The sequence below is a fragment of the Biomphalaria glabrata genome, chromosome 6 (assembly GCF_947242115.1).
Source record: "Biomphalaria glabrata chromosome 6, xgBioGlab47.1, whole genome shotgun sequence".
In the NCBI taxonomy this organism is placed as follows: domain Eukaryota; kingdom Metazoa; phylum Mollusca; class Gastropoda; family Planorbidae; genus Biomphalaria; species Biomphalaria glabrata.
The window spans coordinates 40,204,246-40,276,334 of NC_074716.1; the positions used below are offsets into that span (position 1 = coordinate 40,204,246).

The 72,089-nt window shown below is 37.5% G+C and overlaps 2 protein-coding genes across 5 annotated transcripts; one reads left to right on the forward strand and one right to left on the reverse strand.

Annotated features, from left to right (window-relative positions):
• Nucleotides 1–1,314: 1,314 nt before the first annotated feature.
• LOC106056445 (uncharacterized) lies at nt 1,315–60,018 on the forward strand. 3 transcript variants are annotated; one of them, XM_056031500.1, is made up of 4 exons: nt 1,315–1,468; nt 52,859–53,133; nt 54,396–54,560; nt 55,180–60,018. In XM_056031500.1, the coding sequence occupies exons 2-4, from the start codon at nt 52,921–52,923 to the stop codon at nt 56,683–56,685; spliced, it is 1,884 nt and encodes a 627-aa protein (XP_055887475.1). In that variant the 5' UTR covers nt 1,315–1,468; nt 52,859–52,920; the 3' UTR covers nt 56,686–60,018. The 3 variants fall into 3 exon arrangements, with proteins under 3 accessions (XP_055887475.1, XP_055887474.1, XP_055887473.1); XM_056031499.1 differs by lacking the exon at nt 1,315–1,468 and adding an exon at nt 3,699–3,851; XM_056031498.1 differs by lacking the exon at nt 1,315–1,468 and adding an exon at nt 6,613–7,008.
• On the reverse strand, nt 28,293–35,546 carry LOC106056446 (uncharacterized). 2 transcript variants are annotated; one of them, XM_056031497.1, is made up of 4 exons: nt 35,216–35,546; nt 33,641–33,887; nt 32,127–32,291; nt 28,293–31,036 (listed from the first exon to the last, which is right to left on the reverse strand). In XM_056031497.1, the coding sequence occupies exons 2-4, from the start codon at nt 33,872–33,874 to the stop codon at nt 29,531–29,533; spliced, it is 1,905 nt and encodes a 634-aa protein (XP_055887472.1). In that variant the 5' UTR covers nt 33,875–33,887; nt 35,216–35,546; the 3' UTR covers nt 28,293–29,530. The 2 variants fall into 2 exon arrangements, with proteins under 2 accessions (XP_055887472.1, XP_013068645.2); XM_013213191.2 differs by lacking the exon at nt 35,216–35,546 and having other exon boundaries at nt 33,641–34,196.
• Nucleotides 60,019–72,089: the final 12,071 nt, after the last annotated feature.

A 72,089-nucleotide genomic window follows, 5' to 3' on the forward strand; every position in this document is an offset into this window, starting at 1 on the left:
CTCTTCCATAACCATAACCCTACACCGCTCACTGAGTACTGGGTCAGTCATGTCATCTCTCCCATAACCCTACACCACTCACGTAGCACTGCGACAGTCATGTCATCTCTCCCATAACCCTACACCACTCACGTAGCACTGAGACAGTCATGTCATCTCTCCCATAACCCTTACCCTACATAGCTCACGTAGTACTTAGACAGTCATGTCATCTCCCCCATAACCCTACCCCTACACCACTCAGATGTACTGGGTCAGTCATGTCATCTCTCCCATAACCCTAACCCTACACCACTAACGTAGTACTGAGACAGTCATGTCATCTCTCCCATAACCCTACACCACTAACGTAGTACTGAGACAGTCATGTCATCTCTCCCATAAACCTACACCACTCACGTAGCACTGAGACAGTCATGTCATCTCTCCCATAAGCCTACACCACTCACGTAAAACTGAGACAGTCATGTCATCTCTCCCATAACCCTACACCACTCACGTAGCACTGAGACAGTCATGTCATCTCTCCCATAACCCTACACCACTCACGTAGCACTGAGACAGTCATGTCATCTCTCCCATAACCCTACACCACTCACGTAGCACTGAGACAGTCATGTCATCTCTCCCATAACCCTACACCACTCACGTAGCACTGCGACAGTCATGTCATCTCTCCTATAACCCTACACCACTCACGTAGCACTGAGACAGTCATGTCATCTCTCCCATAACCCTACACCACTCACGTAAAACTGAGACAGTCATGTCATCTCTCCCATAACCCTACACCACTCACGTAGCACTGAGACAGTCATGTCATCTCTCCTATAAACCTAACCCTACACCACTCACGTAGCACTGAGACAGTCATGTCATCTCTCCTATAAACCTAACTCTACACCACTCACGTAGCACTGGGACAGTCATGTCATTGTTTTCCCATTAGTCTCACAACCATTATGCACCGAGTCCCTCAGGATTCCTCGCTTTTGACCTCCGCCTAGTTCATCCCCATTATCTCCTACCAATAGGATACTGGTGTTTAGCCTGAAAGGTTAATTGGGGGAAAACATCTGACTGTTTCCAGAACAGGATGTGTTACTCAGTAGTACTCAGTGGTTCTTAACCTGGGGAAGTCATAGCCCCGGGACGAGGACTGCACCAAGAGAACTAATTTTGGTTGGTTAATTTTAAAGACCTTTTTTTAAAAAAAGCATACGTTGTTAGCTGTAGGCGATACTATGTAAATTGGAATTCTATTCACTAAAGTTCTATCAAGACTATATGTTGAGAACTGCTGTGGTAGAAGGATATAGCGACGGAATTTGACAAAATGGGTTGAGCTAAACATTGGTATGTATATAAATCTAAATGCAAGAGTTGACCCTCCAAGACAAAAGTCTGCGCTATAGATGGTAGATGTATTGAGTGACATCACAACATATATTTCTATAGAGGCGATCACGTAAGTCAAACTATTCATTGGCCTTTTTTTTTCCCACTTCTGCACTTGAATCATATGAACCATTTGTTCAATGAAATCTTGTTTGAAACTTAAAAAGAAAAAAAAAAACTCTTATGATGGAAATGATGCTACCAGAGAATTCTGGAAAATCATTTTGTTTATTTCATTTCACAACTAATTTATATCCATCTAAATAATCCTCATGTTTGTTTTTATTATTTTTTTATTTGTGTTTTTTTGTCAGTGCTTAGTAAATTTGATTCATATGGTCTATAAATACCTGAAAAGCATTGATTATAAATAAAACTACTTGGCAATCAGTAATGCTAAAAAAAAGTACTTTTATTTATTAGGTTCGGTATTAAATAAAAACAAAATTCTAAAAGAATATGTGGTCGAGGGTATGAACTGCTGGCTACCTATAAAGGGGACTCGAATTTGAATCCCTGCTTGAGCTGCGTTGTGTTTACTGAGCGCCAAAAAGGCAGATACCCCCTCCACAAAAAAAAAAAAGATTGAACCACGACGCATTGAGCATCAGCATACTATAAAAGAAACTCTAGCGTCTATACTAAAGTAATTTTTTTAAAAAGGCAACAAAAGATAGTTTATATGGAAACACAAAATCATAATCGGCCTCAGAAGTGGCCCTCTCACGCAGGTAAAAAGTCAAGTCTCAATATTTCCAGCAAGAATATCTGAGATGAGCTCCAATTGGTGACAAGGCAGGGAGACCTAGTTCTCCCGTAGTGCCCTGGTAAGGAACTCTGCTGTTTGGCGTAGTGCCTCAGTTTCCATACTAACTTAGTGAACCACTGGATACGTCTTCCCGCAGTTCGCGGAGCTGCGTACACTCTTGCAAGACGTGCGCCACCGTCTCTTCTGATTCCCCGCAGTGTCGGCAACGGGCATCAAAATTTGGCCGGAACCGGGCGAAGTACGCACCCATGGGGCAGTGTCCCGTACGCCAGTGCGCTATTGTTGTTTGTTCCGACCTTTTTAGCAAGAATATCAGAAGTTATGAACTGCAGACTATCACCAACTACTAGCCTGTCTCCGTCCATACAAAAAAGAAGACACTCGTGTCGAAAGTGTTGGTGATATTATTGTAATGTTAGGTCAAATGACGACATGATATCACATGGTATGGAGATGTATTAATGTTTCTATTAATTTTACATAGTTAATATTCATATCTATTCAATGAACTGATTCTACTGACGATGCGGTTCAGTGTAAGCCAGGCCTTACTGATATTATTGAATGATCAACTAATAGTTGTATTATAACGTCCAATCACTCATTCAAGGCCTCAAGGGAGAAGCTATTTCCGTTGGTGAAGTGTCTAAAGGTGTTTAACTCTTTCCCTCCTAATTAACGATACCATTGAATTGACCCATTACATATAATTAGTTTTTGATTTTATAAACTTTAATTTTGTGTTTTATAAAAATAGCATGCATTCTCCTATAATTCTATATCAAAAGTAATATTTTCTGATTACAAATAAAAATGTTATAAAAGTTTAATCCTAACAGGGTAGAATGTACAAAAGTGAAAAATGAACAATTCTGCCAGAACATGGAAAATAATTACGGAGATAAAAAGTTAATCTATTACCAATTGTATAGGAGTATTCCCTATCATGAGAGTATATCCTATCATCTTACACATGTTAGTGTGTAGAAGTTCTAGAGGTAAACATTTCATAACCAGTACAGCAACACAAAACAACACTCGGCATTTATCTTTATACTTTTGACAAATAAACTTTGCTAATCAACTACAAGTGGGAGATTTTTGCTACTGCTCTACACATACTCCCAACCAAGCAAGTAGGTAACTAGATAATTAACAGTCTTCTGGGAATACCAATCCATTTTCACAACTTCCAATTTCGCTGCTGAAATTGAATAGTCTGCTCCTTCTATTAACGGGTAAAATGCGAATACGCAGAAGAAAATTTGATTTATTTTTCTCTCATAAGTTTTGCAATTAGGAAATATTTGTTATTATGCGGTAAGCTATTAGATGTGTTTCACTGCATTAAAAAAAAAAAGAAAGATTATTCTTGTTGACGGATTATTCTTTTAGTAATCTATCTTACCTCCCTTTGCCAGTGTCGCCTATATGCCCTATGTGACTCGTCCCTATCAGAAGGTCATTACGTCGAAACGTAAATATCCTCAATGTAACTTTTACGGGGAAAACCACGCCAACAAGTTCGCCGCATTTCTTGTCTAGTTATTTATTTGTAACTTTTCCATGCAGCCGTGGGCTGTTTTGTTTCATAAAGTAAGGCTCTATTTAATTTAGGTTACTTCAGATTGTCCACTCCACATTCTCTGTTGTACATAGATCTACAGTTGTATTCATTAAACAGGTAATTTCATTATTTTTTTCATTATTGTTTATACAATTCTGTTCCATTTATAGTGGGGAAAAAAAAAGGATTCATATAAACGCTTTAAAGTAAGCTGCTGTACGCTGCAGTAAGTTGCAGTAAGCTATGAGTTGAAACAGTGTTAAAAATATAAATATTACACATTGTTATCCTAGCAAGGAATTTAAGATGCTACAGAAGGATCCTGGGTATCATATTTAGAGACCGCATCACAAACGAAGAGACTAGAGACAGGGTTACTGCAGTGATTGGACCCCACCATGACCTGCTAAGTATTGTAAAAAAAGGAAACTACAACTTTATGACCATATTACAAGGTCTTCGGGGCTTGAAAGGACCTTTCTTCAGGGAACAATATCAGAAAAAAGCTGAAGAGGCAGACAGAGAAAGGGATTTGAATAAGAGATTGACCCTTTACAAAACAATTAGATCAATTAGATATTCATTATAAGACATCAGTTAGGCCAGGTTAACATCTAACTTCACATTCACTTTCGCCTATCCCTTGGTTTGCTGGACCGCTGGGGCACCACTCAAGATCTGTCAACCTTCTTTCTCCATTTTTCTCTGTCATTTGTCTTTGATAGAATTTAGTTTTGATGTTCTTTCTGAAAATATTGAAACCTGTCTTTTTACCTGCCTGGGTGGACCACTTCGGGCTCCGATTCTGAGTTTGTGTTTCCACATGAACTGTCTTTGTAACCTTGTTTAGTTTCAAAGTCCGGAAATAATGTTTGGCGATCAGCTGAGGGAACGCACAGTGCTCCCCTAGACCCCCTAGCTGGCAAAGAAGGAAAGGTCAAAATCTAATGAAGATTAATGACACAAACACACACACACTTACATATATATATTATATAGACTATATATATATATATATATATATATATATATATATATATAAAGAGAGAGAGAGAGAGAGAGAGCAATTAACCCCCCACCAAAACCCTCTTAGAAAAAAATCCCGGCTACGCCCATGATTAACAATTGCTAAAAATTAAATCATTGTTTGTTTAATTTGTTTTGTAATTTATTCTTGAATTGACGGACAGAGTGAGTTGATATAAGCTTTGTAAACGGACAACTCAATGTGACAACACTCTCACTCTGACTTGCATATTAAAGTTTCTAAGTTTACATGTTTCCTGGTTTAAGAAAATGTTGAAAAGAAATAAAAAAGGAGGATTAAAAAGTTAGTGGTGGGGGACACAAATCTTTCACCTAAACCTTGTCATGTAGGGGCCTACAAATGTTAAATCACCCATCTGCCATTTTGTTTTTCTATTGAGGTAAGGAAGTACAAAACTCGTCTTCTTTAAAAGTCAAATATCGTTTAGTTTACATGTAAAAGGGGAGAGGATTATTTTGACATTGACCTGGATTGAAAATCAAAGCTTTCTTTGTTATATACCTCAGACCAGGGGTTCTCAGCTTGTGGTTCGCGACCCCCTCGGGGATCGAATGACGATTTGATTGGGGTCGCCTAAGAACATCAAAAACATGCTTTTTTAATCTGACCTTTTGCCCTTGCCAGAAGTCCAGTCACAGTCAAAGATGAAGGTGTTCCGAAGAAAGAAAACGTTTATTGAGCTCCATAAAAAGCGATAAAGCAAACTGTAACTGAAATCTGGATTTAGTCTAGCAGTTCTAACCCGAGTTGTCCTTTTTTATTTTCAATCATATATTTTTTTACGATACCTGTATTTTCCAGACTATAGATAACAATTATTCACATTAGGATTACATTATATACCATTAGCAAAAGCACAGTTTTTTATGTTTATGAAGGAAAATAATATTAATTTTGGGGGTAGCAGCATTGTTGTGAATAGTAAAAAGTGGTCGCCGAGCTAAAAAGGTTGAGAACCGCTGCTTACGCTGAAGATTTATGGTTAGCTATTGAATGTTGACCCCGGGGTTGATTGTTTATTTTTTTTTTTTTTCTTGAGCGTAATAAAATTCTGTTAGGGTCGAATTATAGGTGCAATATGGTTAAAGGGGAGTTAAAAAATAATCAAACGAATAAGTGTTATCTATCTTTGGAAACTCAATAACTTACTGAGTTACTGCTGTATTACTAATGTAGATAGTGAAGCATTGGAGGAGGGGTGAGGTATTCTTTATAGTAGAATCAATTTCTGATTATTATTCTGCTTATTATTCTCATTATTATTCTGATTATTACTGCTTATTTGTATATGGCACAGTAATGGTTGAAGCTGTAATACTAGGCAACCTTCAGCCATTAAGAGAACGTTGAATATGACAACAAATATGTGATTACAATTGAAGATGAAAACAATTTTTTAACTCTTTCTCTTTGTAATTGTTTTTAAAAGTTTCGACATAATTCTTTACTTTACACATGTCTATTGCACTATCCTGTTGTGATTAAGCCTCAATAATTTTGTCGTTTGTTATTAGGAAGTGTATTAGTTGGTAGAATTAAAGGGGAATACATGCTCTTTTTATGTAAAACAAAATTAAGTTTACAAAATTAAACATTAATTAAATTTAATGAGGTCAAATATAAGATGGTTTCGTCAATTGGGAGAGAAAGAGTAAAGAAAAATTTATTTGGCATGAAATGTGATTCTATTCAACGCGTATTCCTTTCGTTTTCCTCTATAATTATCTCCGCCTTTCTCGTTAAAATATTTACTGGTTATTCCCCTTGACTGGCCCAGACTCTCTCAACGGCTTGGATCATCGGCTGTCCTCGACTCTCTCTCTCTCTCTCTCTCTCTTTCTCTCATTCCTGGTCACCTCATAGCTCACTTCCACTGCTTCCACCCTCGTTTCTTCGCGCTTTCATTGTTGCTGGCCTGGAAGGGAGAGAAAAAAAAAAGGTAGTCAAGAACAACAAACAATCTGGCCCGGCACGACACGAGATGAGCCAGCCGCTGAGTCGCCTGCATGTGCTCACGTCTACAATGAACTGGGAAGCAGTGCCCCAGTACCGGTGGGAGTCTATGCCATGTTTCAGTGTTATTGTTTCACTTTGAATGGATTTGTTCATTATCTGATTCTTATGACATTGGAATGGATCTCTTCACTATCTGATGATTGTAACTGGATCTAGTTGAAAGCGGAAGACGTAGTTTTAGTTTTAAGGTGTTCAAATCAGACTTCTCAGGTAAGCCAAATTAAAATACAGTGTCTATGACACCGAGACGTGACAGTCATGACTAATTGTTCGGATATAAAAATATTTATTTATAGAAAACCCGATGACATGTTCAGGTGCTAGATCTAGAGTCCGAAACAAATTATTCTTTGCTTTTGAGTTTACAGGGGACGTAGTGTTGAGTGATAAAGTGCTTGGTCCAAAAGTAAGGCTGGTTGGTCGTAGCGTTGGCCACATGACGTCCTCAGTGACCGTCGGCCATAGAAACAGATACTCTCTACACCGTTTGACATATAGATCGAGATCGAGAAGTCTGAAAGGGTTACTTTACTGTTCATGCTTTATGTCTCAGCCATAAAAAATAGTATACAATGTCGTCCAGTACAAGTATTGTCTTACAGTAAATGCCAAAATGAAAATGTCGTGACATTTTGTCATTTACCCATTATGTCTGCAAAGACAACTCATTATGCCATGTAAATAGATGCTAGACTAACGAAAAATCCCCTGTATCTTTCACACATCACATTACACACCACCACATGTCATTCTTCCACCATGTTCTTTGATTCCAAACGGCTGACATTTGAGCGTAGTGTATCATTTGTACACAGAATTAGATCTCAGCTCTAGTTCATTAAAAGACTTTGAGCGTAGTGTATCATTTGTACACAAATTAGATCTCAGCTCTAGTTCATTAAAAGACTTTGAGCGTAGTGTATCATTTGTACACAGCATTAGATCTCAGCTCTAGCTCATTAAAAGACTTTGAGCGTAGCGTATCATTTGTACACAGAATTAGATCTCAGCTCTAGTTCATTAAAAGACTTTGAGCGTAGTGTATCATTTGTACACAGAATTAGATCTCAGCTCTAGTTCATTAAAAGACTTTGAGCGTAGTGTATTATTTGTACACAGAATTAGATCTCAGCTCTAGTTCATTAAAAGACTTTGAGCGTAGTGTATCATTTGTACACAGAATGAGATCTCAGCTCTAGTTCATTAAAAGACTTTGAGCGTAGTGTATCATTTGTACACAGAATTAGATATTAGCTATTGTATATCTAAAGACTTGATACACTCACATCTAATGTACTTAGAAGACCATTGATACACTTATTTATACAATGCATGTATATACATGTCAACTGTTTTCCTGATCTCTTGTCAATAAGAATCAGTCCTGGCGTTATAAAATTTTATGTACATTTTTTATAACGTCTTGTTTGACATGTTTCTGATGTTCCTGTACAATTGAAGGTTATAACAACGTAGCCATAATCCAAACCTCAGACATGAATGCTGCAGGATAGAGGCGTCAAGGGCTCGAACCCGGAACTATCGAGATTACAGTCCAGAGCACTTACCACATGGCCATACAGCAATCTCTATCAAGCAAATGTCATTTAATTAATTGTACCCTTCTTGAAACTTGTTTTTTTTTAATTGGAGTCTTATACCTCCTGGGGGGCGAGGTGGTTTTGTGGTTAAGCGCTTAGTTTGGAACCTGGGTGTCCTGGGTTAGAATTTCGGTGAAGACTGTGATTTTGATATCGCGATTTTCGATGCGCACCCCTGAGTGCACCCGACTCTAATGGGTACCTGACTTTAATTATGGAAAGTAAAGGCGGTTTGTCGTTGTGCTGGCCACATGACACCCTGCTCGTTAACCGTTGGCCAAGAAATAGATGACCTTTAGATCATAAGGTCTGAAAGAGGACTTTTTTTTACCATCTTTTTATGAGTAACTTTCCAATGGACGTATCTTTGTAAATCTAGACAAGAAAAGTAGCATAGAAGAGAATCTCTGTAGATAGGAGGATTTGTTCTTTACACAATGGCGAATGATGAGAGGATGAACAAACACAGTAGTTTACATCCAACACAGGCTTTATTTATTACTCAACTTTCCCACTTGGGCAGAATCTGTGATCATATCTAAACATTATGTTTTAGTCTAGTTCAGGATTGTGCACGAGATGGAAGTTGCGCACCATCTGTTCTTTAGAAGGGGTTTGTACCGCTGTGTTGTAACTACTGTGTTGGCGGCTGTTTTCATCTTGTCAATTTTTTGTTCTGTCACGTTCTCCGTAATTAAAAAGATGTCCTATTGCCTCGGGTCAAATGTCAATCAACACGTTTGCTATATTTAACATTAATACAGCGTGAATCTCTTTATCCATTTATAGCAATAGAATCAATAATAATATTTTTTATTGCCCAAGTATTTCATTTCAAGCAAATATTAACATGTATTTCAATACGCCGCTTTCATTAACAATGGATACATCTTAAAATCTATCTTTTTCCTTTTTTTTTCTTACTTTAAATCTCTCTCCCTCTCCCTGTCTCCCTTCCTCTTTTCCTCTCTCATTCCCTCGCTCTCCCTATATCTCCCTCCTTCTCTCCATCTCTATCGTCCCTTCTCTCTCTCTCTCTCTCTTTTAATCTTTTTCTTTGTTTTCTCTTACTTTAATTCTCTCCCTCCCTCTCTCCCTCCCTCTTCCCTTGTCTCCCCTTCTCTCTCCTTCTCTCACTCTCTCTCTCCCCTTCTCTCTCTCTCTCTTTTAATCTTTTTTCTTTGTTTTCTCTTACTTTAATTCTCTCCCCCCCTCTCTCCCTCCCTCTTCCCTTGTCTCCCCCTCTCTCTCCTTCTCTCACTCTCTCTCTCCCCTTCTCTCTCTCTCTCTTTTAATCTTTTTTCTTTGTTTTCTCATACTTTACTTCTCTCCCTCCCTCTCCCCCTCTCTCTCCTTCTCTCTCCCTCCCTCTCCCCTTCTCTCTGTCACTCTCTCTCCCCTTCTCTCTGTCACTCTCTCTCTCTCTCTCTCCCGGTCGTCATTGAAAGATCCGTTTCTAGTTCACTCCATGCATTCGTATTGAAATCTCTCTAACCCAACTTGTCCATCCGTCTAGAGCTAGCCTGTAAAACAGATTCTCATTTCTTTCCTAATAACTTTTTTTTTGTCTTCGTGACCAGCTCGTATGTTGCCAAACTTTACTTCCAGTTAACCTTACCGACCAGTTTCTGGTGTGCCCTGCCTCTAATGTGAGAAACACTCTTAAAGAGTGGCTAAGACTAGGTTTAAAGTAATGTCACTTGGCATTCGTAGTCTTATGGTTAAGGGACCCCGTAGACTTCTGTTTCGAGGAAACATTAACATAAAAAAGTTTCACTTTCAGATCATGCGGTCTATAGGGCAGATGATGTAAAGGTTATCTATATCGGTTGCCCACAGTTAACGAGGGTATCATGTGGCCAGCACAACCACCAACCTCCTTTACATTTCTCCAACTATTGTCAGGTAGGCCTACCCATAGTGCAGGGTGGACACAATTAGTCAAATATTTTTATAATTAATTATTATATTTTAACTATTTTTTTAATTATGTCTCTCCCCCCATAGTATGTGGGTCGATTCTGTTGGGTGAGGAGAGGTTAAATTGCATCTACCGCCCCCCCCCCCGCGCCGCCACTAACCCTTTGGATGGGGGCGAGCGGTATAATTTTTGTGCAGGAATCATAGTTTGTAAACAAAATTAGTCAACTATTTTAACCCCTATGTTGCAATGTATATCATGTCGGGTTTTCGTTACCTTGTTGGGCAGCGGGAGGGGCGGTAGATGTTTAAACTCGCCTTAATCTAAATCAGCTTTTCTCAACCTATGAGGTGCATATTCTGACGGGGGTAAAAGGTATCGGCTGTATTTGCAATGTTATTATGGCCTATAAATTCATATTTGAATATTTATCAAGTAAAAGCATTATTCAAAATGTTTTATAAATTGAAATTGACATTATAATATGTATCCGCCAATGCAATTCTATCCGTTATGCGCGCGTTAAAATGGTCGAATTTCCCAAGAGCATTCTAGAACTTCTGTCCACGTTGTTTGCTGACCAAAGACAGGTCCATTACACAGGTTTTTGCTTAACATGAAGATATTTTGAAGATGCAAAATAAAAACATACGCTACAGGTGCATCGATAATCAGTCAAACGTCAGTATCAGACCTTTCCAGCACCTTACTATATTTCATTTAATTTGACCTGCCCTTTTTAATAGGTCGGATAGTGAACTGTGGGCATGAGGAGAATGGGTTTGAGCATCCAAGAATGTGAGAAAAAGCGTTGCGACGCACGCCGCTGGGGGAGCTTATAGCGCTCCCCCAGTTGTTTAAGAGGAGGGGCAGCAGAGTATATTTTTTCACCTAGGCTGAGAAACACTACTCTAATTTATATATATATATATATATATATATATATATATATATATATATATATATATATATATATATATATATATATATATATACACATATTGTGTTTGTTTATACATAGGGTTAGGGTTTACTTGGGGATAGGGTTACAGTTTGTAAACAAAAAATATAGCCTCCACGCACACACACACCCCCAATCAGCCAAAATTTCTGGATACGCTTGTGATTCTCGGGTGCATCAGTGCTTAGGGCCTCAAGCTGTCTCCACAGGGGTCTGTGAACAGCGATACATAAAGCGTACTACCTACTCTCAAGTTCTTTCTTGAAGGTACGTCGCCATGTTATACGAGGTCGTCCTGTTAACATTTCCTTGTTTTTTTTTTTTATTCTAAGCAGGGCCGGTTTCACCAATTGCGGAGCTTAATTTAATGGGTGCTTGCGAGGCCCCTCTTCTAATTATTGTTTTACAATAACAACCATTACTATCAATTAGATTTATTAGATCATTTTATCAACAGTTATTATACAACATTCACTGGAAGCAACTCAAATACATTAGGCGCCTGTGGGTCAATGACAGTTACCGCGTCGTATGATTTATGATACACTAAATATGTTAACCCAATAAGTTCTACATTTTTTAAAGCCTGTGACAAGATCCATGACTGCTAGTGATAGGCTAAATGTTAATTGCGGGCCCCTGCCAGGCGGGGGAAACAATTGAAACTATCGGTCAAAATGACCTAAGGCATGCCCTGATTCTATATCATGTTTCTTGTCTTAGTACGTTACTTGTATTCTACTGCAGTCAGCTGCTGGGAACAAATATCCTCTTGACTTATTATAAATTGTTAATGTTATGTCGTACAAGGTAAGGCAAGTAAGATTTAGGCCAGTGCTATGCGTGCTCCCACTGACTCGGAGGGAGCATATATTACCCTCACAATGTGAAGAGCACCGCCACCCGCTAAATTCTTCGAGTCAACAAATGTTCTCTCTGCTGTGCGTACCATCACAACATATGTTACAGCCACTCACAACATAACCGAGTACTCACACACGCATAACCTTCACACACACACACACATAAGCTTCCCATACACACATAACCTTCGCACACACATCAATTTCACACACACACATGCATAGCCTTCACACACATACATAATCTTCACACACATACATAATCTCACCCTCAACACACACACGCACACAATTGATTCTACTATTTCAACTTCAAGAAGATCAACAAGGAATGACTTTTTCTTAGGTGTCTAGCTCAGTACAACAGACTCCCCCCTCAATATTCTCGTGTGGAAACAAACTATCTCGCTACTGGGTTACGCGCGATGGCATTATAGGTGTGAAACTTTGAAGCTAACTAGTCAGGGAGAGAAGGTGGGGTTGGGGGGGGGCTGAAGGAGTCAGTCAAAGATAAAGAAAATACGAGAAATGTAGTATTCTACCAAGACGTTTGTTACCTGTAACTATTCTTGAAAGTAGTTAGTCTGAGTGGCACTAAAAAAAAAAGGTTCTAGTCGTGTGAGTAGTTAAACAACGGGTGAATCTGATGTGTCTTGATGAAAGAACAACATCTGGTACTTCAGGTCGTCTGGTTAGTCAGTGTCTGAAACATTGAGACCTGGTGCTGGTGAAAAGACAGATTGTTTATTTTAGGTTTCGTATTAGAAATCGTCATTTACAGTATGCGTGACTAAATGTAGATGTTTGCACTTGAGAGCATGGTTTAATAAGCAAACAGAATTGCGTCGTTGACATTAAAGTGATTTTGTGTTCCAAGGATGAGTAATGTTTCGAGATTACACCCCAACGATTGCACTTCTAATTGATTGTACTTCTGATTGATAGCACCTCTGATTGATTGTACTTTTTATTACAACAAGCAAAATACAAAAGATATACTAAATACTTTAAAAAAAACAAAGCTTATTAAGTGTATCCATTAGTTTGGATCAGTCATGTAATGTGTATACAAATCTAGACTAACAGTAATAGATCTGAACGATTAGAAATATTTTTACCAATTTCTTTTAGCGTTCTCACTACGCTATGATTCTATCACTTGTCTCACTACACTATGATCCTATCACTTGTCTCAGTACACTATGATCCTATCACTTGTCTCACTACGCTATGATCCTATCACTTGTCTCACTACGCTATGATCCTATCACTTGTCTCACTACGCTATGATCCTATCACTTGTCTCACTACGCTATGATCCTATCACTTGTCTCACTACACTATGATCCTATCACTTGTCTGACTACACTATGATCCTATCACTTGTCTCACTACGCTATGATCCTATCACTTGTCTCACTACGCTATGATTCTATCACTTGTCTCACTACGCTATGATCCTATCACTTGTCTCACTACGCTATGATCCTATCACTTGTCTCACTACGCTATGATCCTATCACTTGTCTCACTACGCTATGATCCTATCACTTGTCTCACTACGCTATGATCCTATCACTTGTCTCACTACGCTATGATCCTATCACTTGTCTCACTACGCTATGATCCTATCACTTGTCTCACTACGCTATGATCCTATCACTTGTCTCACTACGCTATGATCCTATCACTTGTCTCACTACGCTATGATCCTATCACTTGTCTCACTACGCTATGATCCTATCACTTGTCTCACTACGCTATGATCCTATCACTTGTCTCACTACGCTATGATCCTATCACTTGTCTCACTACGCTATGATCCTATCACTTGTCTCACTACGCTATGATCCTATCACTTGTCTCACTACGCTATGATCCTATCACTTGTCTCACTACACTATGATCCTATCACTTGTCTCACTACGCTATGATCCTATCACTTGTCTCACTACGCTATGATCCTATCACTTGTCTCACTACGCTATGATCCTATCACTTGTCTCACTACGCTATGATCCTATCACTTGTCTCACTACACTATGATCCTATCACTTGTCTCACTACGCTATGATCCTATCACTTGTCTCACTACGCTATGATCCTATCACTTGTCTCACTACGCTATGATCCTATCACTTGTCTGACTACACTATGATCCTATCACTTGTCTGACTACACTATGATCCTATCACTTGTCTGACTACACTATGATCCTATCACTTGTCTGACTACACTATGATCCTATCACTTGTCTGACTACACTATGATCCTATCACTTGTCTCACTACGCTATGATCCTATCACTTGTCTGACTACACTATGATCCTATCACTTGTCTGACTACACTATGATCCTATCACTTGTCTCACTTCGCTATGATCCTATCACTTGTCTGACTACACTATGATCCTATCACTTGTCTGACTACACTATGATCCTATCACTTGTCTGACTACACTATGATCCTATCACTTGTCTGACTACACTATGATCCTATCACTTGTCTGACTACACTATGATCCTATCACTTGTCTGACTACACTATGATCCTATCACTTGTCTGACTACACTATGATCCTATCACTTGTCTGACTACACTATGATCCTATCACTTGTCTCACTACGCTATGATCCTATCACTTGTCTGACTACGCTATGATCCTATCACTTGTCTCACTACGCTATGATCCTATCACTTGTCTGACTACACTATGATCCTATCACTTGTCTGACTACACTATGATCCTATCATATGTCTCACTACACTATGATCCTATCACTTGTCTCACTACGCTATGATCCTATCACTTGTCTCACTACGCTATGATCCTATCACTTGTCTCACTACGCTATGATCCTATCACTTGTCTCACTACGCTATGATCCTATCACTTGTCTCACTACGCTATGATCCTATCACTTGTCTCACTACACTATGATCCTATCATTTGTCTCACTACACTATGATCCTATCACTTGTCTCACTACACTATGATCCTATCACTTGTCTGACTACACTATGATCCTATCACTTGTCTGACTACACTATGATCCTATCACTTGTCTCACTACGCTATGATCCTATCACTTGTCTGACTACACTATGATCCTATCACTTGTCTGACTACGCTATGATCCTATCACTTGTCTCACTACGCTATGATCCTATCACTTGTCTGACTACACTATGATCCTATCACTTGTCTGACTACACTATGATCCTATCACTTGTCTGACTACACTATGATCCTATCACTTGTCTGACTACACTATGATCCTATCACTTGTCTGACTACACTATGATCCTATCACTTGTCTGACTACACTATGATCCTATCACTTGTCTGACTACACTATGATCCTATCACTTGTCTGACTACACTATGATCCTATCACTAGTCTGACTACACTATGATCCTATCACTTGTCTGACTACACTATGATCCTATCACTTGTCTGACTACACTATGATCCTATCACTTGTCTCACTACACTATGATCCTATCACTTGTCTCACTACGCTATGATCCTATCACTTGTCTCACTACGCTATGATCCTATCACTTGTCTCACTACGCTATGATCCTATCACTTGTCTGACTACACTATGATCCTATCACTTGTCTCACTACACTATGATCCTATCACTTGTCTCACTACGCTATGATCCTATCACTTGTCTCACTACGCTATGATCCTATCACTTGTCTCACTACGCTATGATCCTATCACTTGTCTCACTACGCTATGATCCTATCACTTGTCTCACTACGCTATGATCCTATCACTTGTCTCACTACGCTATGATCCTATCCTTTGTCTCAGTACGCTATGATCCTATCCTTTGTCTCAGTACACTATGATCCTATCACTTGTCTCACTACACTATGATCCTATCACTTGTCTCACTACGCTATGATCCTATCACTTGTCTTACTATGCTATGATCCTATCCTTTGTCTCAGTACACTATGATCCTATCATTTGTCTTACTATGCTATGATCCTATCCTTTGTCTCAGTACGCTATGATCCTATCACTTGTCTCACTACACTATGATCCTATCACTTGTCTTACTATGCTTTGATCCTATCCTTTGTCTCAGTACACTATGATCCTATCACTTGTCTTACTATGCTATGATCCTATCCTTTGTCTCAGTACACTATGATCCTATCACTTGTCTCAGTACGCTATGATCCTATCACTTGTCTCAGTACGCTATGATCCTATCACTTGTCTCACTACACTATGATCCTATCACTTGTCTCAGTACGCTATGATCCTATTACTTGTCTCAGTACGCTATGATCCTATCACTTGTCTCAGTACGCCATGATCCAATCACTTGTCTCAGTACGCTATGATCCTATTACTTGTCTCAGTACACTATGATCCTATCACTTGTCTCACTACACTATGATCCTATCACTTGTCTCAGTACGCTATGATCCTATTACTTGTCTCACTACACTATGATCCTATCACTTGTCTCACTACACTATGATCCTATCACTTGTCTCACTACACTATGATCTTATCACTTGTCTCACTACACTATGATCCTATCACTTGTCTCACTACACTATGATCCTATCACTTGTCTCACTACACTATGATCCTATCACTTGTCTCACTACACTATGATCCTATCACTTGTCTCACTACACTATGATCCTATCACTTGTCTCACTACACTATGATCCTATCACTTGTCTCACTACACTATGATCCTATCACCTGTCTGGACCAGTGGGAAGGTGATGAGGAAGAAATATTGGGGTATCTGGGGGATCGTTTGTTAAATGTATTTATAAAAAAAAACCAGAACGACCTGAATTCACTCTGCCAGCGAAAAGCGTATGAACATTAAAGATTGTATAGTTATCATTTCTATTTTATGTCGACGACATATAAAGGGGACTAATTCGGCTTATACCACAACTCCAGTCAAGTGCTATTTCTTTCCCTTGTTCGAGATACCAAACAAAATAATTAATTAATAATAGTTATTTAAATAATTATGTTTTTTTTTTGTTTTTTTTTTACTTATCAGGTTGTCAGGTGCAAAAATAAAAAAAAAATAATTATGCAAAATTTCAGCTTTATCTGAGATTGGGTGTTTGAGAAATAACGTGTACAAACTTTTTCCAGACAGACAGACGAGTGAGTCGATATAGACTTTGTAAAACAATTCATCTTGACACAATTTTTAATGCATAGGATATAATCTAATCTATAATCGCCATAGACCTTCAACACTCTTTTTTTTATATTGCAGGGTAGATAAATGACAAGATAATATGACAAAAATTCGAATCCCTTGTTTACACACACACAAATGTACAACATTAAAAGATTTTTTTCCTTGAAGATCAAAATATATTTGCAAACAAGAACTCATTAAATATTCTCTCGTTTCTTTCTCGATTTTTTTCCTTCTATCTGTCTCGCTTTCTCTTATTCACACACGTTTACAATTCACACATATATAAACCTTGCCATAAGTTCAGAGTTCGTAAACACTTTGGTATAAATTGGATGGTGTCCATATCATAAGCCTAATTATTTACAGAAGAGTCGTGGCACACATATGCAAAGTCACGATTAGAAAGAGAAGCATATGGCGAAATAAAAAGTGAATAGCACAGCACAACGGTGAGAGACGTGTCAATAACAGAATAGCTAGAGACACATGTGTCAATAACAGAATAGCTAGATACACACATGTCAATAACTGAATAGCTAGAGACACACACATGTCAATAACAGAATAGCTAGAGACACACACATGTCAATAACAGAATAGCTAGAGACACACATGTCAATAACAGAATAGCTAGAGACACACACATGTCAATAACAGAATAGCTAGAGACACACACAAGTCAATAACAGAATAGCTAGAGACACACATGTCAATAACAGAATAGCTAGAGACACACATGTCAATAGTCAATAACAGAAAAGCTAGAGACACACATGCTAATGAATGGCGAAAGACACATATTATAACGACGGAAAAGCTAAATACACATTGGTGAACGACAAGTTGGTGAGACTCACATGTTAACGAGAAAATGGTGAGACTCACATGTTAACGACAAAATGGTGAGACTCACATGTTAACGAGAAAATGGTGAGACTCACATGTTAACGACAGAATAGTGAGACTCACATGATAACGACAAAATGGTGATACTCACATGATAACGACAAAATGGTGAGACTCACATGTTAACGACAGAATAGTGAGACTCACATGTTAACGACAGAATAGTGAACTCACATGATAACGACAAAATGGTGAGACTCACATGTTAACGACAGAATAGTGAGACTCACATGTTAACGACAAAATGGTGAGACTCACATGTTAGGGACAAAATGGTGAGACTCACATGTTAGGGACAAAATGGTGAGACTCACATGTTAAAGACAAAATGGTGAGACTCACATGTTAGGGACAAAATGGTGAGACTCACATGTTAACGACAAAATGGTGAGACTCACATGTTAACAACAAAATGGTGAGACTCACATGTTAACGACAAAATGGTGAGACTCACATGTTAGGGACAAAATGGTGAGACTTACATGTTAACGACAAAATGGTGAAACTCACATGTTAACGACAAAATGGTGAGACTCACATGTTAACGACAAAATGGTGAGACTCACATGTTAACGACAAAATGGTGAGACTCACATGTTAACGACAAAATGGTGAGACTCACATGTTAACGACAAAATGGTGAGACTCACATGTTAACGACAAAATGGTGAGACTTACATGTTAACGACAAAATGGTGAGACTCACATGTTAGGGACAAAATGGTGAGACTCAAATGTTAAAGACAAAATGGTGAGACTCACATGTTAACAACAAAATGGTGAGACTCATGTTAAGAACAAAATCCTCATAATCTACAGCTCTTTCTCCAGTCTCCTACTCTCACTGTCCAGTTTCTAACTAACTCTATAGAACTAGATACAAGGCTTTAAATACATATTAGGTCTTGCAATTCATGAGACATATTTACACGTTCAATGAGCAAACACCATTCTTATTTCTCGCTAACTGTGTATCATGCAAGACGCTCATTTCTCATATACATAAATATATAGGTCTGTACTTCAGCGCAAAAAAAATGTGTTTTCCAAACATGTTGACGTGGGAGTCAAAGTAAAAATACTTGAATCAATTAGATAATCTCTGCTTTAACTCTTGAGTCTAGCATTACACGATGTTTGCTCTTTTCTTAACCTATTTATCGGATTTAATTAATTTACTGTCATAAATATTTTGAATCTCAGTGCAAGGTGGAATCGTTTGGAAACATCAATGATGAATGCTTGATAGATTATAAGCATGTTACCGGCAAAGTGCAATCCGGCATTCTGTAAGAGTGCCTGTAAAACGTCAGGCAAAGTACGAATTCAAGTTTTGAGTTCTTGCTTTGCTCACTCAGAATGACTAGAACCTCTGTAGGAAATGTGTGAAATGTTGATTTAACTTAGTTTATTAATAATAGACATTTTTCGGAAGAACATTTCTTTTCACCAGTAACCTAAAATATTTAGTCTTGGTCTTTAAAGTGTGGAGTTTATTTAATTACGATTGTCTAAGTCTGCTTCGGCCCCGCCGTGTCATTGTACTAGGAAAAAAGTTGATATATGTTTCATATTGTGTTGTATGGAAGATAAAAAGAAATATGTTTAATATGAAACAAAAAATGGTGAGGCGCGGTGGCTGAGCGATAAAGCGCTTTGCTTCCGAGCCGGAGGTCCCTGGTTCGAATCCTAGTGAAGACTGGGACTTTTAATTTCGGGATGTATGGGCACCTCTGAGTCCACCCAGCTTTACATCATCTGCCCTATTGACCACGAGGGAATTTCCGAATGCAAAACTTTATTGATTAATGTTTGGAAACATTGTGAGCATAGTAAGTCTAGATCTAAATGCTTATCATTAGAATAGTATTTGCTTAACTAGTATTCTTTCTCTTGCAGAAGGGAGGAGGGCGGGGTAAAAAGGATTCATGGTGTTTTTTCTTTAATGTTTAAGTAAAAAACAAGAGGTCTATGACTTGCATTGAGGAGGTATTTTCGGTTTTAAAAAGGTCTATATAATGTTTTCCTTGGTCCCCACTAAATAATGTAGGAAACGTGGAGTTGCCAATTTTTTGTTTTGTTTTGTACGAATGATAAACAGTTCTGAAAAGTCACTTCGTCTGAGAAACTTATGATAATTATAATAATTAATTTTACAGCCTATTTTTACAGCATGTTTTCATAACATACTTTATAAGCCTAGTTTTTACAAAGGTTATATCAAAATGACTTTGTCTGTCTGGTTAAACGTTTGTACACCTTTTGTTTTTACACACCCATTTTCGGATAAAGTTGAAATTTCGCACAATTATATCTTGTACTTTACAAAACAAGAATTAAAAAAAATACCACCAAATAGTTAATTAACTATTGGTAATTAATTATTTTGTTTGGTATCGAACAATAGAAAGAAATGGTATTTGACAGCTGGGGTGGTATACGTTAAATTAGTCCCCTTGAGGAGGCTTGAGCCCTGAGTGAACACATGATCACTGTAAAATTCACCTAGATACCACCTTTTTCCTCCCCCATCCCCCGTCTCCTAATTTTCCCGACTGCTCCAGACAAGTGATATGATCAGAGCTCATAGCTAAAAGCATGAAATTGCGCTAAGCAAAAAAAAAAAAAAATGTTTAAAATATTTCTAATCGCACAGATTTATTATTATTATTGTCGATCTATTACAAATGTAATTACATGACTGATCCAAACTAATTAATACAATTACACTCAATATAAGCTTTTAAAAAAAAAGTATTTTATATGTCTTGCTTGTTAACATTCATATATTTCCTTTCCTCCATTGTAACGATTCGCCTCATGTATTGTCCTCCTATGGCCTGGTAAGCCTCAGTAGGTCTCACTACGTTATTTTCTCAAGATAAGTAAATAGTAATGACCAAGAGAAAGTTGGGAAATGCAATAAAATGGAGTACACACAAAACATGTGGTTGCCGAGACTTACGTTTGCTATAGCGGTAGATTTGTTTTTACACTTTTATTAACTAAGTCAAGGCAACTGATTGAGATGTATTGATTTTACAGAAGATGAAACTTTTAAAGATATGTTAATATAAGTGCAACTTTTGAAGAGTTGTATGAATTACTTTGATTCTATTTTGCTGTTGCATGTAGAAAGTTGTACCCGCTTAATGTTTTAATTTGTCTCGTAGTCTTTTGGACCGTTGCGGCACTACATATGATCTGTTTACCATCTCTCTCCACGTGTCTCTGTCTTTTGCCAGGATGGGTGTTGCTTTCAATGACAGATCCATCCGTATTTAGATGTTATCTTCTCATCGCTTCCGTCTCTACTTCTCTTTGTTTCCTAGAACTGTTTCCCTTGCAGAAAGATCTTTGCGAGCGCTGATGATTTCGCAATATATTCGTTCAGTCGTAACCCACATTTTTTCTTCATGACATTGGTTTGAATGTTCTCGTGGGAATTGATACTGCTTTGTATTACCTTATCTGTGATGCAGTTTTATTATTAATTCTATATTTTAATCTCTCAAGTGCAGTAAAGTTAGTAAATAAGTGTAGTTGAAAAAACAGAAACTAAATATAAAAACAATCCAAAACCCAAAACGTTTAACCCTTACCAATGTTTACGTCATCCATTTCTCTCATTCTGTCTGCAGTTTCTTTCTTGTTCTCTCTTTAAGTCTGTCTTTGTCTCAGTCTGTCTTTAAGTCTGTCTTTGTCTCAGTCTCTCTCTGCTTCTTTCTATTGAAATTGACATTTGTAGCTACCTTGCACAATTCTTCCTATCTATAAGATGACTAATTTAGCATCCATCATTACACGTAATGCTAGCACTAAATGGGGGAGGAAAAAGGAAAGAAAAAAAAAGCACACACAAATAGTGCACAAAGTTCAAAACTAAACTGACGAAATTCTGTTCCGAAACGTCTAGAAGTCTCTTTCTCTTTAGGAATGGGTTGAATTTTCTTTTAACTCTTAAACAGCAGAAAGTGGGAAAGGACTCAAAATCCTAGTGCTATAAATCTGGAGCGCTAACCCCAAGGCCACCAAGCGGCCTGCCTCTCAGATTAGTATTCTACGTGTTCTCCTTTGTCAGCCTCTGCTCAAAGGTTGAGGAGTTTCCCCCAAACGTAGCATCTCAGCGGTCTCATTATTTCTTCATTACCGCGACAATGATCGCGAGTTCCTGGTGTTCCCGGCGGCTAGCTTGTGGACAACTCAATCGATTTCCTTCCAGACTTCAACTCTTGTATTTACATTTTTCCATGGTCTAGCTTTTTTTATTGTATTATTATTTTTGGTGTCAGAAGTGGCGCCAAAGGACATTTTGACATGTACAGTATGGGGAGTATGAGGAACTTGTGGGAAATGCATTTTTTTTTACTACTTTTAATAAATAGACTTAATAATACGTCTACATAAGAAATAATCAGCACATTTCCAGCACATTTCCAGCCTCGTCGTTTCAGCCAAAATGGAGACAAAATTCAAGCTTAGATTTTGTCTAGAAGATTTGCTTTTTCTTTAGGCTACCGTCAGGAATTAAAACCCTGTTTAGTCTTTATACCCTAACCACTTCCCAGTTGGACCAGGAGACAACAAACTAAATGTATGAAAGTTTATTCAATACGTAGTTTACCAACACAATTCTTAACATAATTTTTTTTAAAATATCATATTACTATGTGTTCAGCAAGAATCTACCCCTCCCCACCCCCACCCCCAACAAAAAAAAAACATAACAGAGAATGAACCATTTTATCGATTTTACCATTCGACTTTTACCATTCGACTTTCTTAATACACAAAAGATCAGCATTTCCTTAGAAAAGCAAATTATCTAAAGATTGGAATACCAGATGAGTTGTTTGAGCCGTATCTCATAGCAATGAATTTGTGTGAATTTTTAAAAGCAGACATACAAAAGCTGGATTATGAAACTTGCAGTAGAGGCTTTTGGGTATGTTAAAGAGGGGTGACCACCCAAGGCCCACGCCTGAGTGGTCCCCGCGGTCTAGAGATTCTTATCTCACCATTAGCTCATTTTATAAGTATGCGTCACCATTAGCTCATTATATAAGTATGCGTCACCATTAGCTCATTATATAAGTATGCGTCACCATTAGCTCATTATATAAGTATGCGGGCATGCCAGCATTGGGATGTAACGTACCAATTCTCTCTAGACTGAAATACAAACAGGAGGATTTTTGTTGTAAAGCACTTGCTACTCTTTCTCATTTATCATAAGAGCTATTGACCAAGATATTTCGGGTTAGTGTTAATGTTATGCCCACACCTATGATATTCGCCTAGGGTTTGAGTTGTAACCAAAGTAAACACATAATGCTTTTGGTTTTAGAGAGAGGTTAGGTTTGTATGGACGGAGAGGTTTAGTTGAACGACATACGACGACTCATTTCATTACGTATTAAACCCATTATTGGCCGTCGTTCTTCAGCGTCTAGTATTTTCTGCATTGCTGGCCTTTCGCCTGTAAAGTTTCCCATTCAGACCTTGTGATCTTTAGGGCAGATGATGGTAAGGTCATCTGTTAAAGGTTAACGAGCAGGGTGTCATGTGGCCAGCACAACGACCAACAGCTTTTACTTTTACCAACTTAAGCCAGGAGATTCCGGGAAGCCCTAAAAATCCAGTATTTCAAAAAAGCCAGTCTTCGCCGAGATTCGAACTCAGGACACCAGGATCGGAAGCCAAGCGCTTACCCACTCAGCCACCGCGCCTTCTTTCTTTTGCCAATGCTATATTTAGGTTGAGTTTGGACTTATCTTACAGCGAGGAGGCGCCTAACAGTATTAACTATCATAAGTCGATACCGTTTAGCTTTTTGACTGCGTCTTTAGATAAAATATTCCCCCAAAACGTCTACACCCTAACACTTGGAGTTCTTAAGTTGGACTGACTTGAATCCCATTCGTTTAAACTCACCACCCACGTTTAGAACAGATCCCCCCTCTCCTTTTGCTCGTTTTCTATATTCTATAACCGGCTTTTGGCGCAACCGGTAAAGATCTATAATCTTGAAGCGGAGACTGATGAAATCGATGAAAAGGTCAAAGGCCAGGGCTCTGATTTTTTTTATTTTTAGAAATTCTCTCTTTAAATAAGACTATCGGGGTCTAGATTCTTTCTATTGAAAATAACTGTAATCATTTTATTCGTGTCTGTGCATTGTTCATAAGATTCTTTTCTTTGTAAAGGCAGAATGGAATAAAACAAAATGAGAATGTTTCTAAGTAAAAATGTTTCCAAATTAAATTAATTGATTAGTATTTTACAAAGAGAATTAGATGATTTACAGAAATGGGAATCAAATTGGAGCATGTCTTTCCACCCAGAAAAATTACCGTTGTTAAGAGTAACAAAAAAACTAAAACAAATTAATTCCACTTATCTTATTCATGACAAACCAGTAACACAGACTAAAAACGCAAAATACCTACGTGTTATAATAAATGAAAAACTGTCATGGAATCCCCATATTGATGAAATTATTAAAAAATCCAACAAAGCATTAGGATTTATTAAAAGAAATTTCTATAAATCAAATAAGAACATAAAACTAAAATGTTATTTAACCTTGGTTAGGCCAATAATAGAATATGCATCCTCCGTTTGGGACCTCTCAACTCAAGAAAACATTAAGAAACTGGAACAGACACAAAATAGAGCAGTGAGATTCATAACAAACGAATATTCACATTTGACTAGAGTAACACCTTTAGTAAAATCACTAAATTTAGAAGGCCTTCAGGACAGAAGGCTCAAAAGTAAAGTAGCAATCATACATAAAACACTGAACCATAATCTTCAAATACAAAAACAAAATCTAATAAAATACTCTGAAAGACACAAAGATAAAGGCACATTCCTCGTCCCATATGCTAGGACAAATTTGTACAAATACTTGTACAAGTGCTCCTTCTTCCGTAATGCTATTAGAGCATGGAATGGGTTGCCTGAGCTAACCATGAAAACCAGTGACTTGGCAGAATTTAAGTCATTTGTTAATATGCATGACTAAATGCATGACGCGTAGGACGTAATCATCTTCTTTTTTTAAGTAACGTCTGTATTATATAAGATAAGATAAGATAAGAAGAAGATATTGCTATAATTTTAAAAACCCAATTTATCTATCTATCTATCTATCTATCTATCTATCTATCTATCTATCTATCTATCTATCTATCTATCTATCTATCTATCTATCTATCTATCTATCTGTCTGTCTGTCTGTCCATCTATCTATCTATCTATCTATCTATCTATCTATCTATCTATCTATCTATCTATCTATCTATCTATCTATCTATCTATCTATCTATCTATCTATCTATCTATCTATCTGTCTCTCTGTCTGTGTGTCTATTTTATCTGTCTGTCTATTTGTCTGTCTGTCTGACTGACTTTCTGTCACTAGGTCTGTCTGATTTATATAGTAAATAAAGTTGCCCATTTCATACCTTGAGGTGCAGATGATGTTTCAATGATTCTGAAGTTGAAATGCCCAATTTTCAACGACATGCGAGCTTTGGTTCCCTAAGCAAGTTTTGCCACCTCGCTCCTTAATACCAAAACATCCACCAATCATGTAGCATGTGGACATCTTGTTAGAGTAGGCCATTAGAGAGGGGTGGGGGTAGGAAGATGGAAGACCGAGAACAAAAATCTGGAACAATAAGAGAGATGCTGTGTCTGGACAGAATTACTGGATCTATTTGAAGCTCCCCTTGAAAAGAGATTTACTGTCTGCATACGTCACCAGGCTGTTTAACCCTCATCCATACTTTGCACCGCCCTCCTCCCCTCCCCACTCCAGTTTCGTAAATTCCTTTATCGGAAATAATGTTAAGTAGGGCATGATGGGAAACGTCATAGAATTTTTTTTTTAAACTGTGCTGTTTACATGATGTCCGTACCCGGAAATTGTAAGGCTTCTGGGATCGTTTTTGGATTGATTTCTGTCAGACTCAATTTTGTAGGGGAACGATTTTGTCGTGCGTCATTTTCTGGGGGATTTTAATACATAGAGGCAAATACATAAATAGCATGATGTTTGGTGTATCCGATGTAGGTAACACGGATAAGCGAAAAATTCTAATAAATAAATACATATAATAATTTATTTGTGCCTTCCAACATCGTAGAATCAAAAGTCTTAGCTTTTTAGCTTAAGGAACTAAAAACAATTTATTAAGTTGATAACAGTGATCTGCAGGGATCAGTAACAGGGGAAAGAATGGGAGATAAAAAGAGGAACAGAAGGAAGGACAGCATGTAGTAAAGGAAGGTCCTGTATATAGAAGAGACCTAAATCCTGAGAGAGGAATTGAGAGGAACTGTTGTCAGATCACGTGTGTTGCTCCATTCCAACAGATTAAGGGACTATTGATGGTGAAGAGTGTTCTTTCATATCTGGCTTCCTTGGCATTGTTAATTTGTCTATTTGTTTCAGACTCTCATCCAGTCTTTCACTTGTCATTTTGCTTAACGTTTTTCTTTAGGGTCCATTATATTGCCACCACATTTCCTTATATCACTTTCTCTAATTCTCTCTCGTACTGAGTTTTATTGGTTCATGAAAGTACACGGCTTCTTAAAAATCAAAGGGCACATTACTGTAATTAACTTAATCCAATTTAAGAATTTTGTTTACAGTTTCCATTGACCATGCCTCTATTTAGCTTGCAAACTCTTCATGAAAACTGGAACCTGGGTGGACATGGATCTCGAAAACGTTTTAAAGGTTTCCCTAGAAATTTGACTGATAATTTTCATCTTAATCTGGTTTAACCGTTATGATTTTTCGGAATAAAATGTCAAAATTAAATTCGGCTTGGATCTCAAGGCATTCTGTACCTCTTTTCGTTTTTTAAAATTATTATTATTTATTAAGAGCAAAAAAATCGCTGGTCATCTGAATAAAGGAGGACTTTTCTTTTTAAACAAAATAATTTTTGGTCACTTGTTATAAAAGACAACGTCATCTGGTTGTCATCTAGATTTAAATTGTCCTAGAACTAACATCGCATCGTATAATATAAATAGGTTGACCGTTTAAATCTTTGGAATGCAACTTATCTGTCTCAGTACTTCGAATACGTACGCAACTGAACGCTCTAAAAGGAAGAGCCTCAATGTGGGATGGACCTAGTGTCCGTTCAAAATTTTAAAATGGACAACATTTTAACTTGAAACTTCAATGGCATTTCAGAAAAGTTAGTTTTCATACCAACACATCAACTGATCTTTTTTTTTTTGGGGGGGGGATGGTAGAGGGCGGGAAGGGGGCTGACATGGAATGGAACGGCGTTGGTGGGGGAGACAAAATAAAGCCCAGACTAAATATGATCAAAGTCTCCGAGAAGTAGCTGGCGTGGTAAAAGTCAGAGGAAAATCGATTTCAAAATTCCAACCAGACATACACAGTGAGGAAAAAAGCAACATACTTTTCATTTTAATGTGTAGTGATAACATGGTTAAGTTGGCAGTACAATGGAGCAGCGATCTTGGGCCGTAAATTGTTACGCTATTTGGTAATCATGGATTGGTGGAAAGTCGAACAGTCATGTTGTCAACTCCGACTACTGCTACATTTGTTTGAAATAAAATAATGAACATATAAAGAGTCGAATCGGGATAATCGGGCCACAGGTTAATCGCGTCGTCCACTTATTACAAATCCTATTATAGGCTACTGTTAAATTCGGTCCAAAACGGCAGCGTCCCGATGTGGTCCGATTAACAGGATTGACTGTAAACAACAACAAAATAACACAGATCTTGAAGCACAAGACTCTTCCAGTAACATTGCCCCAAGTCAGAGATGCCTAGATGCCAAAATGCAAATGTGTATTACCAGACCTGGATATGTGTACTTTGAGGGGCAAATGTGTATTTTCCTATATATATATATATATATATATATATATATATATATATATATATATATATATATATATATATATATATATATATATATATATATAAAGAAATATTCCCAGAAAAGACCAAAATAATTCAAGCTTAGAATATACACAAAATGCATCAATCATAAAAATTAACACAGCATAAAGTTAAATAAAAAATTATGTACATTTGTCACAATATTTACACCTTCACTATTTCCCATAGACTTTTCTAAAATATGTTAGAATGATGCCGTTGTTGTCACTTGGCAATGATTTTATGCTCATAATGCTTTTAGTGTTTATTCATGGTTCAAAGATAGCACCAACAAGAAATTCATTCAAAGGAATGGGAGTTTTTTGTTAGAAGTGAAATAAGACTTCAACCAAATGTAATGGTTTGCTTGGCTGAATCAGTGACATTTAATTATATAAAAGTAGTTGTGTTTATAGGCTATTTCTTGACAAGATATGCAGACACTGGAGATATTTTATCACATAATGAAAGAATTCAGATTTCTTTTTTTAAGAACATTCTTTGCAGAGTCAACAATGAAAGCTTTGGCATCCGACACAATCACTAAAAACAAACGTTTTAAAGATTTTTGTTCAGACAGATAATCTTTGTTAGTCATTGAACTTATTTCTTATATAGAAGCTGGGCTATTAGATCTGCTGAATAGATAAACTCTCTAGCTGTTGTAAGATAAAGCTAGTTATTCTGGGTTCTGATGCTTGAAGTTGTTTTAGAAAACAGATGTGTTGAAGGAAGGCGCAAGGAATCAAGAATTGAATTTATTTATTTCTGCATAAGAAAAAGCTTCTCTTTTGCAAACACACTCAGCCTTGAATGTCTCTGATTTCATTCTTTGAATTTAGGCCTTCATAAGTAATGAAATCTAGATCTAGCTAAGTGACCAACGTCTATAACAGTTGCTGACACAAAAGATACTTTCTGGAATGTTATTGTCAGGGCACATCAGTTTGTTTCCCTATGTCATGTTAAGAGAGAGAGAAAGAGAGAGAGAGAGAGAGAGAGAGAGATTTCAAGAAAGAAGAAAAACAATTTTACATCATTTTAGCTTGTCATCTTTATCGGTCACAACATACATTTAAAATACAACGAAACATGAACAGACCTGTCCAGCCAGCATTCTATAAGCTTAATGTCTCTACGCCTGAACAAAGGCTTAGTATTGAAAGTGAACATACCAAAAAAAAGGGGGGTAAAAGTTAAGGATGAAGGAGGTCAAGGGTAGAGGACCTCTTTATTAGCTGATGTTCATAGACCAGTTGAGCTTTATTTTCTATTTACAAATGGCAGCTAAGGGAAACACTGACAAAACCCGTTTCAACGAATTGGGGGGTAAAATATTAATACAATGACTGACAAAGTAAATAAAGGGACATTTAGAAGCAAAGCGACACATGATTGTGAAATAAGCTGGAAGGATTTTCTAGATAGTATTATCAAAGGGTCGTAGACCTCCTGAGACTTGGGGTCAGAGAGGATTGTATTGGCAGTCTTTTCATTGCATTCCTCGGGTGAGACGATTAAAAGGCGGCTGCTTGCAAAGACCCAACAGAGAAACGCCTTACTTTCTCTGTTATAGGAGACAATGGCGAAAGTGTCGTCTTCAAAGTCAATCTTCTCCATGCAATGATGAGTTTCGAAGATGGGGTTTTCTTTCACCGTTCTGTTACTGCACGAGATACGATCAAGCTTCACCTTGAGAATCGTGCAGTCATTGCTGCAGTTGTGTATTAAAAGCCGACAATGTGGGAGGGTGGTGAAATAGTATGTATTGTAGGGGAAATTGCATTGTGTCTCACGCAGCTCTGATAAGTCAAAAAGAGTTAACGGGCTCTCTTTTCGCAGCAAGTTCAGGTCGTCATAAATTTCCATCGTCCTGAAGCAGGAATTCGGCTCACCCGTTTGAGGACGTCTTTCAGCGATGATGATATGAAAGAACAAGATTCCTTGAGCCAGGAGCTTCAACTCAACACAAGCGTACAGCGGCCTACAGGACGCAATCAAACCGTCCTGCTCAACCCGATATTGAAACACACCCGTGTCATCCATCATGGGCGTCCCACGGCAACCGAAATATCCGAAATGGCATTTAAGAACCTCTGCCTGGACATTAACAAAGATGTTTTTTGAGGGCAAATTTATCGGGGTCCAATCGCCATGCACAGATTCGTGGAAATTACACATCGAGATGTTTTTCACTGGTTCACATCGATTGCATTGTACTGGACATCGGTTCGACGACCTGCAAGCGCTTTCCAGTTGGCAATCTGTTTGAAACGTTGTATTGCATTCCGGATCGTACATTTGTTTATACTGACCCAAAGCGCCATAGATAGAGTTGATCGACCAAGTCTCCAGTTGTAGCGGGAATGCAACACTAGGGCAAAACCCGGTCAAGCTCAAATGTAAGGGCATAAACCCATCTTCTGGGAGTATCATTTTGTACTGCAAACACCAAACCTGTAGTTCATCGGATTCCATCTGCAGAAGAACGGACGTCGTTGATTCTGATCTCCAGTGGCCCATGCATCTGAAATAGAGGAAGTTTCTCTGCAGTAAGTGCTCGAGGTAATGAGTGTTTTTAAATTCACACGCCTCTCCCAGTTCAATAATCACATTGCCGCTGCCCGCAGTGTCGCACTGGAGTTGTACTTTGGGGTTGTATGTGAAGATGCTTTCACTGCAGGACGGCGAAACGGCTAGATTGTCGGCGTTAACGATCAGCTGAAATCCTCCAGTAAGTGGACACGGCTTGTCAAAATATCTGACATTGATGAACCATACGTACTCATCTTGGATGTAATCGAGGCTGAGGCAGCTAAACTGAAGAGAGAATTGGATAACAGTTAGTCTCTCTCTATTTTGTTTACTCTCTGACTCTTCCTCATTTTCTCCTCTCTTTCTCTCTCTCCTCTTTCCCTCTTTCTTTCTCCCATTCTCTTTTTTTATCTATCTATCTATCTATCTATCTATCTATCTATCTATCTATCTATCTATCTATCTATCTATCTATCTATCTATCTATCTATCTATCTATCTATCTATCTATCTATCTATCTATCTATCTATCTATCTATCTATCTATCTATCTATCTATGTGTGGCCGCGGGAAATTTGTTATAAGTTATAAAATGGTTTAATTTAATAATTTATACACCTAGAATTAGCGCGGTTCCTATCAAAGAGCGGGGCCCACTGCGGTTGCATTGGTTACAGTGGCCTAAGGCCGGCCCTGCAAAAAAGCGGAGTATGCTACGCCACCGGTCGACTAGTAAGTTAATATTTCGTATTTTATCGTCCACGGAAAGTGGGAGATTCAGTGATCATTTAGCGTGAATAAATGAATGAATGGTCAGAACCAAGCTTTTCCTATTGCAAAATTAATATTGTAAAACAAACCGGTTCAATTTTAGAACTTAAAAAAGGCCTTGTTTTTTAATCTAAATATAACAGACGAACGGAAGCTTATACACACCAGAAAGAACAATTCGAGGCTTTTACCGAGTCATCTAATAACAATAACTAATGACACATAGCAATGAGGACGAGAAACCCTCTTGCCTGAAATATTACCAACCCACAGATAACGACAAAAATACAATCACTTTAAAAAACAAAAACATTTATAAGGAGAAAACCGCACAATTACTGTCATAGCTATCAATACTGCAAGCTTCATGTCCTATCGTTTATGTAAATCAGAATTAATTAATCAAATGACAACTTAGGAATTAACTTAATTGTTGTTGTTTTGTTTTGTTCATTCCTACATTTCAACTGAATTCTAGAATGAAATGTGGAAGATACAACGTGTACAAGAGTTGTACCACACATAGTGAATTGATGATAGCTTTATACAAATGGACCGTAACCCTAAACCGAATGGCTGAAGTCTGTAAAAACAAAAAGCCACCTTTTTTCTCAGATGTGAAGTTGAAGTCTTGGACATCCGTACTACGTTTGGTGCCAGGAGATTAAGGTGCATACAGAAGTATACGTCATCATCAAAGACTTCGCTGGTCTGTCGCACTAGAAATTTATTGCTGCCGTGAGTTAGAAGACACCACAGCTTGACAGTCTGAAATTGTTATATTGAATAGATGTCAGGAGTGGGGTTTTGTTTTCTTGTACATTAGAAACATAGATTTAAAATCAGTTTACTATAATATAACGATTAACAATTAAGTGGTCAATTGTTAGTGCAAGTGGGTGGAGGGAGGGTCAGATGAATTGACCAGGTTTAGTAGTCTACTGTCAATACTTAAAAGACTTGGAGTGAAACAGAGTCGGAAAAAGAGAGCTGAAAAAAAAATATATATAGATAGATAGATAGATAAATAGATAGATAGATAGATAGATAGATAGATGGATGGATGGATGGATGGATGGATAGATGGATAGATGGATAGATAGATAGATAGAGAGAGAGAGAGATAGAGATAGATAGATAGATAGATAGAGAGAGAGAGAGAGAGAGAGAGAGAGATAAAGAGATAGAGAGAGAGTGAGAGAGAGGAGCAATAAATAAGAGAAAATAAATGACTTGGAAGATAGAAAGATACAAAGAGCGTAGCCAGGATGTTTTCCGGGCTGGTGGTGGGGGCTACACGGTGTATGATACACACTTTTCCCTTTAAGTTGTCCTTATAATACCGAAACTAGCCTTATCTGACTTATTGAGTTATCACTAAATAAAAAAAAAATACAGGTTACTACTTACCGTGTAAAGTTTCCCCATTCATTCCTTGCGATCTATAGGGCAGAAGATGTGAAGGTATTCTGTTTATGTGGCCAACGTTTAACGAGGCCAGCCCATTTTCGGATCCAGAACTTTGGAGGGGGGGGGGGGGCGATTTTTTTCCGAACCCTAACCCTAACGCACTGTAAACCCTAACCCTATGCATAAACGTGCTTACAGCTTATAGTATGCTCAGTTCCTATGATCCAATCACTTTAGTGGACAAGTTGGGAGAGGGGGGGGGGGTATCTGAAAGAAGGTTTCCGTGCTGCTTTGAGGAGCTCAGCAAACACAATTTTGCTCAAGTCGGTATTCAAACTCGAGTCCCCTTTTTCGGTAGCTAAGCTGTAGCCAAGCGATTTTTTGGCTTCTCAGCCACACATTCCTCATTTCCTCTGCTCTTTTTTCAAAATGATTTGGGGGCCCTGGGCTTTAGCTTATGTTGACTATGGATAAATCCAGCTCAATGGAATATACGGCTTTATTTAGCGCTATTGGCTAACATGTAGTGGAGCAGGATAGCACTTCGGTACGTGCCGGATATGGCCCGCAGGCCGAAGTTTTGTCATCACTGTTCTATTTCATTTTTGAAAACTAAATTTGTCTAGTTGCGCCATTGCAGGTGTTTGGTTCTGATCCCTGGGTCTGGGCGCTGGGGGCTCAGTGTTAGCGATGGGGCGTTAGCTTACCGTAACCAGTTTCTGTTCCTCGTAATATTTCAGGAACATTATGTTGTGGTCTTCTAGGCTTAATGTCATGATGGTGTAGGTTTCTGTGGACGTCTGTTGTCGCCAGTACAAGTTGCCTTGAAAAACGTCGAAGATGGGAAAACACCCATGACAGGTGTCCAGGAAAATCATGGCAAGTGTAAGAAAGAGGCGGCTTCTGTTTAAGACCTCCCTGATGTCTTTTTGACGAGACATACTCGTGAAGATACTGAAGACAAAAAGAAGCAAAAAAAAAATACATGTACATATAAAAGTGTGTACAAATTCTTGTTACCGGACGTTCGGTAAAAAAAGAAAATTTTCCTTTCCTAAGTGGCTTCCTCCGACCAATCAAGACCATTGATATAGAAGGCCTCAACACAGACCTGCAACGTCACACGTGAAGTTTAGATCAACCAGGCCTTCTATAATGATTGTTTTCGTTCCAACAAGAGGGAAGCGTGGTCGAGAGGCTAAGTGCGCTTGAACTTAGCTTGGCTTGGCTATCTATGAAGCTACCTCGAGGTTCGACACCTGACTCGGGCAGAGTTGTGTTTACTGACAGCCTAAAGGAGAAAAGTCTTCTCCTAGATACCACCTCCCCCCCACTGGTCCACAATTGAGATTGGACCAAAGCGCTCTGAGCACGCTATAAGCATGAAAGTAGCGCTATATAAAATGTATAATTTAAGTCTTGACATAGGCTTGAAAATGTCCAGCCTGCACTCACAAATCCCCATGTTCACTCATACAACGTGTAGTTACAAGTGTAATTACATTTTACAAGTGTAGAAACGTAGCTAGGAATACAACATCATTTGGGACCCGGGGGGGGGGGAGGCATGGCCTCTTCAGGGGCATCGGCATTTTGGCATTCGACATTATGACATGAGATAATAGGGTAATATTTAATGTAAAAAAAAAATCAAACAGTCATTTGGGGACCCTTTCAAAAGGAGGCCCTGGAGGATTTTCAAATTCTAAGCCCCCTCCCCCTCCCCACCATAGCTACGCCACTGCCCTGCCCGCTTCCATCCCCCGTCGTATGAGTCTAGGATGAAGTTGTCTTCAAATCCGATAGAACGTCCGAAATATGTACCACAGTTTTACTCGCCCCTGGAATTCTAATATCAATGCTCATCCCAGTTTACTTTTTTTTACTAACATTCGTATAGTTAGTAATCGTAAAGGCTGCTATTTCTTTCCTCTTCCAGAAAATTGTGATTTATAGTGAGGAGTCTCCCACTAGAGTTATCTTCTCTTTGTGTACACTTTGGATTTTAACATCTTGTTAAGGTTCTTTAAGCTGTTTAATTAAGGGGTTAGGGTTAGGGTCTTCTGAAGTAAGAGACTTTTCAATATTTGTTTTTTGTTTTTTTTATAGCGCCTAAAGGCAGCGCGGAAACCTACTTCCAGATACGCTGTCCACCCAATACTTGCCAATACTTGCCAATAGTTCACGAAACAGAATGAATCAGAGTGCTCTAGTCTGTGCATGCTATGCTAAAAAAAAGGTTGCGCAATACAAAAGCAATTTGAAAAAACAAATGCAGTTACCCCAACGTTCGAATAAAAAAAAAAGGAAAATCATGAACATATGAAACAACTAGATGAAAATGCAGAACATAGTTTAGAATCCAGACATGTATCTATATCTCCAGACATTACATCTATCGCTAGATCTATAAACACTCAGAGAAAATAAATAAAATACATTGACATTCAAAGAAAGTGTTGTATGGTGCAGATGACACAACAGGTAATTCAAAGTACGTACGAAGTCAACACTTTACAAAAGGCTTTATATATCTTCGAAGTGAGTCAAGGGAGGAGAAGCTGATTAACTGGTCGTGTGATACGCGCGCTGGACTGTCGTTCGGTAGTCTCGATGATCCCAGCCCGCTGTCATCAACCATACATAAAACACTGAACCATAATCTTCAAATACAAAAAACAAAATTTAATTAAATACTCAAAAAGACACAAAGATAAAGACACATTCCTCGTTCCATATGCTAGGACAAATTTGTACAAGTGCTCTTTCTTCCCTAGCGCTATTAGAGCATGGAATGGTTTGCCTGAGCTAGCCAGGAAAACCAGTGACTTGGCAGAATTTAAGTCATTTGTTAATATGCATGGCTAAATGCATGACGCGTAGGACGTAATCATCTTCTTTTTTGAAGTAACGTCTGTATTATATAAGATAAGATTGGTCCTGCGGGAGGCTTGGGCTCTGAAGGAACAACCGAAAAATGTCAAAGATTTTACAAACACATTCCCCATTCCATATGCGTATAAATGATTCTCACACCCTGGGCGTATCAGGTCTTAATCATGTCTTAATCAGGTCTTAATCAGGTCTTAATTAATAATACAAAAGTGTCGTGCTGTAGAACGGGTGCCCATCCTTTCTCTACAAGAGGGGCAAAAGTCACGTGGCATATTTCACCTTTTCTTGTGGTCCCGTCTAGCCACTGGCCACCAAGCAGCTTCCTCTAGGGGTCTGGGCTCCAGCTGGAGCTCAATCTTCTTCCAGGTCCGTGACTACTGTTGATTTTCTGTTTGTTGTTTCTGTAGTTGGTGTTTTTTTCGACATGGTAGGGTAGCTAGCCCTGCGCCCCAGAGTCCTCCTAATGTAGCCAGGCTACCAACACGACGAAGTGTTACAGTACCCCCACGACGAGATTTCACTAGCACCAACACAATGAACTGTCACAGCACTAACACGACGAACTGTCACAGTACCCCCACGACGAGATTTCACTAGCACCAACACAACGAACTGTCACAGCACTAACACGACGAACTGTCACAGTACCCCCACGACGAGCTGTCACAGCACCAGCACGACGAACTGTTACAGTACCAACACAACGAGCTGTCACAGCACCAACACGACGAACTGTTACAGTACCAACACAACGAACTGTAACAGTACCCCCACGACGAGCTGTCACAGCACCAACACGACGAACTGTTACAGTACCAACACAACGAACTGTAACAGTACCCCCACGACGAGCTGTCACAGCACCAGCACGACGAACTGTTACAGTCACAACACAAGGAGCTGTCACAGCACCAACACGACGAACTGTTACAGTACCAACACAACGAACTGTAACAGTACCAACACAACGAACTGTAACAGTACCCCCACGACGAGCTGTCACAGCACCAACACAACGAACTGTTACAGTACCAACACAACGAGCTGTCACAGCACCAACACGACGAACTGTTACAGTACCAACACAACGAACTGTAACAGTACCCCCACGAGGAGCTGTCACAGCACCAACACAACGAACTGTAACAGTACCCCCAAGAGCAGCTGTCACAGCACCAGCTCGACGAACTGTAACAGTACCAACACAACGAACTGTCACAGTACCCCCACGAGGAGCTGTCATAGTACTAACACGACGAACTGTCACTGTACCAGCACAATGAACTGTCATAGTACCGCCACGACGAGCTGTCACAGTATCAACACGACAAACACCTGAGAACAGCTGCTGATCGGGAAGAATTGAGTATTTGGGTTACAAGAACTGTCACAGTACCCCCACGATGAACTGTCACAGTACCCCTACGATTAACTGTCACAGCACCAACACGACGAACTGTCACAGTAGCAACAAGACGAACTATCAAAGTACCCCCACGATGAACTGTCACAGTACCCCTACGATTAACTGTCACAGTACCAACACGACGAACTGTCACAGTACCAACACGACGAACTGTCACAGTAACAACACAACAAACTGTCACAGCCTTACCACGACGAACTGTCACAGCACTAACACGACGAAAGCCAAGAGACAGATGAGATGAGACCAATAATTTAAGAAGTGATTAATTTATAAAATATAAACGCTCTGTCAGTCAATGACAAGCCCCTATTGCTAGGTTCGTATATTCAACCCTAAGGAATCGTTTAAAAAGTGAGTAATTAAGAAACAAAAAAACTGTCTATATGGTAGGGCACATAGAACTCGATTAAAATCTAACCTTGACACAAGTCTTCGAGTCTGTAGTATTACACAAGTAAGCTAAAAATATTTCATACACACACGCACCCAAAGGCCACTGCACACATACACAAATTATAAACTTCCAGGCTGATTAACTTGACCTTATTATTTGTGACAGATTTGCAGGACGAACGCTGCAGCGCGCGCACCGAAGGGAAAATCATTACAGGAAAAGTCCAGTAAAGCAGATATTGATTCTTGTTACATGTCTCTCCAGGCGTGCGCCCTCTTCCCCCCCCTACACACGCGCTCTGGACAACGCTATACAGTCGTTGCCCGTGTTTCCTGTTCTGAACGCAATGTTTTCTGAAATCAGACCCCATTGCACAGTTTTACTCTCCTACAGTACACGCTCACACATTAGTGTCTTAATTACACCTTCCCTCCCCCACACACTCACACATTAGTGACTTAATCACACCTTCCCTCCCCCACACACTCACACATTAGTGACTTAATCACACCTCCCCTCGCCCACACACTCATACATTAGTGACTTAATCAAAACTTCTCTCCCCTCCCCCACACACTCACACATTAGTGACTTAATCACACCTCCCCTCCCCCACACACTCACACATTAGTGACTTAATCACACCTCCCCTCCCCCACACACTCACACATTAGTGACTTAATCACACCTTCCCTCCCCCACACACTCACACATTAGTGACTTAATCACACCTCCCCTCCCCCACACACTCACACATTAGTGACTTAATCACACCTCCCCTCCCCCACACACTCACACATTAGTGACTTAATCACACTTCCCCTCCCCCACACACTCACACATTAGTGACTTAATCACACCTCCCCTCCCCCACACACTCACACATTAGTGACTTAATCACACCTTCCCTCCCCCCCCCACACTCACACATTAGTGACTTAATCACACCTTCCCTCCCCCCCACACACTCACACATTAGTGACTTAATCACACCTTCCCTCCCCCACACACTCACACATCAGTGACTTAATCACACCTTCCCTCCAATTCCCCTATAGAAAGTCTAAGTGTATTTTTTTTTGTCCCTGAACCCATGTCTTCCTCTGTCTTTTACTCTTTCTCTCTTTTGCTCGGTGCTGGTTTCCTTTTCCTTCTCTTCTTTCCGTCCACAGCACTCTATTTCTCTTCCGTCTCTATTTTTTCCCCTTCTCCTATTGCAGTTTTAACTCTTTTCACCCTTTGAAGAGTTTCATTTACGGCAGACAACTAGAAATAGCTGGCGAGTTTTTTGGTGTTTCTGGCCTACAGTCTGTAGGAAGTGTTTAAGTAACTTTTATATTATGTGATCTACATTTTTTTTCACTGTAACATCAAAGTAAAAATGACATGTAACATTGTGTAGATATTGATACATGGCAGAAAAAAACTATAAATAGCTAGCTTTTTTGGTGTATCCGGTGTATAAAATCAAGGAGGTCTAGATGATGTCTTTCTTTAAAAGGTAGAGACTATACATTTGTTTTGTACTTTTTAGCACTGCAGAATCTAAATTTCTAAGCTTCTCCGTTTATAGTACAAAATAATTTTATTTCTGCTTGGGAATCTTATAGTTGCAATCTATGATTTCAAGCTTACTAAAACACAAACTGGTAACTAACTAGCGGTAGTAAAAGAAGTTGATACGAGGATCACTGCCACATAGTGAGATGATAGAGGACATAGACTATGATACAAATACGAGGATCACTGCCACATAGTGAGATGATAGAGGACATAGACTATGATACAGATACGAGGATCACTGCCACATAGTGAGATGATAGAGGACATAGACTATGATACAAATACGAGGATCACTGCCACATAGTGAGATGATAGAGGACATAGACTATGATACAGATACGAGGATCACTGCCACATAGTGAGATGATAGAGGACATAGACTATGATACAGATACGAGGATCACTGCCACATAGTGAGATGATAGAGGACATAGACTATGATACAGATACGAGGATCACTGCCACATAGTGAGATGATAGAGGACATAGACTATGATACAGATACGAGGATCACTGCCACATAGTGAGATCATAGAGAACATAGACTATGATAGAGATAGGAGGATCACTGCCACATATTGAGATCATAGAGGACATAGACTATGATACACATATTGTTGAAATCTCGATCCTATTTGATCTAGTTAGATACAGTGACGTTCAGTTTAGCGTCCTTGACATTGGTTAGTTTACCGTGAACATCTGGATGGCTGCCTGGTTGTGCGGTTTGCACGCTGGACTGTCGTTCAGATTTATCGATGGTCCCGGGTTCAAACCCTGCCCGCTCCCATCCCCCGTCGTCCTGCGGGAGGTTTGGACTAGGAAGTAATTATCTTCAACTCTGAAGGAACATCCGAAACATGTAAAACATTTTACAACAAACATCTACAATAATAGCAGCACTACGGTACCAAGGTAATTGTGAAAAGACGGTGAATAAATTATTGGCAAACATAGATAAACCCCCAGGAGGACTCGGACCTCATTGTCACAACGTGAGTTGTGGTGCCGGGGATTTCACTTGAATTAAAATAGTTGAATAAATGACGATCTAGGATTCACAATAAAAGCTTCTTTCTTAAAACACAACTCTGGAACTTTATTTAAATATAAAACGTAAGTACAGCTTATGTACAAGTTACAGATCAACAAGCACAAATAATATTACCAAGGCTTTAAATCAGAGCTCTTAGAAAACGCGACTGTCTACTAGGAAATTCTTTCATCGACTGGCGTTCTTTCTCTCTCGTCAATTCTCTGGCGCTAACTCTTTTAAAAAATGTCTTTATTTGTTTTCAAATCAAACAAATATTTGCAACATCGTAATTACGTCTCGGGTAAAACGAGGTGCTGTCAAGGATCTAGATTTGTGGGGTAATTCCTGAGGCTCTGTCAAGGGTTTATATTTCTATTTACACACAAGCTTTTAAATGTGAAATATACAAATAAATCTATAATGGCATCTGTGACACTCATCTTTTCTCAATAACTTTTCCACCTTAGTGCTGCTAGTTAATGTTACATCTAATGTTTTATTCATAATTTGTTTCCGCAATAAAAGTTTCAAAGCTTTTTATGTTTTATATGGTTTAAAATAAACGCTTGTAATACAGGTTTTTAAAAATAGTTTATATTTTTTAATAGTTGGCAACAGTGATGCTTTTGTTTGTAATTGTTTCGTTTATCTCTGCCAATTTGTCCAAATCATCCTCTTTTTTATTTTTTACGTGTTTTTTTTTTCCATTAAGTTATTCTATATCGCCCCACATTTCTCTACACCTATTTATCTTTTTTATTTATGATACTGTATATCCAATACGTGAAGTATAATGTAAACCGAATCTAAAAAAATCGCAAAGTATACAAAAAAGGAAATTGTCTTTGAAGTACCTTATGATCTCTCTCTCTCTCTCTCTCTCTCTCTCTCATTCTCGGTTTTATTATGCTTTTTTTTTTACTTGCCTGCCTCTGTTTCTCTCTCTCTCTCTCTTTTATTCTCGCTCTTATCCTCAATTTGTTACCTCCCTTCCCCCTCTCTCTCGCTCATGTTTGTTGTCCTTTTCTTCCCTGTAACACACGAGACTGAGTTCTCCCCCCGTCCCCTCGTCTCCTAGATTTCTGATGACATAAATTTGAGCAGGTCAAGTTGTGTGGCCAAATGGGACTTTGACATGTCATCGATTTTTTTTTTCTTTTTGGCCGTTTCTCTCAGGGACTTTCTGTGATTCTCAGTCATGTGCCAGGGAGATAAGGATCTAGACGCTAGAGACAACAGCGACGACAATGAGGCAACATTCAACCTGAAATGTCAAAGTTTACTATTCCATTGGTAATAAACCACGCACTGATATACAGGACAAACTTTTAAATCAATTTGAAACTTTTGGCTGTGCCTGGGAATACAGTAGAGATAAAAAAAAAAAGGTCTGTGCAGTGTTCTCAACTATTACTGATCCAATAAACCTTTTATCATTGGCCTCCTTCAGTCGTAGAACGACTATGGTTTATCTCTTAGCACACTTCATCATGTGGCTGTGGAGCCCTATTTTGGAGAGACACTCCCGTCCACAAATAACGCAGGTTAAGGTGGCTTTTGCTTCGGTGTTAGAGGAGCTGGCCGTTTTTCGGATTGTACGTTTTTCTTCCTGAGCTGAGACCCATTTACTTTCACAGTCCATAGCTTTCTTGGTCACTGTCTCTCTCCATCTGGTGCGGTCTAGAGCTATGTCTTCCCTTGAAGTCGTGATTGTATATTATACTTAATTTTCCTCTATCTCTCTCGCTCTCTCTCACACACCTTTTATTCTTCCACCCTATGTCCGACATTTTTGCACTCCATATTTCCCCCTCTTTTTCTCTCTTCCTCGTTATCATTCTCTTACTATATCTATCATTCTTCACTCTATCTCGCTCCCTTTATCTCTCTATTTATATCCGTTTTTCTCTTTATCACAACTCTTTCCACTGTCCCTCATTTATATTGTTTTCACTTACGATATTTCTCTCTCCTTCTATCTCCCTTCCTGTGTATATCACTCTTCGTCTCTGTTGTCCCCCCCCTCTCTCTCTCTCTTTGTCTCCCTCTCTCTCTCTCTCTCTCTCTCGCTATTTTCTATTCATTCCTAGAAAAACATGACACAGTATGTAATTGAGGTTACATAGCTTAGAAAGACTTAGATTACAAAGTTACAATTAGAAACATCTTTTTCTTTTACTTTTGAAAAGTTACATACTTTCCTTTTCAGATTGTAAGTATATGATATCAATACTTGATGTTATCGGTACCTTATGATTTCAGTACGCTATGTTGTCAGCGATCTATTTGAGTACTTACAATATCCGTGTTTTGTCATATATTAGTATTTTACAATATCAGTTGTCTTCGATATGAGTGCTTTAGAATATTAGTAGTCTACAAAATAAGTGCTTTAGGTTATTAGTAGTCTGGAATATATAATTGCTTTAGCTTATCAATAGTCTGCAATGTAAGTGCTTTAGATTATTAGTAATCTACAACATGGGCGTAGCCAGGATTTTTTTTCGGGGGGGGGGTTTTGGGGGGGTGGATTTTTTTTTACCCCCCCCCCCCCCCCGAATTTTTTTTTATATGTATTTATGTGTGTGTGTGTGTACATAATCTTTATTGCATTCTGACCCTTCATTCTTTCGGAAGACGTTTATTGTGCTCTAGAATAGGTTCTTCCATGAGTTAGTGGAAAAATTGTAGATTCCCTGCCAATACTAGCAAGAGGGTCTGGGCGAGCGCTAGGAGCTCCACCAGCGCGGGGCGAAGCCCCGCCGCCATGCTCTATTTCTGATATTGAAAGCCAACAAAATGCATATTCTGAGATATCTACAGTGCATTTTCCTGCTATTAAAAAGTTTTATTCCAAATACCTAATGTGCTATTCTTACTGACTTAGACCCTCCCGCGACGTTTGGCGCATTTGCCGTCAAGCTGTTTCCATAAAATTGTAGATTCCCAGCCATTACTAGCAATGGGGTCTGGGGGAGCGCTAGGTGCTCCCTTAGCGCGGGGCGAAGCCCCGCCGCCAAGCACTATTTCTTGTCTTGAAAGCCAACAAAATGCATGTTCTGAGGTATCTACAGTGCATTTTCCTGCTATTAAAAAGTTTTATTTCAAAAACCTAATGTACTATTCTTACTGACTTAGACCCTCCTGCGCCTTTCGGAGCATTTGCCGTCAAGCCGTTTCCATAAAAATCTGTCCCTGGTAATGTCTGAAGCCTCTTTCCACCTGCCATGAGGACCTCAATGAATAAGTGGCGTCAAGTTGTACTAGGATATCATTACAACTCTTCTTATGCGTAATTCATTTTGTCGGAGAACATGTCCCGCAAAACCTCATGCGTCGCTCTCTCACAATCTTACTAAAGGGTCGACTCCCAGTTCGGCATAGGATTTCCTTGATTTAAACCCGATCTCAATAACTGACTCCTAAAATCTGTCTTAGCCATCTTTGTTGAGCCACATTTAGTGTTTTTCAATTTCGGCAGATGACTATTCACTGCAGTTTATTAATGGAGCCCTGCCACTGGTAAAAATGTGTAACCTCTCTTGAATACGCTCTTAGAATTATGTGACTGTAGTTTGCTTTAGATTTTATATCGAAAAGAGAAGTTTTATCGTCAAAATCATCTGTTGGGGGTTTTCCAACTCAAAATGCTCTGTAGGGGGATCTTAAACTCAAAACCATCTGGAGGGGTTTTAAACGAACTCAATCTGTAGAAGATGGGTTTAAACTCAAACCCCCCGATTGGATTGGCTACGCTCAAATAATTTTAGTGTGTAATTTGCTTTTATTTTTTATATTGAAGAGCTATTTTTTAGCATTAAACCCCTCTGAAGGGGGTTTAAACTCAAATTCTTTTGGCAACGCTCATAGCATTTTGAGTTCGTAATTTGCTTTTTTCTTACACTGAAGATGTATTTTTTAGCCTCAAACCCCCCTAGCGGGGGGTTTAAACTCAAAACCCCTTTGGTTGCGCTCATAGATTTTAGAGTGAGTAATTTGCTTTTATTTATATTGAATAGGTACTTTTTAGCTTCAAACTCCACTGGAGGGGAGTTTAAACTTAAAACCCCTTTGACTGCACTCATAACATTTTGAGTGTATAATTTGCTTTGTTTTTATTATTAAAGAGTTATTTTTTACCTACAAACCCCGCTGAAGTGGGGTTTAAACTCAAAACTATGTCAAAACCCATTTAGCTACGCTCATAACATTTTGAGTGCCTAATTAGTTTTTTTTTATATTGAAGAGGGGGTTTATCGTAAATTTTGGAGGGGGTTTTAAAATCAAAATCTCCCTTAACTGTGCTCTTGGAATTAAGGGATTTTCGTTTGCATTTTTTTTTTGTTTTATAGAAGAGGGGGAGTTAGCTGCAAAAAACCCAAGTAAGCGGTTTAAAACTCAAAACCCCTAGTAGGGGGTTTTAAACTCAAAACTTCTGGTAGGGGTTTTTAAACTCGAACCCCCCTGGTAGGGGGTTTTAAACTCAAAACCCCCTGGTAGGGGGTTTTAAAATCAAAACCCCATTGGTAGGGGGTTTTAAAATCAAAACCCCATTGGTTGTGCTGGAGCAAGTGATGGTTTAGTATTAAAATCTCACCTTAAATAAGCAAAATCAAAGCAAAAAATCATTCACTAAATTCCGATCCCCCCCCCCAGGGGGGGGGGATTTCATTTCGGGGGGGGGGTTTGAACCCCAAACCCCCCCCCCTGGCTACGCCCATGATCTACAATATAAGTGCTAGGATATCAATAGTCTTCAATATAATTGCTTTAGGTTATCAATAGTCTGCAATGTAAGTGCCCTAGGTTATCAGTAGTCTACGATATGAGTGCTTAATGTTATCAGTAGTCTACAATATGAGTGCCTTAGGTTATCAGTAGTCTACGATATTAGCACTTTAAGATATTAGTAGTCTACGATATCAGTGTTTTAATATTTCAATACTCTAACATATTAGAACACTATGATATCGATTCTCTGTGCATATAGTGATATATGATGCTAGTACTCTATGAAGTCAATACATTATAATGTATAAAATCTAATTAGTCTCAAGAATTTTCGGCACACGTCTAACGCCCTTTTATATAGCTACACTAACTCAACAGAGTTTGATCGGTTCTGTGCTAATTTTAAAATGCATTGCGTGTTGTATATCACCCATGATCCATTATGACATTATGCTATGCTATAGTTAGTGACATTTTTTTATATCAATGACAGGAAGCTCACATCAATGTATTTTAATTGGTCGACAAAGCTCTGAATATGTAATTGATCAAGTCCTGCTTCAAAATGAACTTATTGTCGTTCTGAGGCTAGCGCTTCTAAAGGGGCTACTAAATAATGCGTCCATCCCTCCACTCCAGTTTCAAGTTGGCTTGCTGCTAGTCAATTTCATTTCTCGCTATTTATAAACGCCAACGATCGATGAAAAAAAATATAAAGAAGGATTTAATTGTATTAATCTCATCGCATTTTTATGTGAGGTCAAAGACGAAAAGAAAGCGGAAGAGAATCAGGAGGAGGAGGGTGAAGGGGAGAGAGAGGGAAAGGAAAGAGAGACAGAGAGGGAGTGAGGCAAGATATCGATGTTTAGGTTTATGTTTAGGCTCAAAGCATGGCCTGCAGTGTCCATGTTTTGACCGGGGAGAGAAAACACGCTACCCATCAATCGACACATAGGCACCTAATTGGAATCCACTTCGTCTGGTTTGGTTGAAAGGTCACCTCGGGAATAATAGTAGAACCAATGAATGTAATATTTTTTAAATTCCTTTTTGACATCTAGTTACTGCTACAAAATAAATTAATTAATTGTTGGTGGTTAATTATTTAGTTTGATATCGAAATAAGGGTAATAAATGCTAAATGAGAGATGTGGATGTATATATGGATTTAATCCCCTTATTTCATTACCGCATGTTTTTATCTCACGCCCATTCTTGGATCAAGTTAAGATTTTGCACACTTATTCATAGTCGATGATAATACAAGAATCAATCCAAAAATTAACCAATTATTTAACCATTTAGTACTAATTAATTGATATTGTTTTATATAACAGAAAGGGAGCTAAACCCTGTACTTTTCACATAAGTATAAGTTATATCCCTTAGATAAGCATTCTTTTTAAAAAAAGTATATTTTTTTTATTGCTTGTTATAGCATTTATACATACAGTTTTGTTATTTCCAAAAAGTAAAGTAAAAAACAAACCTGCAGTAATCTCTCGCTACTTCGCGGTTCTTACGAGAACTCGTATTTCGCCGTTATTGTTTTTTTTTCATGGGGACTATAGAGATAGTTTAAACAGTGTTTGGCTTTATTTAACACCAACTGTGCCAGCTGTTTTATCCAATACAGCAAACGACCAAAAGGAAAAAGCACTAAAAATGATCATTCGGTTGCAGACTCTCAATATTTAATAAACAATGTTTAGTTGGGAAGGGGGGGGGGGGAGGTTATTTTATTTTACAAATGCAACTCTTTCCGTCAAGATCGAAAGCTTGACTGACAAAAAGGGAAGAATTTCCTGACTCAGGCCGGAAAGCTTACGATTTTACAGAGTCTAAGTCTCTAATGGGCATGAAGACACGTAGGACTTAATTCTCTTCATTTTTGAAGGTACGTCTGTAATTTAAAAGAGAAAAAAAGTCTTCCAGAGCGAAGGCTATTTACCTAGCACACAACCATCAATAAGTTACATGAATCACATCCGTTTTAAACTGAACCATACTATAACCAACTGGTATATGATCATATAAAAAAATAGCACTAATTCAAAATTAATAATTAGCAGGCTCAACCATCAAATAACATTGACAACACTTTCGCGTGCAGCGAAGTAAGATTGTTATTGTTGATAGTTCGTTCATCATACTTTCCGAAATTACTGCTGCAACAATTGAAACCTTCCTTCTTACCTGTATAGCTTTACAAGTCGACCCTCTGGCTGGATAAAAAGGAGGAACTCCTCACCAGAGTCGCAGTGAGCACAACGTGTGCCCGGGGCCCGTAACGTTATTGGTGCAAACCCCCTCCTTTTTTTTTTAATGAAGATGACATAGAAATATAGGCTATTTAATTAAAAAGTATTTAATAATAATATAATAACCTTAGAATGTATTACCTAACTGAAATATCTACAATAATTTTTTTTGCGCCTCTCTACGTGTGGCGCCCCCCTGAGGATGGTGCCTGGGGCATCATGATCCCCCTCACTAGGCCACTGCTCCTCACAACTTGGAATACGAAAGATAAGCTGAATCGGCCATATTGCAAGACATGACTGACTAGGAGATATGAAAGGGGTCTTATTGCACAACAACTCAAAGCTAATTAGTGTCCACTTATTGTTAAGAAAATGTACAAATTGACCGCTACGGCATTATTAAAACAAATTGAAATGTCTCTACAAAGCTTTTAGCAACTCACCCTGTCCGTTACCAATATTTTTCTAATACAATATTTCTCTCACACCTATTATCGGATCAAGTTTACACAACTTTTCTTGTAACCTAAAAAAACATGAGTCGTTTAAAAAAAAAATTAGTTCAATGATTACTTACTTACTTACTTAGGTCCTACCGCGCCGTTCGGCGCACTGGGCGGCAAGCTGTCTCCATAAAGATCTGTCACTGGCAATGTCTGAAGCCTCCTCCCACCTGGTGTCCACTGTTCTGAGGTCCTCCATGAAGGTGTGTCGCCAAGTAATACGAGGACGTCCCTGTTTGCGCTTTCCTCTTATTGGCTTCCATGTTATCGCAACTCTTGGTGTGCGTAATTCATTTTGACGTAGAACATGTCCCGCAAACCTCATAACTGACTCCCAAAATCCGTCTCAGCCATTTTTGTTGAGCCACAGTTAGTCTTTTCTCAATTTTGACCGATGACTTCCATGTTCAATGATTATTAATAATAATTATTTTGTTTGATATTTCTTGTCACACTTCAAGTTTCTAGGGTAGAACAAAGAGGTACCATCAAAGTCTTAAATAATTGCTCAGGGTGATCTATCTACGCCCCTGCTGAGAGGGGTATTTCTTGTTTACTATTTAAAACTGTCAGCTATTAGCCCTAACTATTTGGCTGTCATCCACAGTAGTATCAATATTTTATCGTGTAGTCAATAATTAGACTTGTAAATCCAGTAATAAAACTCATTCCCTCATACATCTTTGTTCAAATCGATTCCTAGCTTGGAACTTGATGTCCATCGATCGATCAGTTTGAAAGACTTTCTTCCTTAATGGAGAAAAACGAGAAAGTTTTTTTTTCTTTCCTGCTTCTTCTGATGTCTAGAACAACTCTTTTTATTTTGTGTGTGTGTGTGTCGTTAAAGACTGAGTGAATGATGGCGTGATGTGGATTTGTAGATGTGCGGGGCCGGTCTTTGGGCTATAGGCGCCCAGAGATGCATGAACTTTGGAACCATTCTACGTAAAAATAAAATAAAAAAAAAAAAAACTCCATTCGAAATGTATAGCGTTTGGTTTCCGAAGCGAGAGATACCAGGGTTCGAATCTCGGTGAAGACTTTGAAGACTACAGTTCAAGAATAAGAAAATTAAAATCTAACTTTGCTATTGTTTTGTCAGGCCGTCTCGTTATTGTAACCCAGTCACCCACATTGCTGACATGTCGAAAGAATGTGCTAATTAACTGTTAGGGGGGGACAATTAACTTCCTTGTAGCCTATATATATATATAGACGATCTAACATGAATAAAGTTAGCATTTCAACAGACAAGGAAGTGTTGGTTAGTGTCTACTAGCCTACTATTGCAATTAAAATATATTTACGTCGATGTAATTCTATATTTAATCCCCGTTTTCAGGAAAGAACTTTTTTTTTCAGTAGTGTACCGTCGTTTTGAAGATAACTTTTACTTACAAAACACAGGCCCCCTGCAGAATGTCTTGCCGAGCATGGATAGATGATCTTACAATAATCAGTCCTATTATAGGTGTTCCTTCTCTACATTCAACTGCTTCCAATGTCTCTCAGTTCTGTATCCGGCCCGCCTCCTCCCATTTTTAATCAACTTAATTTAACCTGCGCTTTTCTTACAAGGAGAAATAGTGTGTATTTGGAAAGCAAGGTTCTCAAACAGTGGTACGCGTTCCATATGTGGCTCTTCAAGCCATTCCAAGTGCTACTCGTTTGTCCTTTACAGCGAATCCATGTTGCTAAGTGATAGGTATAGACTTATATAATAAATGCGTGGAAAAAACTAATCCAGCTTTTTCTAAATCAGGCAACCAATTCCCGAAAGGTCCTTCAGTATTTACGTCTTGGGTCCGAAATAGACAAGTCTGAAATATGAAGTAAAAATGGTTTCAACTTTTCCCGAATTTTAGTCTATTGCCGTTGATGTAAGAGAAATGCGAGAATTAACAAAATGTGAGAACTATCAAAATGTGAGAACTATCAAAATGTGAGAACTAACAAAATGTGAGAACTAACCGTCTTAGAAAGGTCAAGGTAATTTGTTTCATATTTATGTTGGGAAGAGACTTTAGAACAATCAGGATAAAAAGCGCTGTTTAATATGGAAAGTATGACGATATTTCCATCCATGACACAAGGGGCTGCTTGGAGGGGCACAGTCGTAATTATTACTGTTTTTCGTTTTTTTTGGTTTTGGAAAGCGCTCTCTGGTAACATTTGAGAAACACTAACCTATACAACAAGAAAAATATTTATTAAATAAAAAGGCAATACCTCCATCATTCAACTTCAAATATAATAAAATAATTTTTGAAAAAAAAATAATTAAATACTTGATTCAATTCGGGTATAAGACCAATGACACCGTCATCTGATTGATTGGTGACTGGCTTGAAGAACTTCTGCATAGTCTGAATCGGCAGATGGGGAAGACATACTTATGTGGTTATTTATTAGTGTGCATATTATATTGACATTAAGTTTTATATTCTAAATTGCTGCTCGATTTACAACTCCTAAATCTAGTCTATATATTTGTGTTTCATGTTTAAAATAAAGTGGCTGGGTGATGAATATATTTGCAATTTTAAAAATCAAAGGTTGACCATGATGCATTGCATAGTTAGCTAATCATACCACACCCACGCTACTTCTTCCCCATTGCCGAAATCTTTTAATGTGTTGACATTTTTGTTCTTCAAATAACCGACTGCTCCATTTAGATCGGAAACATCTCCCCTCCCCCCCCCCCCTTACAGTTGCTATCTTCCTGTAAATAATAGTTTGATACCTCACAGAGATCAGGGCAGTAAGAGTATCTTTGGTATACAGAGTTGAAGCTTTTTTTTTGTAATTACGTGCATGAGAAATCTGGCAATCTGCGCCTAAACAAAGAGTTTCAATCTGGCAAAGTTTCTCAGCGCCGGATGTACCCACACGCAGGACCCCACAAGTGGAGGGCCTGCTGATGAAGTCTGTAACAAACATTCAGTCTAAACATTTCGTAGTGCGGACGTCGTTGTTTGTAATAAGGCGTCAACATGAGCTGCAGAGGAAACAAGTAATAGAAAAAAAAAAAAAGAATACTAAAAAAATAACAAAGCTTATGTAAGGGAAAGAACTGCCATTTATCTGAAAATGACAAGGATAACTCCCTTTGTGCTAAATAAAACCTAATTAATTAATAAATCCTAATGATTAACTAATTTGTTAATTTTTGGGATTGATTCGTGTATTATCAACGACTATGAATAATTATGCAAAATTTCAACTTGATCTGAGAATGGGAAGTGGGAGAAAAAACATGCCAAAAACATAATTAGGGGGTTAAATTCATATATATATCCACATATCTCATTAAGTAGCATTTATCTTCCTTATGTCGATATGAAACAAAATAATGAATCACCAACAATAGATCAACTGGAGGCGAGGTGGCTGAGCAGTAAAGCGCTTAGCTTCTGAACCGAGGGTCCCGGGCTCGAATCCTGGTGAAGACTGGGATTTTATTTCAGGATCCTTGGGCGCCTCTGAGTCCACCCAGCTCTAATGGGTACCTTACATTAGTTGGGGAAAAGTAAAGGAGGTTGGTCGTTGTGCTGGCCGCATGACACCCTCGTTAACCGTAGGCCACAGAATCAGATGACCTTTACATCATCTGCCCTATAGACCACAAGATCTGAACGGGGAACTTTACATTTTTTAAATAGATTAACTAATTTATTTTTAATTGATTCATGTCTTGTCTGGTTCAAAGAATAATTGTACATAGTTTTAACTTGATCCAGGAATAAGAAATAGAAGAAAAAACATGTTCACACTTTTTACCAGACAGACAGACAGATAGACAGACAAACAGAGTTAGTTAATATAAGCTTTGTAATAAAAATACTTTCTAACACACAAGACAATAGGTCTGTTCAATGTCAAGTCATTTATACACAGTATTTACATAAGCATTTATTATACAGAGAGAAGAGGCCGTGGTGGCTGAGCGATAAAGTGCTTGGCTTCCTGATTGATAAGTTTTTGATTCGAAAACTGGGGTTTTGAATTCTAGATTAGTAGTCTACCAACTCTACTGGGTACCTGACATTAGTAGGGTAGGTAAAGTTAGTTGGTCGTTGTGCTGGCCATATGACACATTCGTTAGCCGATGGCCGATAGCCCAAAGATCCCAAGGTTTGAGAGGGACACCTTTTTTTTCCTTTCACCAACCATTATATAGAGAAACACATTAATATAGGAGCAGATATATTTTGTATTTTTCTATTTTAAAAAGATCCAGATTTATATATGTAGCATTCAACATATGGACACTTTTCGCTTCTCTTTTCTTTAGGTTCGTGAAGTACCTTTCAGTGGCGATATATACATGAATCAATATGTTTTTCAGTGTAACATATTTGATTATGGATAATTTCCTTTCAAAGTACTTACAGCAGTTCCAGTCTAAGAGGCGTTCGTATTAACTGTATGTGACGCTATGGTTGAGTGCTTAGAGCTCTTGGCTGCCTGTCTGCTTCGTAAGGAGCTCAAAACCATTTTTCTTCATATTTGATATATTATCAATTTTAACTTTTATACTGCGTCGATCGTGGTTCGAGGATGACCACTTTTGTCATTCAGGTGGCTAAAGATTCATACTAGTGTTTTGAGCGTGGCAGAGTTGCCCCCCGGATAACACTTTAAAGACCAGCTTTGGCGCCAACTTGCTTTAACTGATATCGAACAGAGCACCTGGCAGCAGGCGGCTTCCGAACGAGACAGCTGAATGTTTAAAGGCCGCGGGATACACATTTGAGACCAAAACTCATCCACGGCCGATGACAGATATAGACGTCGAAAAGAGAACTTAAATAGACCACCATCGGACAACGTTTATATCTGCGCTGGGGGTGGCAAAATATGTAGGTCGCAGGTGGGTCGGTGTACCCAGTTAGTGGAAATACTGTAATCCTACTTAATCTTCGGACTCGAAGAAAATCCATATGTAGGACTATCATTCTTTTGTTTTTGGTGCGTTGATAAGTTAGAACTCAATCGACCAAGCCAGCAAAAAATTTAACATGATATAGATTCTAATAATAAAACTTCATGAATGTTATATTTAACTCATTTAACTCATTTTTTTTTTGTTTTCTTACTTCTTCAGCTGAGGTCATCACTGACCTAAAATTACTTCATCAGTTAAGGTCATCACTGACCTAAAACACAATGGTCGTCACCAACAAGGTCTGCATCTTTCTTTCTGTGGTCATAACCTGTATGAAAGATTGCCATGGCTGCTTCCCCCTGGACGACCTCTTCATCTTCAACCGAGTTTGGAAACAGCAGACGTCACTGTTTAATTATACGATAATGACGGTGGGCACTGAGGCAGATGACCTCATGCAGCTGGACTTTTATCATGGACAGTCCTTGCAACGGGTTGGGACACTATCTCTTGAACTTAGTTTAATGTTGTTGTTCTACTTGTCATATAAATGCATGACTAGATTAACACATGACTAGACTAACACATGACTAGACTAACACATGACTAGACTAACACACGACTAGACTAACACATGACTAGACTAACACATGACTAGACTAACACATGACTAGACTAACACATGACTAGACTAACACATGACTAGACTAACACACGACTAGACTAACAAAAGACTAGATTAACACACGACTAGACTAACAAAAGACTAGACTAACACATGACTAGACTAACACATGACTAGACTTACACATGACTAGACTAACACATGACTAGACTAACACACGACTAGACTAACACACGACTAGACTAACACATGACTAGACTAACACATGACTAGACTAACACATGACTAGACTAACACATGACTAGACTAACACATGGATAGACGTAGTACCCACTGATTATGAGCTCCTTTTGAAAGAACATCTTTAATTAATAATAAAACATAAGAAGATAAATCAATATTGACCTAAATATAAGATTATTTCTTCTTGATTTAATGCAGGATTTATCGTTATCTCTTTCTTGAAACATGTGTACAATACCTGTATTCAAATAACTTCTTCATGGAGGGTGGGCGGACACCTGATCTCAAAAACAGCTCTAGGGCATATATCTCTTAGAAAATAATTACTAGCTCTAAAACTCTAGTTTGACCGTTATAATTTTTTAAAGTAAAAAATAGAATAAAATGTAAATTTGGCTAGAGACTAAATCTAGGTCTAGATCATACATTGGTTTTAAAAGGATATCGTTTTCTTGAAAAGACTATCGCCTTATGGAGTTTCCATATTTAAGGCTTTATTAACTTAAAGTTTAATAAATTATTGTCTAGTCCAGATCTAAATGCTAATCATTGGAATATTAAAGGTGTACTAGATCTTTACATTCGATTTACAGGGATTCTTTCTCGCAAATAAGGGGGATGGGGAGGGGCAAAAATTATTTTTTTTTTAAAATTAAACATTCATTAATTTTATTTAGAGAAAAAACAATCGCTCAATAAGTTGCATAAAGGAGGTATTGTCTTTTAAATTAATTTTAAAAATGTTTTTCTTGTTTAAAATATAGTAAGCTCGTGCCATAATTAGATTATTACATATATACAGTTAAGTGCATCCTAAATAGTGAATTAAAGAAGCTATTACTTAAGTAGCGTTTTCCTATTCTTTATAATGTATTTTCTTTTCCTCAGACTGTATTGATGAGATGTCTGATAGCCTATGGAGAGAGCAGGTACTTGGTGCGTACTGAGAATGAGCTGGAGGAGGACAGCCTGTACAGCTGTGTCCAGTTTGAAATACTCACCTACACCATCTTTCAAATGAGCCAAACAGTCAGCGATGACATACGTAAGAAGGTAAGTGCTGCACAGTTCTGAAGAGACACTTTGGACTCGTCAGCCTAAATATGCTTAAAGTTGGGCGTGTCGGATGTGGGTGCTCAAAAAGGTAAATAAAGTAATTGAACGCTGCCTACCAAGAAACTTAAGATTGTAATAACTACGTCCTGCATCGGAGCTTACGGTGCGCACCTTTCAACATTGGACAAGAGCACACTATGGATGGAGAAAGTTTTCAACATGAATCGACAGCAAAGAGAAAGGGTCTAGAATTCTGGAACTAGGGAAGAGAGAGTCGTCCTATGTTCTGAGCACTGGATTGTGGACCTGATACAGGGAAGGGTGTCATTGGTCTGGAAAAAGGTTTGGCATTAATGGCAACTGAACCAAAGGACTATGTCTGAAAAATGTGATATATAAATTGAAAAGAAGATTGTGATAGGTAGACTGAAAAGAAGAATCATTATTTAGAAAGGGAATTACTGATTTGTTTTCAGTATAATGAAACATAAAATATCTACATCCCTGCTTTACAAAGAATTATAATAAGCATTGGGCCTATATATTATAGAGATGAAATTAAAAAAGAAAACTGTACTCTTTTTGTCTTAAAACTTTTTCATTCTTTTTTCTTTAGGTTAACTGTGTCGAAGATTCTTACACGGAAGATGCATCCATCTGGTTCGCAAATCTTTCTTACTTCGGTGTGGATTGCCCACTTACAGGCGGCTACCAACTGGTCACCAACGCCGACAACGCGGACAGTTTGGCGTTGTCCCCCAAATGTTTCGATAGCATCTACACGTACAATCCAAGGTTCCAGTTTCAGTGCGACAACGTCAAAAGCGGTAACGTGGTGCTCGAGATGGGCGACGCCTGCACCTTCAATGCTTTGGTGGACAGAATGCAGATCGTGAAGAGGAACATTGTTTTCTTTCGATGCATGGGTCACTGGAGTAGAGGCTCCACCGTCTCACTGCTGCTTCAGATGCAGGAGAACGAGGGTCAGGTCTGGTGCCTCCAGTATCAGAATTTGCCCCACCAAGAAGGGTTCATGCCAATGTTCCTCAGCCTCGATGGTCGCTGCTCCAAAGACAATGTATTCACTAGTGGAGAGGGCAGAAAGTCGATGCAGTCTGTGTATGGCGCTTTGGCGCATTTCTATCCCCCGAACGACCCAAAGTGCAGGGAGTCTTACAACGACACTCAGTGCTCGGAAAATGACGTCTGCTTGTCTTCCAACCAGTGCCCGGCGCTGTGCAACCGATGTAGGAAGGAAGAGAATTTCAACCCGTGCAAGTTTGATGCGAAGTTGCGCGGGAGATGGAAGCCCGTTTCTCTGCTTTTGAATTACATTTATGTGTCAGTTGATGTTCATTCTATAAGCGGATACTATGGAGACTTTGCCTGCAGAGATGAGCAGGGGCAAGACGGTCCCAACGTCAAACAGTTACGACTTGTTCAGACAGGCTCAGTGCCATCGTGCATGCCCTTTTACGCCTGTCTAACGATGAAGTATCTTGCGGCCGGTATACTTTTCTTTGAATTCAGATCCGTCATTCGCAACCAGGTGACAGGAGAGCCCTATTCATGCGCTGACGGCAGCGAAAAGTGGGGTCACTTGAACCTTATGAAAACGGAAAGTCCTTTGACCCTGTTCGACACCACAAAGCTGACCAAAACTGGTTGCAATGTTACGCGCCAATATGTTTTTCCGACGCCTCACTCGAAATGCAGGCTCGTAGTCCACAAGTGTGCAGGTAGCTGCAGCTCGATCAGCCCCACTTTCGACTCTTCCACCTGCAGCAACGACACCATTCAGGCGAACCCCTTGCAGTCCAACCACATCTGTCTGGGAACTGTGCCCTTTCAAGATCAGGTCTACGGTATCCTGACCATCTACAAAAAGACATCTCAGTACTTCTGCTGGATCTTTGCCAACACAAGGCTCTTCATCGCCACGCCGGAACAGTGCAACCAGAAGTCAGTGAGTCTCATCCTGGAGGACGAAGACGCTCTGTCTATTTACAACCCACTCAAACAACTCTCTGAGGATGTAGAAGATAATGCTCAAATAATTACATTGTCAATAACGTTGACATTAAGTCAGTATATTATTGTTCAATATTTTATCTCCTTTTGAATTTCGAGTACATACTGAGATCAATCATTGTCAACACTTGCATTAGCTTTCATAGACCAAAGATTGACCTGGTAGTTTCCGTCATTTTTTTAAAGTCGGAATTCTCGGATTAGGAATTCTTGGATTATCGCTTCATCTCGGGCAATAAGCACAAAGACAAAACAAATTCATTTTATTTTTTTGGCTTTCTGATACTTTTAGACTCTGCGCCTCGAAAAAAGAATGAAACAGAAACCAAAAGTCTCAGAGAATACAACGTTGGTGAGATTGTTCATAATTTTTTCTAATCTTGGCTCTGGAACAAACTGAATACTTTAAGCAAAGGAAGATTTTCAGAAAGAAAATTTCGAGGAAATAACTTATATGAATTGGGGAAAGTAAAAAATTCAATAAATTTTTGGGCGTCAGAGTCATTTTAAGTCTGTCTTTACAAAATGATTTTAAAATGTATCTATTACCGTCAGGCTAGTAAATAAAGATTATAATGGTTATATAATTAAAAAGCCTTACAGGGTCCACCAAAAAGCGCCACTGTGAGTAATAAAAAAGAGCTCATTTATATTAAACTCTGGATGTACATTATATGAATGTATATCTATATAAAACACAGTATTTTGTAAATATTATTGTGATATCTTGTGCTCATGTACAAATAAAAACTGCTTATAAATGAAGTATAACAATTTCACATTGAAACTACTTTCAACAACACGTTTGAAGGTATATTAATCTCATATTTTGATACATGTATAGATTCTGTTTCATCCAATAATGATTTTTTTTCTTCATAGTTATTGTGTGGGAGTTGGGCAAGTGAAGGAATGTTTGTATTATTACCATCCTTTTCAATTTGCAACAGATCCAAAGAATTGACTTGAATCAGTCTCTACCTCGGCCATCTTGTCTTATACATTTCGTCTTTATTTTCATAGAAGTTATTTAACTAAAGGGAGTTTTACATTGTGAATAGTGGGATGCCATTTTATATAAATTTATTAACCTTTTTTTTAAAAATCGAAACAAGAAAATATCTTTATATTTTCCATTAATTAGATACTATTCCCTTATCTTCGAGTATACTGTTCTTAAAGTCTATAGGTTGGATCATGTTAAGTTACTTTTTATGGTATTAGCTACAAGATTAGGCAATTTTTTGTTCTTACTGTGCTCAGGTCTTAATGGAATCAAGTACAGTAAAGAATCACTCGAAACCAGTTAGATATCTTTTATAAATGTTAGCTAGCAAGATTGAATGTAGCATTGCTCTATTATACTATTGCAGTTTTAAAGATTGTTTCGGTATCTTTCGACAAATAAAACGATTCTACTTTAAAAAAAAAATGTTGGTTGCAATCTCCACAATTATAATTTTCTTTTAAATGATCAGATACGATTCAAATTGTTTCTTATTAGTAATTCTTTTCCAAACCAGATTTGTATAGAATCATAGGTGCATTGATTGTATTCGCTGAACAAATTATAAATACTTTATTTATTCAAATTCTTCTTGTCACTATTTTCAACAGATTCTACAAAAATGTAAAAAAAAAATTAATAATAATAAGCTGCAAGACCTAAATCAAATAAAGTTTTCTATCAGATCTTGTAGATCTAAAAAAGATGTATTAGAGCAGGGGTTCTCAGCCTGTGGGTCGCGACCCCTTTGGGGGTCGATTGATGATTTGCCAGGTGTCGCCAAAGACCATCGAAAAAATGGATTGTTTTGTCCATTCTTCTATAGGTGTGTGTGTGTGCGGGGCGGCAGAGTGGGAGATTGTAAAAAGGGGTCGCCGAGCATAAAAGGTTGAGAACCGCTGTATTAGAGAGATTAGTGCAAAGGCTTGGAGTTTTAGATGTTCATAAAATATTACTTTTTGTTAACTCATTTCATACAGATCATTCCGAAAATAATGCTCAGAAAAAAAATATCTTTAAATCGTGCAATGTTTGCTTCACATTTTTATTTTACAAATTTTGTCTTTTGTATTTATTATTTATGCCCAGGAAAGATAATTGTTATACACAAACTTTGTTAACCCTCATAGTCTGTAACCAAGGTAATACAGATACAATCAGTTTCAACATAGACCTGTTTTGGTTTGGGTGGTTTGTCTAATGTAAGCGACATTATCCTTATCTAAAGGGACGCACGTTTACTGGAGTGTCAGTTCGTAAAGTGACCATACTGATATTTTAAATATATATTATCGTTACGTAAGTGGCACAGATCGTTCAAGAAGGGGATTACCTGCGGGTCAAATTGTCTAAGCCATAACCCTTTTCGATTTTATAGAATTTTATGAAAAGTGTCAGGGCTTATGTGGGTGTGGATGGTTTGAGAATATGTGAGTGAACCAATTTTGTAGGCCACGCCTTCCTGCGAGCACCCCAAGTGATACGTGAAGAAAGAATGTAGAAAAGGGGGCGGTTGCTAGATGGTTAAAATTCTTTCTAAATTACGATAATACCAACATTTCAATTAACACATGGGTTTCAACTCTATTACATACTATGTTAATGGAAGGGAACTCGTGGGATGTAATTAATATTTCGAATCTAGTGGAAGCGAGGTCTCTTCAGGAATGAGAGCTATTTATGTCACAACATATCTACACATCTTTCCCACACGCAGCTTGACGTGAAATGTTTATTGAGGTTGAAGCCGGGTTTATTAATTCAAAGTGCTGGGCGGCTCTACATCTATTTTTTCTGTTTTCCATACAAAAACAAAAGAGGCTTGGAAAGAAGTGAAGATGTTTCAAGAGGTTTCAAGATAAAAAAAAAACAAATCTTGCAAATTTGTAGAATTACGCTTCTAGGGAGCCAAGTGACCAGGGGTCCAGATACTACGCACAATAGATCGTGTATATTAATCTATTTCATTTTGATGAATCTAGATAAAATAGGATGGCTGCCTGGTCGTGTGGCATGCGCTCTGGGCTGTGGTCTCGATGGCTCAGTATATACTTATACAACATTGTGCTGCTCTTATTTCCCCATTGTCTTAGAATAATAACAAATAAAACTAGAATAACAACATCATTGATCCAAGTATGTTCATGTGTATTCAATGTACTCTAGTTTGTATAGCGAGGCTAACACCAAGCAGTGGTTATGACGAATATGTTATTCTGAACCACTGCAACTGACTTGATAGTATCATGAGCTGGGCTTCCATTGCTGGGTAATTTATCCCAGATCTTGGTATATTGGTCTCAGCATAAATATAACTCATTCATTTCATTTTCTTCCTAATTCAATAATGTAAATCTATTTTAAAATGATGACGGACGTGTATCTGTATATGAACTGTTCTAAAAAATAAAAAAACAAGCTTTTGAATAAGCCTAAAGAATTAATGATTAACAAAATGTGATCCTTGTGGCTTTATGTGTAAAGTATTTACAAAAATCGCTGTAACTATGATATTTTTAAAATATTATTTCCCAAATAACTGGATCTTTATTATTCATTGAGTAAAACATGTTTTCATCTGGGAGTGTATAAATCCAGTTTTTTGTGTGTGATATCTCTAGTGATATCTCTATACTTGTTCCTTTATGTGTTGGTGTGTGTATGAGTGTGTGGTTAACTTATCTTTACAACCTTTTTAGCACAAAAACAAAAAATAATTTTAAAAAAATCTAGGGTTTATCCAGGATTTCCTCGCAGTTTGTATTCATGATCAAAGAATCAGGGGAGAAGGGAAGGGGGAGTAAGAGGGGGGGGAGATCTATAACGTGATTAGTGAATTATATTCCAACGGTTATGGGAATCAATCATAAAATAAAATGAAATCGTATAGGCCAGTTGTGATTTAATATTTGTTTCTTCCATCAATTATAAAAGAAAACGTCCTCTTTACAAAGTTTTACCAACTCATTTTCTTTTTCTATTTGTCTGTCTGTCTTATAAAAAGATAGAACACGTTATTTATCCTACATCACTTCTTGGATCAAGTACAAAATTTCCACAATTATTCATTGGCTTAGACAATCTATGAATCAGTGATCAAAACTAACCAATTAGCAAATTAATTACTGGCGATTAATTATTTTGTTTATATGGGAATGGGAATTAATTCTTAAGTATTTAAGCGTGATCGAGAGGCTAAGTGCGTTTGAACTTGACTTGGCTAGCGATGAAGGGGGCTCGAGGTTCGACACCCGACTAGGGCAGAGTTGTGTTTACTGAGCGCCTTCTCCTAGGTACCTCCTCCCCCCACTGGTCCATAATTGAGATTGGACCAAAGTGCTATAAGCATGAAAGTAGCGCTATATAAAAGGCATAATTTATTTATTTTTTTATTTAGAGATATAGCTAAATATTTAAGACTTTGTCCCCTTAGGTAATTCTACACCTTATATCTTTGACAGCCATTCTCGAGTCAAGTTGAAACTTAAGACAAATATTTATTGTGCTTAAGAAAACATGAATCAATTAAAAAAAAAAAAACTTTACCAGCTTGTCAATTAATTATTGCTAATTAATTATTTTGTTTTCATACCAAAGAAGGGAAATAACTTCTCCTTTATTGAGTGATATAGATGTTCCTCCACTTAGATAATCTTTTTTTTAAAGAATTTTTATATGTTTCTTGTTTTTCCTCCTGATATCTTGAAAGGCTCGAGTCTGCTTCACTGCTTCAAGTAAGTTTATTTTCCCGCCACTCTTTTAAATTTTTTTTATCATAAGATAGCTCCTCCTCCCCCCCCCCCCCACCACCTGACCACAAGACTTTTAAATTCCTACCTTTCAGATGAAACAAGTCAACAGTTGGTGGAAATAGGATTTTATCTTATTCGTTTACGAAGAAAAAAAACTTTTAAAGAATACAAATATGTGAGCCTCTAGACCAGTGGTTCCCCAAATTTTTTTTATTCATGAACAGCTTTTATAATCAAAACTTGCCCACGGACCCCGCAAATGAAAAAGCTACATGAGCTAAATAAACGAATTAAAACACCATTTTGTTGAAGAACCGGTTATTAAAAGTGAACGTAGTTTGTGTACAGCTCAATGCTGGCAAGACGTACACACACATATAACTTAAACAATGTTAACGAATCGCATAAATTATTGACTAATCTCTCAATGATGCAAGATTTAGCGCCTTGTTTCTACAGAAAACAAAATTAATTTACTGATTTTTTAAATATTTTTTTTATGATTTTTGTTGCCATGCAGCATGAATAATTGTGCGAAGTTTAAACTTGATCCGAGAATAGGAAGTGGGAGAAATACCGTGTACAGATTAGTACCAGACAGACACACAGAGTGAATTGATAAAAGCTTTGTAAACTGTATTAACCACCCATTTTATAATTTAATTATTTTATATTAACCATTGTTCAGGGAACCCTAAATCCTAAATCAATTTTTAATATACGTCGGAACCACTGCGGTCTCTGGAGGTCCGTACGAAACACTTTTGGAACCTATCTTGATCATGCTAATCAATGACTGAATGATAATGTAATGTCTGTTTTAAATTTTTCTTTTATTCATTTTGTTTCACTCAACAAGAAATGTCCATTATTCTATGCGCTTGATTTCCATTCATCCTAGTTTGTATGAATATTTTGTTTCATTGCTTTCTTCTGTACTCTGGTTAACATTTTGTCTTACCCACCACTTTAACGAATGTATTGTTGATGGTCTATTTTGTTGATGAGTATATATATGTTACTGGTGCATGCGAGTCCATATGACACAACAACAGAATGAATCAAGAATATACTTAATAACGCAGGCTGATACTATCTTGATCATGCTAATCAATGACTGAATGATAATGTAATGTCTGTTTTAAATTTTTCTTTTATTCATTTTGTTTCACTCAACAAGAAATGTCCATTATTCTATGCGCTTGATTTCCATTCATCCTAGTTTGTATGAATATTTTGTTTCATTGCTTTCTTCTGTACTCTGGTTAACATTTTGTCTTACCCACCACTTTAACGAATGTATTGTTGATGGTCTATTTTGTTGATGAGTATATATATGTTACTGGTGCATGCGAGTCCATATGACACAACAACAGAATGAATCAAGAATATACTTAATAACGCAGGCTGATAACTTCAACAATTTAATAAACAATAAAAAGGGCACAGTCCTCTGTCGTCGCTAGCCTAGCGTCGTCCTCTTAGGCGTCTTGTCCGTTATTCTTCTTGTTCATCAACCTACTCTGTTCTTACTCGTCACATTACTTAGGAAAAACCCGATTCACATCAACTTCTACGCATCTTGTGTCATTACATATTTCCTCCCCCCTTTATCAAAAAAAAATTTTGTCAATTTTTTTTTTTTTCAGTCTAAAACACTATCCCTACTGTCATGTCTGTACAATATATATGGCCAAAATTTTGGGGAAAGACAAAACAAACATATATCTTGATCTTGATGGACATCATCATGTTTCCCATCTTCATCAGTTCCTGGTAAAATTGTCCATGTTCCTATGTCACAAAGTTCACACTGTAGTTGAATGTTGACACCAAGAAAACAATATGTACAGTTCCAATACAGTTATTGGTAAGAAAATATCCGGTATACAGTGTTCTAATCATCACTCATGTCATTGACGATGAAATAGTATAGTACAGTGTAATAGTTTCACCAACTAATAGTACTAAGTCCATCAAGACATGTATACAGTCCCCATACGACGATGCCTTTGTCGATTCCACAGACATAAAACAGTTTTTCAGAGTAAATACACATGTATATAGTCCACATACGAAGATGCCTTTGCTGACTCCATAGGCATAAATCAGAGTTTTTCAGAGTAAATACTGTCATTGGCTATATGTTCATGGCCGGTCGCCTCACATCACACCAAACCCTACCTGTCAGACAAAATGTAATATTTGTGTCAAAACAGCTTTCCAAATTATTCTACTTAACTTTTTTGTTGGGTACCAATAAGTATATTTTCTCTCCACTTACCATTTCCAAACTGACCTAGCCTTTTACTAATGGATGATAATGATTATATAAAAAAAATAATGACTGTAGATGATCATACTTACTTTAATTTACACCTTTGACTTCAATTATTGAAATTTTATAATTATCTCCCTTGATTTAATAAAATTCCCAATTTATATTTTACTGAGTTATCTTCCTTTAAAGGAAATAAAATATATATAGTCCATATATAAACAACTTATTCATACCCATTGACTAGAACATATACATATATATACATGCATAAACAAATCAAAATGAATAATCATTATTTACAACAGTTTATCTCACTGTAACTCTTGACAACATGTCAGCTACAATATTAATTTCTCCCCTAATAGCCTCCAATTGAAAATTATATTCTTGTAAAATTAGAAACCACCTGTATAATCTACTATTTTTAATACTTTTTTCTTGCATAAACTTAAGAGGCCTGTGATCAGATAACAATATGAATTTGTTTCCCAGTAAATAGCTTTCCAACTTAGTTACAACCCAAACAACAGCTAAAGCCTCCTTCTCTATGACACTGTATCTCTTCTCAGTATCAGATAATTTCCTACTTACATAAATTATTGGGTGTAATTTATCATACTGTTGCATCAAACAACCTCCTATAGCACTACCAGAAGCATCAGTAGTGACATAGAATATTTTAGAAACATCCGGTAATCTCAATATCAAATTTGTAGAAAAAATATGCTTAACTTTCTCTATAGCTTCTACACACTTTCTATTACAAGTCACTTTTCTAGGCTGTCCTTTCTTTAATAACTGGTTTAATGGATCAACTATCTCTGTTAAATTTGGTATGTATTTTCTATAATAGTTTATCATCCCTAATATTGATTTAATCTGTTTTTGTGTTGTTGGTATTTCTATTTCTAATATCTTCTTTACATTATCTTCAATGGGACTGATAGTATTATTTTTAACTCTATGTCCTAAAAATGTGATTTCTTCTAAGCCTATCTCTACCTTTTCTGCTTGAACTGTTAGACCATTTTGTTTAATTAACTCAAAAATCTCCCTAATTCCTTTTAAATGTTCTTTCCAATCCTCATGAAAAATGCATATATCATCTAAGTAACAGATTACATTTTTTCTATGACCTATAACCGACATCATCATCCTATTAAAGGTAGCTGGAGCATTTATAAGCCCAAAGCTCATAAAGTTCCATTGGAATATTCCATAAGGAGTGATAAATGCAGTATAAGGTTTAGCTCTATTGGTTAAAGGAATTTGCCAATATCCTTTTGTCAGATCCAATTTTGTAAATACTTTAGCATTGGACAATTTGTGTAATATGTCATCAATGTTAGGCATAGGGTAAGGATCAAATTCAGTTATTTTATTTAACTGTCTATAATCTATGCATAACCTTATATCCCCATTCTTTTTCTTTGCTATAACTATTGGTGAAGCATAAGCTGAATTGGATGGTTCTATTATTCCTAGTTTTAATAAGTTGTCTATTTCATCTTTAACTTTTCCCTGTAAGTGTAATGGAATCCTATAAGGCTTCATGAAAATAGGTTTGTCACTAGTTAACTTTATGTCATGCTTTATGATATTTGTTTTTCCTGGCAAACTGGAAAAAATTTCTTTAAAATCATTGATTACATTTATTATGTCTTTTGTTTTTTCTGGAGATAAATTTTCTAAATTCAGTTTTTCCCATGTTTGATTATCTTTAGTTTCTAGTATAGGAATATTTTTAATATCATTTTCATTAGTTTCCTCATTGATTAAAACAATTAAACATTCATCTACTTGATTTTCATTTTCCACAGTTTCTGTATCTAACTTTTGAGTTTGATTTTCATTGTTTACTTCTGTATCCAAATTTTGAAATTGATTTTCATTTCTCTCATTGTATAACTTCAAATTATTTATATGATATGTTTTTATTTTTCCATTCATATTAATCTTATAGTTTACTTCACTTGTTTTATTTGTAACAACAAATGGACCCTTCCACTGTTTTCCTAATTTGTTTTTTAAGTCAATTACCAAAAGTAATACCTTGTCTCCTACCTCCAATGTTCTTAATTTTCTTTTTTCATTTAAGTTCTCATGTACTGTTTCTTTATATTTCATGTTATTCTCAAAAGCTTCCGCCCATATTTGTTTTAAATCTAAAGCTGTTTCATTGTCATTTTCCTTTTCTATTTTATTTAAGATCAAACTTTCTTTAAAAATTTGTATTTCATCCCTAGGTTTCCTTCCATGTACTAACTCATATGGTGAAAATTGAGTTGCCTCATGAATATTATTTCTAATAGAAAATAGAACAAAATTAATATATTGATCCCAGTTTTTCTGATTATTTTCTACAATTTTAGCTAAGGATCTTTTTATAACACCGTTAAGGCGTTCACAAAGCCCGTTGGCTTCCGGGTGGAATGGCGATGATTTAATGTGTTCTATACCATATTTTAATATCCATCTTTTAAATAACTCAGATGTAAACATAGAAGCATTGTCTGATAGTAATGTTTTTGGTATCCCATGTCTGACTATGAACTTTTGATCTAAAGCATAAATAATATTTTCTGTGTCTATATTGGATAATACCACTGCTTCAGGATATCTACTGAACATGTCTACTATTGTCAATATGTACTTATTATTATGTTCTGTTTTAGTTAAAGGTCCTATGATGTCTATTGCTATTTTTTGAAATGGTTTATTTGGTTCATCCATTGACTGTAATGGAGCTTTACCTAATTTACCCTTAAGTCCCCTTCTTTGACACATATCACATGATCTTATGTATTTTGATATGGTTCCTTTCATTTTAGGCCAAAATACTTGAGTTGCTAAATTTCTAAAACATTTCTTTATACCTCTATGTCCACTTAAATTACTGTCATGTGACAAAATCATGACATCCTTCCAATACTTTTGTGGTAAGACTAATTGTTTTATTTCTCTATCATTTATTTTTGTTTTCCTAAATAGTATTCCTTCTTCTATGACATATTTCTCCATTGGGTTATTATTTCTCCTGTCACTAATTCTGTCATATGTTTTCCCAATGATGTTATCTTGTTTTTGTTCTTGAGCCAATTTGTTTATTCCTTTCAATTCTTCTGTTTTCATTTCTTCAGTTCCATCTTTCTGTTTTTCTGCTTGCGTTTCGTCTTGTTTTTGACCTTGTATTTCAACCTCTTTCTCTTTATCTTCTTCACCATTAACTATTTCATCATTCATATCAATAAGTTCCTGAGTTTCTTGTTTTGGCTTGTTCTTAGATCTGGTTATTACCATATTACTAATGTAATTATCTGTTTCAGTATTCCTATTCTGCTGTAACCTTTCATATTTCTTTTCCCATGCTTCAATTTCCTGTCTTGAACATTCCTTCAAACCTGTTAAGTTTCCAATTAACATATCATGTCTCATGTTAGGCATGGCTACTCCCTCACAATGGCCAGTGTAAAAAGGTGTCTCAATAAACACTTTAAATACTTTAAATTCCTTTATACTGCCATCTGCCAACTCCACTTTCCTTGTATATCCCCTATAATATTGCGCCTCAATGAGATCAGCCCGAACCACGAGTGTGTTACAGCCACTATCTCGGATTGCCTTTATTGGAACATTGTTAATAAAAGCTGGGTAGAAAGCAAAATTGTTTTTATTTTCCCTAACAAAAAACACTCTGTCAGAATCTCTATTTTTATATTCCCTGCTTTTACTCCTATTGTATGTGTTATTATTGTAATTGTTGTTGTAATTGCTGTACCTATTCCTACTGTCTGCTCTGTAATTATTTCTACTATCTGTCCTATTGTAATTATGTTTACTACCTGATCTATTATAATTATTCCTACTGTTTGACCTGTTTTGTGTTCCCCTGCATCTCATAGCCATATGTCCTTTTTTCCCACATCTATAACATGTAACATCCCTGTTGTTTGACCTATCTCTACTATTGCTATATCTAAAATGTTTACTATCCCTACTTCTGTTTCTACTTCTTTCATTGTTTTCCTGTGTATATCCCACTAGATCAATATTCTTTTTATCTTTACATGAAAAAAGGTTGTTGGGATAGGCATTTTTATATGTTCTTATTATCTCAGTAACATCATCCAAAACTTTGGGATTCCTTTCTTTGATAAATGATTGTAATTGAGGGTCACACTTGGCTACAAAATTATCAAGTAATATAAAATTTTTTAATCCCTCAAAGGTACTGTCAATCTTCTCAAATCCCAGCCATTTATTAAAATAGTCTTTTTCCAAATTTATAGTGGTTTGTGGTTCTATCTGATTGGAAGGTGTGTTTTCAAAATATTTTTTTCTGAATGTGCTGGCATTGTGTCCATATGCATTCAGCAATTCCTTTTTTAAAACTTGGTAGCTATTTTGTACGGTATGATTATGGTTTTGACAAATTGTAAGAGCTTGCCCTTGTACAAAGTCTAACAAAATTTGAGACCACTCTTCCTCCCTTATATTGCAATTAACCATTTTAATTTCATATCTCTTTAGGTAATCTGAAATGCAATCTCTAGCCTCCTGAAAGGGTTGTAGTTTTTTCCTCAACCAATGGTTGTTATCACTTGAAATATTAGTGTTGTTTGTGTGATTATTACAATTATTGGTTTCAATGTGATTGTCTGGGGCATTGGTAGTATTAGTATTAGATCTATCATTAGTATTATTGCTATTAACTTTTTGTTTATTTTGTTTAGCTTCAATTCTCAATTTCTCAAGATCATATTGTAATTTCCTATCTGCTTCTTCTTTTATTAATTGTGCTTCCCTATCTTTTTCTTTCTCCCTTATCTGATCAATTCTATCTCTCTCTATTGTCACCATTTGCTGCACATAGCTAGTTAGGTCCTTCCCTTTAAGTTCTAATTGTTTAGCCTCAGCAATAATTTGCTGGCGAAAAGTCTCCATATAATCAAAGTTTGGAGCTGTTGCCATTATGCTTATTTTATTTTAAACAATGTCTCAATATAGTTTTGATATGGCCTCCCTATTGGCCTAAATTTAGTCACAATTTAGTTTTCACAAAAACTCACTTTCAAATACTTCTTGTAATATATATATATTTATATATTTAAATACCTTTGCTCAGTGTTATATCAACAAATATTACCTCAGTGGACTTACTCACAACCACAATACTTGAATACAACTCAAAATTTTATATCACCTTAATTCAGTGGACTTACTTTAGACCACATAAACAAATATCAATACCTCAATACTTAATTCAATGGACTTACTTCTTGCCAATAAATACCCCTAGGACTATTCTAGTCACTAGTCTAGATTCAATACAACTTCAATACAACTTCAAATAGATAAATCAATATTATACCTCCAACAGTAAATCACAATCCAGTGATACTGACAAAAAATTTTATTCTGACCAATTAGACTGTGTTTAAACACATCTATAAAATAATGTCAACCGATTAATCGGGACAAAAGATCTATATATAAATAATTACTCCTTAGACTCAGTTGTCCTCAGGATAAAATAGATCTAAGGCTCTCATAGGTATAACAATTTAGTTAATACCTGGAAACAATCTAGAATTTATAATCTAGATTAAACGTGGCTTACCTTATCTACTTAAGATAAAATTACTAATATATAATAAGAATAGTGTAAAATAAACGTAATAAGACACAAAAAAATAAATCTATTCTAATGAGATGAGACTTTTTAGAGGAAGTATACACTGAAAGAGACAAATAAAGATGACTTCACTTGACTTCTAAAAAAAAATAAAATGTACGTGGATACGAACAAAACAAGACAATCTAAACAATCATCGAGACTTTATTAAATGGAGCAGGTCCACTTTCTAATGTGTCCTATAATGACGCCCTTATCAGGCAACCTGCTCTTAACAAAGATCTACTGTCCCTAATAGACTTAATTTAATAATAATGGAGAGAAAAAATAAACTTATCTTTAGTTAGATCCCCTTTGTTCAGTCCACGGAGCTACAACGGTCAGTTCCACACAAGTTCCCCACTGTCTTTGTCTTAGGCAAGGCAAGGTGTGCTCCCACAAAGGCTATTCGACAGGCAGTACTGAGTTAGGCCAATCTCTCCTGGTGCTGCCACAGTATGGTACGGTTCTCAGATAAAGTCCTCTGGTAGGGTTCCAAGGTTCCGGTTCCACTTGATGATCTGTTGGTGCTGGCTTCTGTCTTCAGGTCAGGAACATAAGTCAATACTGAGACAAGCTGGTGGTGCTGTCTCAAGAGAGGTAAAAAAAATGACTAAGTCCAACTCTCTCTTTTGATGAATATAAATGAGTCAACTTTACAAGTTGATTAGATGGTCACGCAGTGTGGTAGTAGGGTATACCATCACTCGTGTGTAGATTAGATTGTAAGCTCAGCAACACTGCAACAGTCAATTAATAGCTTGAAAAACAAACCTGACAAGGTGACTCCAACGGTCAGCTTGTAGATACTAGATATGTAGACTCAGGTGACTTCCCGTACTCACAATAAACAGATAAACCTGACAAAATGAGGTATCTTCACTCTTGAGGTATATAGGTAGAGGTATACTGACGACGGACTGCCCTAAATCACTTCAACGGACGAAATAGTTCTGGATTCAGACACAATAGATATAGATCTAGTCAATATAGATCCAAGTTCAATCTAAAAATATCCAACATGGCTGACAAAGCTAGACGCTGGTAACGGTTTCGAATTTTCTCTAATAGAAAGTCTAGATCCACTGGAACAAAGATGCCAAAATCCAGCTGCAGTCCAGATAATTAGCACAGACGTAGGGTAGATCTAGTAGAAATAAACGAATGTTAATCCAGTACTTCTCCAGTGTACTTCGCCAAGTGTAGAATTGTAGATAGATATATCCAGAACACGAAGTTAACTAGATTGTAGATCAAAATGACGCCCTGGCCGTCGTGGGTCGCCACATCTGTTGATGGTCTATTTTGTTGATGAGTATATATATGTTACTGGTGCATGCGAGTCCATATGACACAACAACAGAATGAATCAAGAATATACTTAATAACGCAGGCTGATAACTTCAACAATTTAATAAACAATAAAAAGGGCACAGTCCTCTGTCGTCGCTAGCCTAGCGTCGTCCTCTTAGGCGTCTTGTCCGTTATTCTTCTTGTTCATTATCCTACTCTGTTCTTACTCGTCACATTACTTAGGAAAAACCCGATTCACATCAACTTCTACGCATCTTGTGTCATTACAGTATTCATAAATATAACTACCAATGAAAAAGTCAAATAAATTGTGAATATGAAGTGTTCAATTGTTCGTCTTTAACCTGGCGAAAACCTCATAAAAAATTTAGCAGACGATCTGATGAAAAGTGTGAGCTCCGAAATCACGTAAGACCCTCTAACAAATGCATCCTCTACTTTAAGCAACTCTCCAAGGATTGGCTGGATGCCAGATCTATATGCAGACTAGATCTTAAGAGTTCTAAATCAGAAGTCTAGGTCTAGATGCCCACATAATTATAACATACTGTTCTCTCTGCTTACTAAAATTCCCCGCTTGCCTATTTATTAACAACGTACGTTTACCAAGCTGACGGTATCAAAATCAAGGGCTCGATACCAGGTTTGAATCAAATATTTTTGTAATATAATTTTTTTGTCTTTATAGTTCTAATGCGGCCGCATGAGTATTCCATTGAGGAAAAAAATAAAATTTATTAAATGTTTTACTTATTTAAAACCAATTTCCAAAACTAAATGTATTTTCCTTGTAGTCTTGGTTACTAAGGGGAACAATCCAGTAATTTCCAGAATCATCAGAAATCGTAAGAGTTTGCGGTAATTATCAATTAGCAGTAACATTTGATACAAATTATTCAGCCTACTTTATAATCTTGTAAACGTGAATTTATTTTTGCTAAACGTACCGGACAATTGTTTTGTGTGATCTGAATGATTCATTTCATTTACTTAATGTCACCGCTCTGAAATTAAGCATGGCTGTGGTTCCGCCTTGGAATAATTATAAGTATAACAAGGTGAGGAAGATTTCAGAACCTTATCTAAAAAAACAGCGATTCTTGAGCTCTCGTGGATTAACATGTTTAATACGTAACCAAGGTAACGAAGGAAACAATTTTGTCCGTGTGTACTGGTCACATGATAAGCCGAGTCATGTGATTATGTCGTTACGCTTTGTTCTAACCGTCGCGAAGACACATGCACTAAGAAAACAAAGCATGTGTAAGGTTTAACAATATAACGTCATTTAATGGATATTCTGAACAGTTGTTTGTGTTTGGGCTCTCTGTCTGTCTGTCTCCCTGAATGTGTGTTTGTATGCTGTGAAGTGGTGGATCTATTTAAAGCAATAAAACTACACTTGTATAAGGAGCTACTGGTGACATAGTCGTGTGATAATCGCTTCGGTCTGTTTCCACAGTTGTCC

Coding starts and splice junctions, on each gene's coding strand:
- LOC106056446 (XM_056031497.1), bottom strand. CDS start 33,874: ATGTCTCGTCAAAAAGACATCAGGGAGGTCTTAAACAGAAGCCGCCTC. Junction 32,292..33,640: donor AGGAACAGAAACTGGTTACG/GTAAGCTAACGC, acceptor TAACAATTTCAG/ACTGTCAAGCTGTGGTGTCT. Junction 31,037..32,126: donor CTTCACATCTGAGAAAAAAG/GTGGCTTTTTGT, acceptor TTCTCTCTTCAG/TTTAGCTGCCTCAGCCTCGA.
- LOC106056445 (XM_056031500.1), top strand. CDS start 52,921: ATGGTCGTCACCAACAAGGTCTGCATCTTTCTTTCTGTGGTCATAACC. Junction 53,134..54,395: donor ATGGACAGTCCTTGCAACGG/GTTGGGACACTA, acceptor TCTTTTCCTCAG/ACTGTATTGATGAGATGTCT. Junction 54,561..55,179: donor GCGATGACATACGTAAGAAG/GTAAGTGCTGCA, acceptor TTTTTTCTTTAG/GTTAACTGTGTCGAAGATTC.